The sequence below is a fragment of the Thamnophis sirtalis genome, unplaced genomic scaffold (assembly GCF_051295495.1).
Source record: "Thamnophis sirtalis isolate CommonGarterSnake01/CBP01778 unplaced genomic scaffold, rThaSir2_p1.2 scaffold_3, whole genome shotgun sequence".
Taxonomy (NCBI): Eukaryota; Metazoa; Chordata; class Lepidosauria; order Squamata; family Natricidae; genus Thamnophis; species Thamnophis sirtalis.
This window is the reverse complement of record NW_028261383.1, coordinates 546435-617370: the sequence shown is the minus strand read 5'-3', so window position 1 is coordinate 617370 and position 70936 is coordinate 546435. Positions and strand designations below refer to the sequence as shown.

The 70936-nt window shown below is 45.4% G+C and overlaps 3 protein-coding genes across 4 annotated transcripts in view; 1 reads left to right on the top strand and 2 right to left on the bottom strand.

Moving 5' to 3' along the window:
* Window positions 1-14691, bottom strand: part of LOC106544875 (zinc finger protein 18) — a 16083-nt gene extending 1392 nt beyond the window's left edge. The window contains exons 1-4 of the mRNA XM_087711183.1: window positions 14507-14691; window positions 10717-11554; window positions 7896-8016; window positions 1-569 (exon numbers count right to left, since the gene is read on the bottom strand). The exon at window positions 1-569 is cut by the window's left edge and continues 1392 nt beyond it. Coding sequence (XP_087567309.1) covers window positions 1-569; window positions 7896-8016; window positions 10717-11406 — 1380 coding nt within the window. The 5' untranslated portion in view covers window positions 11407-11554; window positions 14507-14691. The remainder of the gene's footprint in view (window positions 570-7895; window positions 8017-10716; window positions 11555-14506) is intronic.
* A 9712-nt stretch (window positions 14692-24403) lies between these two features.
* Window positions 24404-39438, top strand: LOC106556258 (uncharacterized). Its single transcript, XM_087711158.1, has 6 exons — window positions 24404-24526; window positions 25343-25453; window positions 27887-27969; window positions 30006-30694; window positions 34125-34245; window positions 35832-39438. The coding sequence occupies exons 4-6, from the start codon at window positions 30011-30013 to the stop codon at window positions 38813-38815; spliced, it is 3789 nt and encodes a 1262-aa protein (XP_087567284.1). The 5' UTR covers window positions 24404-24526; window positions 25343-25453; window positions 27887-27969; window positions 30006-30010; the 3' UTR covers window positions 38816-39438.
* A 6238-nt stretch (window positions 39439-45676) lies between these two features.
* On the bottom strand, window positions 45677-57665 carry LOC106554299 (zinc finger protein with KRAB and SCAN domains 5). 2 transcript variants are annotated; one of them, XM_087711195.1, is made up of 4 exons: window positions 57538-57665; window positions 55307-56146; window positions 51676-51754; window positions 45677-47029 (listed from the first exon to the last, which is right to left on the bottom strand). In XM_087711195.1, the coding sequence occupies exons 2-4, from the start codon at window positions 56006-56008 to the stop codon at window positions 46290-46292; spliced, it is 1521 nt and encodes a 506-aa protein (XP_087567321.1). In that variant the 5' UTR covers window positions 56009-56146; window positions 57538-57665; the 3' UTR covers window positions 45677-46289. The 2 variants fall into 2 exon arrangements, with proteins under 2 accessions (XP_087567321.1, XP_087567322.1); XM_087711196.1 differs by having other exon boundaries at window positions 45677-47026.
* Window positions 57666-70936: the final 13271 nt, after the last annotated feature.

Below are 70936 nucleotides of genomic sequence, written 5' to 3'. Positions count from 1 at the left end.
CCCAGTGTGGATGATCTGGTGGGAGGTCAGGTGGGCGCTGCGACTGAAGGACTTCCCGCATTCCAAGCATTTGTACAACTTCTCCACTTTGGGGACTCCTGGCGTTTTCAGCAGGGTGGATGGACCATGAAAGGTTTTGCTGAAATCAGAGGGTTGGTGTTGTCCATCAGCAAGGACAGCTCGATCCGAAGGAGGGATTAAAGGGCCCAGAAACTTCTCTCCGTTTTCCAGAAATGTATATGAACTCTCTCCTTCCGAAAGCGTTTCCCTATCTCCGGGGTTCTTCCCAAACATACTTTTCTGGGTTTCACTCACGGAAGACATTTCCCAGCGATCACGGAGAGCTCCATTCCTTTCCTCTCCTCCCTCATTGTTTTCCTGGAGTGAGATCGGATGGAGCTCTCCGACTGGACAAGGAAGGGATTTATCGATCCATTCTCCTTGTGGGTCTCTTTCTCGGTGTGTGGGTTGAGCTCGGCTCCAGACTTTCTCTTCAAAGGGTTCCCGCTCGGTTTCTTCAGAGAAATCCCCACACGGTTTCCCCTCCGTTTCACTTTTCCATTCAGATCCTGTTGGAATGAAGATTGGGAGATTGGTTAGAGCACAAACCAATTTTTTCAGAAGTAGCCTCTTCCGGAATATTTGGGGTTCTGGAGAGTGAAAGCAGCAGGACCAGGAGACAGCAGAAGAGAAGAGAAAGAACTAGACCCAAATCACAAAATGCAAAACCTCTCACTGCTACCGTGTTTCCCCAAAAAAGTTCATCTTATATACTGTATAAGACGCACCAAGATTTTGAAGAGGCAAATTAAAAAGAAATGTTTTTGCACTCTGCAGATCTCCCGAAAACGGGCCTGTTTTTCCCGAAAACGGGCCTGGTTTTTTTTGTGTGGAAAAATGGGCATGAATAGTCTTTAAGAGGCTTATAGAGTACTCCTGGGGGCTGGGGAGGCAAAAACAAGCAAAAATCGGTCCACATTTTGCTCATTTTTGCCCCCCCCCCTCAAGCCCTCAGGAGCACTCTGAAAGCCTCCTACAGGCTCTGCACGGCCATTTTTGCAAAGGGTGCGGAGTTTCAGGAGGCCCAAAGTGCTGTATTCAGTCTATAAGATGCACCCAGATTTTTACCCTCTTTTTTGAGGGGAAAAGGTGCGTCTTATACTCTGAAAAATACAGTATATATATATATATATATTTGGGGGTTTGGCGGGGAATGTTGTCCACTGACCCACCTTACTTGCCCCCGGCCTCCTTTTCACTGTCAAGAGGTCTTCAGGCCGGCAAGGGATCAATCCGGAGCTCTGTTATTGGTTGAAGAGGCCGTCAGGAAAGCCTTGCCGGCTGCAGAAGAAATGGGCCAGCGCAGCAGTTGTCAAATTGTGCGAGGCCTGGCTGCAACTGTCCAAAGTTAAGCAGTAGGGCAGCTCCACCTCCCACCATCCCAACTCTAGCTTAATTTTTACCCATGCACCATGGATTGGACAGGGGTCTTAATTAGGGCTTAATATTGGCCGCACATGTGAAAGTTAAGCTAGGACTTACTTTCGGGAAACACGGTAGTAATGGTGATGCCATCTTAATAATATACATTTATTCGTTAACATATAATTTACTATGATATTAATAATGAAATGATAACCTTAATTAGGATAAATAACTGGGCCCCAAATTATAAATTGAGTGTTGGCGAAAAGACTTACAAACCTTAATTTTTGTTTAGATCTTGTTATGAAGGTATACATAATTTGGACCAGAAGAGAGGAGGTGTGTTATAAACAGTAAACAATTGGTTTTTTCTTTTAACTATAATAATAAGAAGGAAACTTTAATGCATACTTTTGGTGATTATTAACTAGAAATGTCAATATCTTTTAGACTGTTTTAGATCTTAAATGGTTATTTTGTTAACACTTATTAATAAGTTTCTGTTTAGAGATGGTTATAAAGGTAAATCTCTTTCGGGCCTGTGGAGAGGAGAGGTGAAAAAAACAAATAATCTTTAGCTAACTACAATAATAACAAAGAAATGTTAATCGATAATATTCAATGATACAAGCAGATGTGATCCACTAGTAAAAGTAAAATGGACATAAGCGTTAATTTGTGAGTTTTGGGGGAGAGGAAAGGAGTGGGAATATTAGATATCTTTTTAACAATGCCAGTAGGTGGCTGTGTCCTTAAAACTCTATTAAATGAAAATGGTGGTATAGTGATAGTAAAATATATAAATTCTAAAATGTACAATTTAAACTGAATGAAATATATGTGATTGTGGAAGAAACGCACGAAATATACCTGTAACCAATGGATACGCTTTCTACAAGATGTAATGAAAGATGTTTTTTTGTGTGTGTGTTTTCCTTTAATTAAAAAAACAATAAAAACTTTCTTAAAAAATAAATAATAATAATAATATACATTTACTATATCATAACTTTTCTCCCTAATTTCTCTTCCAGCCTCTCTTGGATGTAGCGTCCTGAGATTGCTTGCTTTCTTGCCCAAGAAAGTCACTTCCCTGGCCAAAGCCCTGGGCTGGAGCTGGCCCGAATTTCAATTTTCTAAGAAAGAAAGTGGGAGGCTGCCATTTCGATTTCCAACAAGCTTTCCCCTTGATTTAGTTAAGCTTAAAATATCTTCCTCCTGGACAAGGAGGAGAAGAGAACTTGGCAAACTCCGAAGAAACTTTTGACGCTCAGGCATTTCGACACCCACATTTCTAGCTACTGCCTTGAGCTGTGGAATTAACAGGTAGGCCTCGCCTTACGGCCATCACAGAGCCCAAACGTTCCCTTGCGAAATGAGACATTTCTTAAGTGAGTTTTGCCCCATTTTTTTACAATCCTTTCTCGCCACCGATGTTAAGTGAATCCCTGCAGTGGCTAAGTTAGGAACACGGAGGTTAAGTGGACCCGCCTTCCCCATCGACTTTGCTTGCCGGAAGGTGGCCAAAAAAATGATCACGTGACCCCCTGGGACACTGCAACCATCATAAATATGAGTCAGTGGCTTAAGGGTCTGAATTTTGATCGTGTAAACCACTGGGATGCTGCAACGGTCATGAATCATTGTAACTTTGAACGGTGATTAAATGAATTGTCGTAAGTCGAAGACCACCTCCGTTTTGTCAAGCTAAGCTAGACCAATTACATCCCTTGTATGACTGTTCGTTTTCAAAATTGGCAACTTTAAGATGTTTGGACTTGCTCTACCAGAATCTCGCCGATAAACAAGCTGGCTGGGGAATTCTCAAAGTCCACACCTCTTAAGGTTGCCATATTTGCAATACACTGAATTATCTTAGTCCCTCGCATGAGATACTAATACCATTAATATCACCCTGTATAGGGTCTCCTGCTTGAGCAAAGGGTTTTACTGGAGGACCTCCAAGATCCATTCCAATTCTATGATTATGTAATTCTTTTATTCTATTATTCTGTTACCATCATGCAACTGTCCAGTCCAAATGCATACGAACGACACACCTCCAAGATGCATCAAGAATATTGTTGTTTTTTTGGGTCAGCCCATATTAAGAACCTGGTGACTGTCTGAAGGACAAGAACATGGGACTTATCCAGAAACACATTTCTAACGATCTACAAAGAGACGGGATTAGAGCAAGGCAGATGGATTTAGAGCAAGGGCTAAACACATTCACATTTGAATTAAAAAAAGAGAACGATCATTTTCTTTTGATAGTTCCAAGTTCTGATTTCATCACCTGGTGATAACATCAATCTGGGTCAACCCACGGATCTCCAGACAATAATAGAAACGTGCAGCTACCCCAAGGGTTTGCAAAGGTTATTCTGCTTTTGGTGATGTGCAAAAGAACACCACATCAAAAGAAATACCTATGGGGAGTGTTTGGCAGGGCGCCCAGGGCAACCGTCATAAATATGATTCAGTTGCCAAACATCTGAATTTTGACCACGTGATCATGGGGATGCTGCAAAGTAAAAACCGGTCACAAGTCACTTTTTTTCAGTGCTGTTGTAGCTTTGGACGGTCACTAAATGAATTACTGTAAGTCGAGAACTACCTGTTATCACCTCCATACAAATGCCTTTTCTAGGAAGAAATATTGAATAAGGATTTTAAAGGTCGCATCTGTTATGTACAGCCTGTTCGTTTGTTTTAATAATATATTCCTGTGTATTTTATTTGTTCTTTATATGTTTCGTTTAAATATATTTGAATATAAGGAGCTCAAGTTGGGAGCCGGGCTATTGGTCTGAGCTCCGAGCTTGGCAATTTGTTTGGTTGCAAATGTTTCATCACGGTTCAAGGAGACATCGTCCGGGCGCTTTGAATTGTGCTCGTCTGTCGGAGCACTGGTCTTTAAACTGGACCACGCTTCTAACCCAGGCGAAATCAAGGATCTGCTGATTCAGTTCTACAGAGGAATTATTGACTCAGTCATGTGCACCTCCATAACTATCTGGTTTGGCTCTGGTTAGTCTTCTTTAAAGCCTCCAGTGTTGGAGCACCCACAACTTCTCACAATTAATCATCAATTATTTATCAAAAAAGCACAACAAAGAATGTTCTTTCTGAATGAATGGACTTTCAGAAAGTTCAAACTGCCCTGAGCTGCTGATTCAATTCTACGGAGGAATTATTGACTCTGTCATATGCACCTCCATAACTGTCTGGTTTGGCTCTGCAACCCAACAAGACAGACACAGACTTCAGAGGAGAATCAGAACTGCAGAAAAACCAATTACTGACAACCTGCCTTCCATGGAGGACCCGTAAACTGCACGAGTTAAAAAGAGGGCTGTGAAAATATCTACAGACCCCTCACATCCTGGACATAAATTGTTTCAACTTCTATCCTCAAAACGACGCTATAGGGCACTGCACAACAACTTGACATAATGCCATCACTCTGCTAAACAAGTAATCAAATAATTTACTAAGACTGCATTACTATTATTTTTCTCTTCCTTCCTAGTATCTTTCTCTTCCAACTTATGACTATAACCATGTTGCTTGTATCTTTCAATTTACATTGTTTTTATTTGTTTCCTAGTATGATTTGATAGCTTATTAGTAACCTTGGCTATCACTAAGTGTTGTATCTTTTTATTCTTGATGAATGTATTTTATTCTCCTTATGCACACTGAGAGCATATGCACCAAAGACAAATTCCTTGTGTGTCCAATCACACAATAAAGAATTGAACTGTTTCAACCTCTTCCCCCAAAACAATGCTATAGGGCACTGCCTGTCAGAACAACTAGACAAAAGGACAGTTCCCCCCCCCCAATGCCATCACTCGGCTAAAAAACTAATTCCTACAACACTGTCAAAATTATTGAAAAAGGCGGTATTACCATCGTTATTCTCATCTTCCCTATTACCTATCACCTTACCTTCTTATGTCTATAACTTCGTCACCTGTATGTTAAGATTTAAATTGCTTACGGTATTTTTCAGAGTATAAAATGCACCTTTTTCCCTCAAAAAAGAGGCTGAAAATCCGGGTGCGTCTTATACACTGAATATAGCATTTTTTGCCTCCCGACATCCTGTCCCCTTCACCAAAATGGCCATGTGGAGCTTTAGGAAGCTTTCAGAGAGCTCCTGGGGGCTGGGGAGGGCAGAAATGAGGAAAAAAACAGGCTGTTTTTTGCTCAATTTTGCCCCCCCCCAGCCCCCAGGAGCACTCTATAAGCTTAAGGCTATCCATGCCCTTTTTTTGACAAAAAATGGGCCAGTTTCCGTGAAAAATGGGCCATTTTTTGTCGTCCCCCCCACCCCAAGCACTCTATAAGCTTCCTAAAGCCCTTTTTTTTTTGAAAAAAAACCAGGCCTGTTTTCAGGAAAAACGGGTTGTTTTTGGGAGGTTTGCAGAGTGCAAAACCTCTTTTTAAAAATTTGCCTCTTCAAAACCTTGGTGCGTCTTATGTTCAGAAAAATATGGTAATTAGTATCCTAGTATGGTTTATGTTGATTGCTTGTTTAGTATCCATTCACAATCCGTCCCCACCCGAATGATGAATGAATGTTGTGTTCTATTTTTACTTATGTATTGTTTTATGTCTTATTGTCTTGTATTCCCCTCCCCATAAATTGTAAGCCGCCCTGAGTCCCCTCAGGGAAAAGGGCGGCCTATAAATAATAAACCATAAACCATAAACCATAAACCACTAAGTGTTATGATTTGTGATGAATGTACTTTTACAATGACTATAATTATGATTGATCACGTATTGCTTGTTGGCACACTGAGAGCTTATTATGCAATGGAGACAAATTCCTTGTGTGTCTAATCCCACGTGGCCAATAAAGATTTCTAAAGGACTCTATGCTATCAAGGAGATCTGGTTCTCCACCAACGTCAATAAAGAGACATATTGACATCGATCCAGTCCACCATTCGCCAAGAATGAAAGAACTGCATCAACCGCTGTTAGGAATATAATCTAACGGTTGAGTTGGCAATATATAAATAGCAATAGCAGTTAGACTTATATACCGCTTCATAGGGCTTTCAGCCCTCTCTAAGCGGTTTACAGAGTCAGCATATTGCCCCCAACAACAATCTGGGTCCTCATTTTACCCACCTCGGAAGGATGGAAGGCTGAGTCAACCCTGAGCCAGTGAGATTTGAACCGCTGAACTGCTGAACTAGCAGTCAGCTGAAGTGGCCTGCAGTACTGCACTCTACCCACTGCGCCACCTCGGCTCTTAAATCATATAGCAATGCTGTACCTGTTTCTTTAAATCATACTGTAAAATGTGATTGGTTGCTGCTTTCCTCAATCGGCCATAAGAGGGAGCCAGAACGACTGTTAGCTCTTTGTTTGTTAGATGTTGGGCTGATCTGATCTGAGTGTTTTGGAAGCTGGCTGTTAGAAAGTGTCGTGAGCTATTGTAAGTTTTGCAACTGCTAGCAAACTTTGAGTACTGACCTGATTATATGACACTGGACTATGTTATTTGGATTACCCCTTAACTGAAAGACATTGATGATTGTCTGTCTTATCCGTGTATGATTTGGACTGTTTGATGGACTCTGATACCTCTATGGCCACGAAAGTAAAAGCCTACTTAAACTGCAGTGTCTCTGTATGCTGGTTTGTGTGTTCTCCAACAACACTCTCCCAACGCTGAACATACTCGCTCTCCCAACGGGGAGCTTACATAACATCCCAAAAATAGCATCTGAAACAAACAACAGGCACCCCACTACGCAACAACAACAAATAAATAAATAAATCACAACCCATCAGTTCACAAGAAATCGGACCCTCTCTCAGTAACACCCACCCGCTATTCAATCAGACCAAAACCAGACCTTGACTCAGCAGTATCCGAACAAACAACACTAATTTACATCACACAGACAGTACTTAGAACCAAAGACAACGTCTCGGTAACAACAGAAAAGCCAATCCAATAGTCCAAAATCAGGTGTAGCCAAACAAACAACATCCGCACTAATAGGCATCAAATAAAAAGATATTTTAAAGACCAGTGCTCTGACAGACGAGCACACTTCAAAGCCCACTGACGAGGTCTCCTCAAATGGTGACAAAACGTTTGCAACCAAACTGCCAAGCTCGGAGCGCAGACCCACAGCCCAGTGTTTTGTTTACAAAGAAAAATAAACCTTGGCCAATTTTAACAGCGACGTAACAAAACTAATCTGGAAAACATTGCCGAAACAGCAGTTAATTTAAACCAAATTTCTCCCACCCTGATCTTTTCTAGAAGTGTTGCGTCGCAATTCCCCCTTAGCAGGACTACCCATGCTGGCTGGGGATAATAGGAGCCCTAGTCCTGTCAACTTTGAGGGCTTGGGCTCCTCAAAGTGAAACTCTGCAAAATTCCCCAAAGATTGTCCACTTGACTGTAAGGAAAACAGAGGAGGTCTCCTTACCTAAGAGATCAGTACAGGCGTCATCGTTCTCCTGTTTGGTCTCCACATACATCATCCTCCACCCAGCCTCAGATCCAACTTGGCTAATTCTGGAGATTGTTGCTGCCTCCTCTGATAATACCTGAAAAGAAAAGTATGGCGTTGCCCTCTATCAGCCACTGGGCAAAAAGGGTTGAAAGCAGTCATCAAACACAATCTTCAACCATCAGGCATACAAGGACCCTCCAAATTTTTAGGTGTGGCATTCTCCTAAACAAATAATTCCCTCACCACGGTCAAACCATTCACTAAGGCTGCATTTCTGTTACTATTATCCTTCTCATCGTTCCTATCATCCACCTCCTTCCACTTATGACTGCAGGACTGTAGCTTTGTTGCTTGTTTCCTTATGATTTATATTGATATTGATTATTTCCTATTTACATTGATATTGATTATTTCCTGATTGCTTATTTGTACCCTAGGACTCTCACTAAGTGTTGTATCTTATGATTCTTGATGAAGGTATCTTGTCCTTTTATGTACATTGAGAGCATCTGCACCCAAGACAAATCCTTGGTCAATAAAGAATTCTAGAAAGAATTCTAAAGCTCTTTGAGGGCGGGCAACACAGACTAATGGGCTGCACTCAAAGCTGAGGGTACTGGAGAGATGCCAAAGGAGACCACAGTGGTCCTACTTAACATCCACTCATTGAGCGACCGTTTAGAAATAACAACAGCGGTGAATGAAGGGCATTTGCAAAGGGATGGGCTCACAGCGGTGGCCATCGCAATGTCCCCTTAGTCACCTGTTTCCGAATGAATCAGAGTTTCGACATTGCAGCGTCCTGCAGTCCCGTAATCCCACTGTCCACCTTCTTTGCTGACTTCGGACAAAGTCAACAAGGAGGCGAGCACTTCTCAAAAACGCCAACACTGCCCTAGGCTTCATAAACAGAGGGATAGAATCAAGATCACGTGAAGTGTGAATACCACTTTATAATGCCTTGGTAAGGCCACACTTGGAATACTGCATCTAGTTTTGGTCGCCACGATGTAGAAAAGATGTGGAGACTCTAGAAAGAGTGCAGAGAAGAGCAACAAAGATGATTAGGGGACTGGAGACTAAAACATATGAAGAATGGTTGCAGGAACTGGGTATGTCTAGTTTAATGAAAAGAAGGACTAGGGGAGACGTGATAGCAGTCTTCCAATATCTCAGGGGCTGCCACAAAGAAGAGGGAGTCAAACTATTCTTCAAAGCGCCTGAGGGTAGAACAAGAAACAATGGGTGGGAACTAATCAAGGAGAAAAACAACCTAGAACTAAGGAAGAATTTCCTGATAGTGAGAACAATTAACCAGTGGAACAATTTGCCTCTAGAAGTTGTAAATACTCCAAGCTGCACTGGCTGCCTGTTGATCTCCGGGTACGCTTCAAGGTGCTAGTTGTCACCTACAAAGCCCTTCATGGTATTGGATCTGGGTACTTGAGAGACCGCCTACTGCCAATTACCTCCACTAGACCAATTAGATCCCACAGACTAGGCCTCCTCCGAATTCCATCAGCCGCCCAGTGTCGACTGGCGACTACCCGCAGGAGGGCCTTCTCTGTGGCTGCTCCGACCCTTTGGAACGAACTCCCCATGGAGATTCGTACCCTCACCACCCTCCAGGCCTTCCGCACAGCCCTTAAAACCTGGCTGTTCCGACAGGCCTGGGGCTAAAGACTCGCTGCCCCACTTCGAATGGTATGATTGTTGTGTTTTTTAACCATGTATGGTTTTATGTTTTTTGTAACTTTGTTTGTTTTTCCCTCCCTTTGAGTTGTGAGCCGCCCTGAGTCCCTTTAGGGAAAAGGGCGGCATACAAATAAATGAAAATGAAAATGAAATGAAGACAATATTTTATAGTTTTAAAGAAGAGATTGGATAGCCACATGTCTGAAATGGTATAGGGTTCCTTCTCTGAGCAGGGGGTTGGACTAGAAGACCTCCAAGGTCCCTTCCAACTCTGTTTAGTGTAATTTTAATTCTAATTCTTATTCTATTCTCTCTTCATTCTCCTCTCCTCTTCCTATTCCATTCCATTGGTCGCAAATGGCAATCAGGTAACCCATGGGACACTACAACTGTGCGGTATCCACCTAATGCTGGCAACTGGGCGGCTGCTATGGTGGTTGGCGGGGGTCATGTGGTGTCGCACCGTGTGACCACGTCATTATCAAGAGAGGTCCTAATTGTGAAAGGTCCGTGGTGCTCGCTCCTCTTGGTTGTTTTCTTGCAGATGTTTCCTTATCCAAACCAGGAAACATCCCCAATGTTGAGTAACATCATTGGTCCTGATTGACATTTATCTAGTTGGGTAATGAAACATCTGCAAGAAAAACAGGGAGCACCAAGGACGCCTCGGGTCAACCCTGAGCTACAAATATTTTCCCTTATTGGTCCTCATTATCATTGGTACCCACGCACCACTTGCCCTCGGGTGGATTATCAACAGATCAAAGTGGGGAAATGAAAAAATGAGTTGGGCAAGGACTCTGTCCTGGGACAACCTGGTCATCAAGAGCCGAGGTGGCGCAGTGGTTAAATGCAGCACTGCAGGCTACTGCTAGATCAGCAGCTCAGCGGTTCAAATCTCACCGGCTCAGGGTTGACTCAGCCTTCCATCCTTCCGAGGTGGGTAAAATGAGGACCCAGATTGTTGGGGGCAATATGCTGACTCTCTGTAAACCGCTTAGAGAGGGCTGAAAGGCCTATGAAGCGGTATATAAGTCTACTGCTATTGCTATTGCTATTGCTATCAATTCCCTTCATAAGAAAGGATCCATTGAAATACCCCTGCATGATGTTCCCACGTGTTGAGCTCTTCCTTCTTCCCAAGGAAGTCTTCGACCAAGACCACGGCCTGGGAGCAGCTCTCTGGGCCGCACGCCCGGACCCAGCGCTGCATCTCCGGCGGTAGGATGGCCAGGAACTGCTCCAGGATCAGCAGCTCCACGATCTGCTCTTTGGTGCACACGTCCGCCTTCAGCCACCGCTGGCAATGTTCCTGGAGTCGGCTGTAAGCCCCCCGGGGCCCTTCCGCTTCCTGGTAACGAAAGCGCCGGAAACGTTGGCGCTGTTCCTCCCGCCGCTGGGCATCCCTTTGCAAAATGGCTGCCTTCACTTTCCCATAATCCCCCTTGCTGCATCCTTCCAGGTTCAGAAGGGCCTGCTCGGCTTCTCCCCTCAAGGCTGGCTGGAGCCGGGCCACCCATTCCTCCTCGGGCCACCCACAGGCTCGGGCCACCTGCTCGAAGGAGTCCAGGAAGGCCAAGCTATTTTCCCACGGATCCTCGGGTGGTTTAGAGCTCCCCGAACGCGGGGTCTCCACCGTCTTCAGGAACTCCCGCCACTGAGCTTCCCACTGCTGAAGGGATCCCTCATCTGGTTCCTGCTTGATCTCTCTGCTTGTCCTTCGGGGCGGGGACTCCCCTCTGCGAGGGTCTTTCTTTTGCGGGTGATCCCTGAGGTCCTGCTGTTCCATTGTCCTTCAGAGAGACTCCAGGCAAAAGCACCACCAAGCCCGACAGTCCGGAACCTGCCCTGGGATCCAAACTGTTGCAACTGTCCTGGCATCAAGGGCGATTCCTCAGGTTACAATCTCTGAATCCTTGTTGGTCAAGAAACAAAAGCTAAGGACACAAAAGGAATTTGCAAATCAGCCACAGGGAATTAGATTAGATTAGATTAGATTTATTAAATTTATATGGAATGCTGGGCGGCTTGAGGTTGTTGGGGTTTTTGATCTCACATTATTGAATAAGCTCAAAATCATGAAATAATACTATAATACTGTATAAATTATATATACATACATATATGTATGTATGTCTGTGTGTGTGTGTGTGTGTGTGTATGTATAGATGTATGTGTGTGTGTGTGTGTGTGTGTGTGTATATATATATATATATGTGTGTTTTTATGTATATGACTTTAAGTATGTGTATATATATATATATATATATATAAAGTCACAACCCCTGGTATGCCCAAATATGGGAGGAAGGTCACACTTCCACTCTCTGTCCTTCGGCTCGTCACAAGAGACCATCCAGACAGAAACCCAATATTTTTTACTGTTGCCTTTTTGTTACATTTGTTATATTTATGCTGATAAATAAATAAAGGGAGACTAGTATAGATCTATTTCAAGCTATTTAACTCTCATCAGCTAGCCATATTTGGGCATACCAGGGGTTGTGACTTTAAATATATACCTTTCACCCTGGCCTGGCTGACAAGGATCAATGGTTAACACATCTGCCTAAGAGGCAATAGAGCACAGGTTCGATTCCCAGCAAGGGTATGGCTAGCTGATGAGAGCTAAATAGCTTGAAATAGATCTATACTAGTCTCCCTTTATTTATTTATCAGCATAAATATTATATATATATATATATATATATATATATATATATATATATATATATATATATATATATATATATATATATATATATATATATATATATATGTTGCATTTGTGCTGATAAATAAATAAAGGGAGACTAGTATAGATCTATTTCAAGCTATTTAGCTCTCATCAGCTATCCATACACTTACTGGGATTCGAACCTGGGCTGTATTACATATTAGGCAGTTGTATTAGCCACTAGACCACAGGCTCTCCTCCTTTATCAGCTAGGCCAGGGAAATAGGTATATATTGTGTCACAGGTTCGAATCCCAGTAAGGGTATGGCTAGCTGATGAGAGCTAAATAGCTTGAAATAGATCTATACTAGTCTCCCTTTATTTATTTATCAGCCCAAATACAACAAAATGTAACAAAAAGGCAACAGTAAAAATAATGGCTTTCTGTCTGGATGGTCTCTTGTGATGAGCCGATAGACAGAGAAAGGAAGCAGTATGCTTCATCCCATATTTGGGCATACCAGGGGTTGTGACACAATATATATAATTTATATATAATTTACTACTATATAAATTGAACTATAATTTTATCTTTGACTGTGATTCCACTTTTACCATTTTAGAAATAGTTATCTTTTATGATTTTAACGCTGTAAGCTTCCCAGAGTTGTTGGCAAATAAATCAAATAAACTAAAAAAGCCAAGCCATCCCTTAGCACTGACAATGTTACCTAGCCAGGTAATGAAATGTCAGCAAGAAAAGAATCCAAGCTCGGAGAGCTTCAAGGACCCCACATTTCCACCCTGAGCTACCAAATATCCTCCTTGAGAAGAAAGAAAAGGATCAATATTCTTTCAATAATACAACTACCACATCTTACAATACTAGACAACACAGTATCAACAGTAGAGACCTTCTAGTTTCTAGGCTCTATCATATCTCAAGACTTAAAATGGACACCTAACATCAAAAACATCATCAAAAAAGCAGAACAAAGAATGTTCTTTCTGTGCCAACTCAGGAAGCTCAAATTGCCCAAAGAGCTGCTGATTCAGTTCTACAGAGGAATTATTGAGTCTCTCATGTGCACCTCCATAACTATCTCTTTTGGCTCTGCAGCCAAACAAGACAGGCACAGACTTCAGAGGAGAATTAGAACTGCAGAAAAAACAATGGCTGCCAACCTGCCTTCCATGGAGGACCCGTAAACTGCAGGAGTCAAAAAGAGGGCAGTGAAAATATCTAGACCCCTCACATCCTGGACAGAAATTGTTTCAACTTCTGCCCTCAAAATGACACTATAGGGCACTGCACACCAGAACAACTCGACACAAGGACAGTTTTTTCCCCCAATGCCATCACTCAGCTAAACAAATAATTCCCTTATCTACTAAGACTGTATTACTATTATTCTTCTCTTCCTTCCTAGTACCGATCTCTTTCCTAGTTCCTATCTCTTCCCACTTATGACTATAACCTTGTTGCTTGTATCTTTACAATTTATATTGTTTTATGTGTTTCCTAGTATGATTTGATTGCTTGTTAGTAACCTATGACTATCACTAAGTATTGTACCTTATGATTCCTGATGAATGTATTCTATTTTATTTTTCTTTATGTACCCTGAGAGCATCTGCACCAAAGACAAATTCCTTGTGTGTCCAATCACACTTGGCCAATAAAGAATTCTATTCTATTCGCTCTGCCCTACCCCACAAGGTTGTTGTTCGACAATAAAATGGGGGTTTCTCTATAAGCCACTTTGAGCTCCTGAAGAAAAGGGCTTATACATGCACAGGAATGAATAGCGCTAATTATTATTTTTTGGCATTTTATATCTTAAATGCACTTATGTGAATTAATGAATAGTAATTTGGACTTTAAATTTGGTTAAAAACCCATAATATAAAAAAAAATACAAAAATTAAAAAAAAATGATAAATTTGAAGACAATTTTGCATGTTGTGGCAAATCATGACGTCTAGGAGTTTTTTCAATCTTTTATTTGTTTTCAGCACACCAAAATACATGGAAATTAGATGAAAACAATCAAACGGTTTTTTAGTAGCAGACCTGTGTAATGGGTATAATTAATGTATAACATTATGGTATGGCTTTTTTTTTTCACGTGCAATATAGACACTGTATTATAATCTACAAACAATGCGCATGGAGTAACAATGTGATAGCATGAACAATCACAATGTTTACCTTGTCTCCTTTTTTTCCAATTTCCCCCCCCGTCCTTGCACCACAAAGGCATCTGAGCGTGCTGTAAACCTTGATGTTTTGCTCTCGCACGTTGTTTCAGATTTCTTTCTTGCTTCCGGCTGTTTGCAATTGCGATTTAAATTAAAATAATGATAATGGAGAAACCCTGCTGGGAGGCAGATGCCCGTCCCTACCTCCCAAGCTTCCCCCCCCCGCCCCCAAAAAAATCCATTTCCGGGGGAGGAGCCAGTCTAGGAAGAAGACTGCAACGTTCACATCCTTTTGCAATCTTTTTTTTTTAAGCCAAAAAGGGGAGACGCGTCCCGTCTAGCCCTCTGCTGGCTGGATCTTTCTGATCCTCTCTTTCCTTTTGCTTTTTTTCGGGTGTGTGTGTGTGTGTGTGTGTGTGTGTGTGTGTGTGTAGGTAGGTAGGTAGGTAGGTAGGTAGGTAGGTAGGTAGGTAGGTAGGTAGGTAGGTAGATAGATAGATGATAGATGATAGATAGATAGATAGATAGATAGATAGATAGATAGATAGATAGATAGATAGATAGATAGATAGATAGATAGATAGATTTTGGGGAAACCCTTTGTGCTCCTTGCTCCTAAGGAAAAATATGTCTTTGTGCTCTCCCCAGGGACCCTTGAACGCTTTGCAGCGCTCCTGATTAGATCATAGAATAAACAAGAGTTGGAAGGGACCTTGGAGGTCTTCTAGTCCAACCCCCTGCTCAGGCAGGGAACCCTATGTTGGAAGAAATGTCCTGGGTTCAACCCCAAGTGGGGAAAAAGACACTGGAGACATGGAGGCTGCTTGGAAAGATGGTTTATTGGTGGACAGGACCACATGGCTTGAGCCCTGAACAGAAAAAGTGATCACATGCTTCAATGTTGGTGGAGGAGAAGAGAAGGAAGGATTGAGATGCTGAAAGTCCCTGGTTTTATGCCCTCTCTGGCCTTTGATCTTGAGCTTGTATTCTGATTGGTTGTCAGACTCCCATGGGGCCACGCAGGGGCAACTCTCTAGGCTGCGTTTGGAGTCCAGGTTTGGTTGAGTTCTCAGATGCCATGTGGGGAGTTGGGTAAAGGGCCAATATTATCATGCCTTAATCCCATCCCCTGGAGCTGAAGGGGAGAACTCTTTATTATGTAAAGTGGACTAGCTTGGCCTTTTTTTTAATAATTTTTTTTTATTTTTGTTACATAGACAACATATACACACAACAATGGAAAAACAAAAAAGAAAGAGAAAAAAAACACAAAAAATAAAAAAACCCATCATCACATACAGCATGTCGTTTGGTTACAGGTGTTTTAACATTTATCATTCTTATACATTTATTATTTCATTTAATAAGTTATAATTTATTATATCATTATACCCAACTACATTTCCCCCCCCCCACACACACCCCGTATCTCTCTGTTATATATTTAATACACACAACAATTTAAAAAAAACCACATACACACACACAAAAAAAGAAAAGAAGAAAAAAACACACAAAAAGGAAAAAGAAAAAAAACCATCATTACATATAGCATGTCGTTTGGTTACGGGTGTTTTAACATCCACATCCTCAAATAATATTTACCATATCAAACTTTTCATCTAGTATAACTGAATACCTCACTTTCATTCTACAATATATATTCAGTTACCATTAGTATTATTTTTCCCCAGAAAATATACTTATGTTCATTATTATCCTTGTACTTCATACTTTCAAACAGAGATCTTATTCCTTCATTTTTCAACAAAACGTCACCATATATATACCAGTTTCAATTATTCCCTTATTAAAATTATTTATCAACAGCAGAATATCATTGTAATACGTTCTTAACATTATACATTATATCACCAGACCTCTATTGAATATACATAAAATCATTATTATCCTTATCCTTTTTAAAGCAAAAAATTCTAAAATATTCAATTCATTGATATATTAATTTTTCATTGTATCATTATTAGTTTATTTTACAGCATAGTTGTATCATCATTTAACTTCTTCAATTAAAGCATAAGTATATCATTTTTCATTTCCAAGTGTTTTTTTTCCCCCTAGCCACCGATAAAACAAATCCCATATCTTATAAAATTGCTCATCCTCTTGTTCTCTAATTTCAAGTGTCAATTTACTCATTTCAGCACAGTCCATTATTTTTCGGATAACTTCTTCCTGTTTTGGTATTGTTTCATTTTTCCAGTTTTTTGCAAATACAATTCTGGCTGCTGTTAACAAATTTACAATCAAATATTTTAAGTCTTTGTTGTAGATTTCTGGTATGATCCCCAATAGAAAGACCTCTGGTTTAAAGTCTATTTGTTTGTGTGTCATTTTCTCCAACCACATGTGGATTTTAGTCCAGTATCTTTTAGCTTCAGTGCAAGTCCACCACATGTGGTAGTATGAACCCGGTATCTGGTGATATTTCCAACACTTTTCTGATTTATTCTTGAACATTCTTGCAATTCTAGTTGGGGGTAGATGCCACCTGTAAAACATCTTATACAAGTTTTCTCTATATGCAGTAGACATTGTCATTTTATAATTTTGAGACCATAATTTCTGCCAATTCTCTAAATCAATCCCATACCTAAAAAATTTTCCCCAAGCTATCATAGTTTCTTTAACTCACTTAGTCTACACTCTAACTTCTCGGTTTTCTTCTCTCCTTCTTGGATTTTGTTTTCAATCTTTTGAATCCAGTCTTCATATTTTGTCATCCAATTGTGCATACTTTCAATTTTCCCTTCCATTTTATCAACTTTTTGTACTATGCTTTGGTTTTGTTGTTCCATTACCTCCATTTTTTTTCCATACTCTCACGCTTCACAAGGGTGTCTAACTTGTCATCCTTACTGTCAAGTCCTGCTTGCATTTTCTGCATCGCTTGCATGAGTGTTTCAAAATTTGCTCCTTTCTCTTTTTCATGCTGAAGCATTGGCTGTGTTGTCCTCTGGCCTCCCGCAGGCGAGGAAGCAGAAGTTGATGTAAAGCCAGGGGGGGCTGCTTTTCTACTCATAATCAATTAGTATTAGAAGGTGGAAGATTATAAGTACAATGGGGGAAAGGCTTAAGAAACAAAAGATAGAGAAAAAGGAGAGATAGTGGGAGAAGAATAAGGAAAGAAGGAAAGAAAGAGAGAGAGAGAAAGAAAGAAAGGAAAAAGGAAAAAAAGAAAGAAAGAAGAAACTCTTCAGACTATTTTGTTCAAAATTTAAAGTGAGCCATCTATTGATGTCCCAATATCTTCCAAAAAAATAATAATACAAAAAGAAGACATAAAATAGGAAACCCCCCCCCCAAAAAAAGAGGAAGGGTGCTTCAAGCCACAAGTGGGGAAAAAAGGTGTAAATAGTCAAAAGGTCAAAGAGAGTAATCCTAAAAAGAAAAAAAAAATCAATGTCAATATCTCCCCAGCAGAATAATATAAAAGTAATGTTGAAAAGAGAAAAATGCCACCAAGCTAAAACAAATAGTCTTTCAGGCTCTTTTTTCCCCCCCTAAGATAAAAGTCTTTCCAAGGTCATTCTCAGCTCTTTCGCCGCTCTGTTATTATTTAGTCTAACAGACCTCCAGATAAAGAAAGAGAAAAAAAAAAGGGAAAAAAACAAAACAGCACCTGTGTTTTCTTTTTAAAAGACAAATGAATTACAGGGGAAATTTTGGTAACAATAGTTCAAGTCCGCTAGATGGCAATATTAGCTTGTAGCTTGTGGCTTGCATTAATTCTATGTTAAACTTCAGTAGCTTCTTTGTTTGTTTACCACTTACTAATTACTAATTGTTAAAACGTAGCCAAAAAGCTAAAAGAAAACAAAAGACAGATCTTCAAAGCACTTTAGGTTTAAATTCAATGTCCCCACAAGGTTCAAAGTTAAAGATATCAGCAGCAAAGAGAAGAACACAAAAAGCCGATTTGAATTACAAAAAAGTCCAGCCTGGGTTTCCAGAGATAAAAAAAGGAACAGAAAAAATAATCCTTCAATTGGCAAAGCTTACCCGCCACTTTTCTCACTAGTCAGCCTTATTTTAAACTAAGTTTCCAGATTTAGAGTGTTCTCTTTCCAACAAAAAAAAAAAAGATTTAAAATTCACACCAAACGACATGTTCTTATCCAGTCTCTTTAGGGCTATCCGCAGTTTCAGCAGCCTTGATGGCTGGTCCGGAAATCACTGGCAAGGAGGGCTTTTCCTTAGGTTCCCAGAGACTTTGCGTACGTCTCTGGGACCACTGGATTTCCCTCTATCTTTCACTGTCTCTCCGGGACAGCTTTGGTCCAGAACGAACCGTCCAAATGACCCGGTTTAGATGGTCCCTCAGGAGCTGCCTGAAAGTCCATCTTCTCACTGCTAAGCCCCGCCTTCTTCCTAGCTTGGCCTTCTTAATGGCCCATTGACAAAGTGGGGATGGGCAGGAAGCTACAAGCAGCTATTCTGTCTTTTAAAACATGTTTCTTTCTTTTCATGTCCAGAGAAATATTCTGCTTTTTCAATATTTCCTAGGATATTTCATTTTTTTCTGGGAGAGGGCTGGGTAATAACTTCCTACACCTACACTAAACCAAACTCTATACCAGTGATGGCAAACCTATGGCACACGTGCCACAGGTGGCACGGGGAGCCATTTTTGAGGGCACATGAGGCTTAGCCCTGTCAGCTCCCGCGCACATTTGCACACTGACCAGCTGATTTTCGGCCTTGATTTTCACCCGTTGTTTTTTTTTCGCCCTCCCGAGGCTTCAGGGAAGTGAAAAACCACCCAACACGCAAACTGGAAATTCAGGAACAGACTTTTATTATTTATTATTATTGTATACTGTCAGAAATTAGTTGTTAGGAGCTAATTATAGCTTGTAATATGTAGCCTTGATACTGGTTAGCATTAGTACAAAGTTTGTTATCTCGCTTCTGTGTCTTGCTTCTATTCTTGGCTTCAAAGATAGGCACATCCTTGAAAATATAGAAGAAACTGTTACCCAGCAATATCAGGCCCCATGGATAAAGGAACCAGAACAGGGAGTTTTCCTGCCTTATAAATTCTGAATCTTGAAAGCCTTCTGCTCGAGTGCTCCATAGATAAAGGTGGACAAACCCTGAACAAGGAATGCTTTAATGATCACGTTGGTAACGAACCTTTTGTCAATGATTGGGTAAACTTTGTTTCTATCGGCATAAAATGTATATAATACTCTGAGCCACTCTCGCAGGGTTTGGCTATTCCATATACGCATTTTGTCCGTATGTTTTGGATGTAACATTCACCCAGTCTTTTTACTTTGGCCAAAAATAAAAAGCAGTTATTTTTTGCAAGCCTTGTCTGGAGTTTCACGCTCTTTAGCCTTTCTGTTGCAGGAAATCAGGAGACCCGGACTGTGAGATCAAGAAAAGGTTTATTTAGCCAAATAGTTCAGACAGAGAGAGCAATTTCTAACATCTGAACAGCGTTCTAATCCAAACACGCGTTCTTATAGTATGCTCAAAGCATCAAAAACACGGAAATATGTTAGCTCATTTCTATTGGCTAAGCAGATTATATCGTGCTGCCCTTTCATGTCTAGGCCGCAGTTGCCATGCAGGAAACACTAGTTTCATTCTGACATATGTGGTTAAGCCCTATGTCTGACTCCCAAGTGAGTCCCCCAAATGACTTGGTCTACTTACAGCAGATGTTGCGGTTTGGCATTTGAATTCCCTGAGTTCAAGTTTCCTGTTCTTCTTCAAGACTAGAAAATGTAGAACAAGATAGAAGGGATAGATGGGGTCCCCAGGAGGTCTTCTAGTCTGACCCCGTTTCATGTTCACTCCTAATCTCGCTTTATGTCCTGCCTTATTTCAGTGGCTCGGGGAAATTTCTGGGACCTTACAATTGTTAAGTGAGTTTTGCCCCATTTTACGACTTTTCTCCCCACAATTGCTAAGCAAATCCTTGCAGGGGTTACGTTAGGAACAGGGTTGTACATGAATCTGGCTTCCTCGTTGTTTTTGCTGGTCGGAAGGTTGTGAATGGTGATCCCGTGACCATTCTGGGACACTGCAACTGTCATAAATATGAGTCAGTATAAATATGCGACGGGCTGTCTGCTAAAGCAAGGTCATGGCCAGGGCCGGATTTAGATGAAAAGAGGCCCTAGGCTATTCCACTTATGATGCCCTTTCACCTCCCATTTTTAAGTTTGTAAATTGCATGAGAGACAATAAAATACATCATTACTGTGATATATATCAATATATATCAATATATATAGCTGGCCTCCCGACGGAGGGCGGCTCTGCTCTGCGGCAAAGGCAGCAAGGCCAGCCGCCTCCCCTGCTGCGCTCAGCTGCCCGGCTCGGCCCCCTCGCCCTCACCTGCCTGGCCGCTGGTGGGCTCCGCGTCGACGGGGCGGCTACTGGGAGCGGCCGCACCTCTCGCCCGACCGCCGGTGCCGGGAACGTGGGCGGGCTCCCCAACTGCCGCGGCGCTGGAACGATCTTAACCAATATATTTTTATGTTTGTTTATTAGTCATATGCGTAGAATTTCTCCTTATTTTCGGTTCAATGTTTTAGTGTTCACTGTTTTTAGAATAGTGTAATTTTAATTTTGCTAACAATTTGAACGTAGGCCCCTCTTGATCTTGAGGCCCTAGGCTGAAGCCTAGTTAGCCTATAGGAAAATCCGGCCCTGGTCATGGCACACACTTGAAAGTAAATCAGAGAAGACTGTAATTGTTGGGGGTCTGTCTGGCAAGAACGAAGAATGCCTCTCAACAGGAAAATATGCATGTGTAAAGCTTGTAGCAATTATGGGTAGTTAGAAAGTTGGTAAAAGTAATAAGAATTAGACAACTTGCAGACCTCTGCTAAAAGTTAGGAATAGAGATGGCCTGCGGCAAATGAAATGTGTATTAGATAACTCCATTCATTAGCCCAGGCTTAGGAATAGGGACAGCTAGAGACCAATAGAACAAATTGTTGAATTATTACTAAAATGTTTATTAGATGATATTTCTTATTATTTCACCTTGTCCTGCCTTCTCCTTTAGTGAAAATGTATAAAGCAGTGATGGTCGAACCTTTTTGGCTTGCGTGCCAAAAGCGGGGGGGGGGGAGCGCAGGAGGGTCGTGCGTGGGCATGCCAAACCCATAATGCAATGTGCAACATCCCCAGCATGCATGTGTGCATGACAGGCGCTCCCCCCTCATTTTGCGCAGGTGGCGCAGTGGTTAAATGCAGCACTGCAGGCTACTGCTAGATCAGCAGGTCAGCGGTTCAAATCTCACCGGCTCAGGGTTGACTCAGCCTTCCATCCTTCCGAGGTGGGTAAAATGAGGACCCAGATTGTTGGGGGCAATATGCTGACTCTCTGTAAACCGCTTAGAGAGGCCTGAAAGGCCTATGAAGCGGTATATAAGTCTACTGCTAAGTCTACTGCTATTTTGCATGCTTTTTTTTTCGGCCTCCCCTGGCTCCAGAGGCTTTATAGGAGCCTGGGGAGGGTGAAAAGAGCCTCCCCTGCCTCCTCCAACCCCCGGAGGCCCTCCAGAGGCTTCAGGAGCTTCAGGGAAGTCCGGTTTGCTCGTAGGGTCTTTTTTCGTCCTCCGGAGCCTTCAGGGAACCCTCCTGAAAGTCCCTGAAGGCTCCAGAGGACTAAAACCGGCCCTACAAGCAAACCGGAAGTATGTCCCCAAACTTCCGGTTTGCCCATAGGGCCGGTTTTTTGCACTCCAAAAGCTTTAGGGAAGTTCCTGAAGCCTCTGGAGGGCCTCCGTTGGGGGCAGGGGAGGCTGTTTTCGCCCTCCCCAGGCTTCTATAAAGCCTCTGGCACCTGGGGAGGGTGAAAAATGGCCTCAAAAAAAAAAAAGGCTGAAATCAGCTGGCCAGCGTGTGCATGTGTGTTGCAAGCTGACGGGGCAACATGTCATGTGCCCTGACAAATGGCTCCTCGTGCCACCTGTGGCACGCATGCCATAGGTTCGCCATCCCGGGTATAAGATTTCTTAATCCTTTGTAATTGGTTTTTGGCCTTTTGACCAGGAGTACTCCAAAAAAAGCTATCAGAGAAGCTGCACCTCGTGTCCGGCGTCCATCATTGGCTTCGCCACCAGGCTCGGGGTTCACCGACAAATGCGCGAAAGTCTTTTCCGCGCCGACAGAACCGCGGGGGTCAAATCCGCGCCGTCTTAACCGCTAATCGTTATCCGACATGTGCGCACCGACACAATCACGCTGTGCCTTTAAAATCAAAACGCAGTCAACACTCGTTAAAACAGATGAACTTAAGGAGACATAGTTCTTGGCTCTCTTGCCTTTGTGACCCCGTTATAAACCTCGATGGCTTGTCACAAGCACACACAAACCTCACAGTCATGGACACAATCGCGCGCTGTGGAAAGTAGAAAAGAAAGAAAAAACCTGTATAATAAACTTTACTACTGCATTTTACTGCTGACTTTTTAACTTTACCCAGTACTATGGCCTTCATAGATTATGCCCAAAATATAGTCATTTGTTTTTGAAATGAAATATCTGGTTAATTTGTTCGAGGATCTATTTATTAATTTTCTTGACTATCCATGGTATTCTCAAGAGCCTTCTTCAATACTAGCATTCAAAAGCTTCAATATACGGCAATTTCTGTAAATTAAAATCAAAACATAAATTTGAGACTTTATAATTTTAGCAATTACAGTAGACATTAGAGGAAATTAAAGATTCCATACACAAAAAGCAAAGCTAGCAAAGTTGCAACAAAATAAACCTTTCCTTCATCGCGGTTTCGTCGCATTGTTGTCGGTGCTATTTTGACGATCGCTGTTTTGTCGGGTCACGCAGGGCTTGGACCTGAATTGGAGACGACATATCTGAGCCTTTGAATTTTGGTCATGTGACCATGGGGATGCTCCGACAGTTAGGGTTAGGGTCATGAATCCCTTTTTTCAATTCTGTCCTAACTTTGAACCAGGGGTGGGTTTCAACCGGTTCATGGCGGTCCCCGCGAACCGGTTGGTCGGCGAACCCGGAAGTAAGTAATTTCCGGGAACGGCCCGCCCGCGCTCCTTACCGGTCTTTGAAGGCTTCTGCGCTTCCACGCAGGCGCATGGCACATACAGCACCTGCACGATCCTCCGCGAGCAGCTGGATGGCACATACAGCGCCTGCGCGAGTCTCCGCGAGCAGCTGGAGCATCGCGTAGGCGCTAAGACGCATGCATGAGTTGTGCGCATGCACGAGGACGCTGCCAGCCCCGTTCCAACCGAACCGGTTGGAACGGGATTAGCAACCCACCACTGCTTTGAACCAAATGGACCGTGGTAAATTGAGAACTACCCCATTGAAAAACACAAACTGCCTTGCAGTCATCCTAAATGCACACAGCTGTTTCATGGGAACACCTCACAATTTATAGACCCAGTGAAAAAACAGCCAACCGACAACCAAAGGGGTGTTTTGTTTTGTTACACAAACTCTGTTTTGTTCAAAAAAAACAACCAACCGACAACCACAGGGGTGTTTTGTTCAAAACGAAAAGAAAATAATAATAGCACCTAGTTAATGTCAAGCGTTTAAAATCCCTGTTTTCCGCCGGGAGGGGGCGTGAGAAAACGCGGCCGCAAAGCGACAGAGTTGCAGCCTCCGGCCAGAGACCATAGAGCTGAGGGTGAGGAGCGGGGAAGGCGGGGTAGAGCAAACCATTCCCCAGTGCTGGACTTCCGGCCTGGGTTCTTCAACGGAGCATTTTCCCATCGTGGAATGATAGGAATTCCTTTTTCCGCCGGGAGAGGGCAGGGAGTGAAAAAACGCCTCCGCAAATCGACAGCTAGACAGCTGCAACATCTTAGAGGGGCTCCTGCCAGAGACCATAGAGTTGAGGGGGAGGAGCGGGGAGGGGGAGGGGGCAGACCCCCCCCCAATGCCGGACTTCCGGCCTGGGTTATTCAACGGGGCATTTCCCCCCCGGTGGTTTCGGAGACTCGTCGGGCTCCCTCGTGCTCCGGAGCGGGGAAGCAGCGGTGCAAAAAAAGGGGTGAGTGGCCGAAGGCGGAGGAGGAGGACGCTCCTGTCCTTCCGAGAGAAAAGGCGTGTGGAGAAAACAGGCTGGATATTTTAAAAAGGGTGGGGGCTTTTTCCCCCCATCCCCCGCTTTTCTTTTTGCAGAGCAATCAAGCGGCTCGATCCCAAAAGATCCCCGGGATTTGCTCCCTCTTAGCTGGGAAAGGACCCGCAGGAGACCTCCCCTTCCACAGGGACTCGGTGCCTGCTGTTCCCCTGAATTAGCAATTAACGTGTAAAAAAAAAAAAATCTGTTATTAAGTATGAACTTTTGAATTGCCTTGAGAGACTTCGCCCTCAATATACAAAACCAGGAGATGTAAAACAAAGTAGCGGCGGGGGAATCAATTCAAATTTAATTAGATCCGCCTTCCTTAATTTAATATTGAAGAAGAGGGAGCCAAGCTAGTCTCCAAAGCCCCTGAAGGCAGGTCAAGATGCAATGGGTGGAAACTAATCAAGGAGAGAATCAACCTAGAAATAAGGAGAAATTTCCTGAAAGTTAGAACAATTAATCAGTGGAACAAGTTGCCTCCAGAAGTTGTGAATGCTCCAACACTGGAGGTTTTTAAGATGTTGGATATCCATTTGTCTGAGGTGGTGTAGGGTTTCCTGACTAAGCAGGGGGTTGGACTAGAAGACCTCCAAAGTCCCTTCCAACTCTGTGATTCTTTTCTATTCTATTGGAAAGGTGGAAGGAAAGAAAAGAGCCCCTCTCTGAGGATGATGGGCGGTTCAGAAGTGGGAAATACATATAAATGAATATAAATGTTTATACACACTCTGGTAGAGAGAAGTTCCCTGAGGATGGGCTCCAGCATGAATCCTTAAAGCTCGGAAGACTAAGCTGCTTATTGCGGAGACTGACCCAGATTGGATCCTGCAAACATAACCGGGACAGGTATATTTACCTTCATTAATAAGAATCTATATATAAGAAAAGGCTTGTAAAGCCTTAGTAAGACCACACCCAGAGTAATGCATCCAGTTTTGGTCGCCACATTGTAAACAAGATGTTGAGACTCTAGAAAGAGTGCAGAGCAGAGCAACAAAGATGATTAGGGCATTGGAAGCTAAAACATATGGAGAACGGTTGCAGGAATTGGGTAAGTCTTGTTTAATGGAAAGAAGGACAAGGGGAGACATGATAGCAGGATTCCAATATCTCATGGGTTGTCACAAAGAAGAGGGAGTCAAGCTATTCTCCAAAGCACCAGAAGACAAGACAGGAAACAATGGCTGGAAACTAATCAAAGAGAGAAGTAACCTGGAATTAAGGAGAAACTTCCTAACAGTGAGAACAATTAACCGGTGGAGTGGCTTGCTTTCAGAAATTGTAGGTACTTCATCACTGGAGGTTTTTAAGTAAAGAAATATACAAATCAAGGTAACAGTATTCGTGATAAATGAATGCTTGTTTGTTGGCAAGAGTCAGCATTTTAAGAGGAAGAAGTAAGATGGCAATGTTTTTTGTTAGCATATTGTCGATTTCCAGAGAATTTGAATATGTGAGAAACTTAACCATCTTCCTAATTATTTATAGAAACAAGGCTATGTTGAGTTCTTTTATGTCTCTGACTTTTTTTTGTTGCTTAGTCCTTCATTTTTGTGGGATTTTTTCCATTCAGAATAACAAAATAATATGAGCTGTAAGGAACTTTGAAGATCTTCTAGTCCAAACCCCTGCTCAGGCAGGAAACCTCTACCATTTCAGATAAACAATTGTCCAACCTCCTTAAAAATCTCCTGTGTTTTAGTCCCTTTTTTATTTAACCAGCTCTCCTTTCCTGTCACTGAGCACTTCCCTTTCAGAAAGCTTTTATCCAAAGACTTTGAGGATGGCCCTTTAGATTTCCCTTGTTCACCTAAATATCTGAGATCAAAACTAAGCACATTTTTTGGTGATCTATCAAAGCCTGGCTTAACTTGGCAGACTCACAATTACTAATATCCTTGTCTTTGTCAAGTTAGATCTGGTGCATTCTCTTTTGCCTACAAATTACTTTTCCTGTATTAAATATAGAATGTATGACTGGGTGACTTTGAGGAAATGGGAGGAGGAGATGTTGCCTAGGAAACAATCAGAGAAGAGAGGCAGGAGCCCTCAGTGGCTCAACGGTCAGAGGAAGGAAGGAAGGAAGAAAGGACCCACCCTAACGGCAGCAGGAAGTTTATACTTGCAAACTTGCAAGATTCTGTTAATGTAGCTTCCCAAAAAGTGGAATTAATTCATCCAGTTACGAGGGCTGATAATATCAGAGTGTGCAGGTTTACATGTATGGCCCCCTCTAAGGCAAAATGTGCATCTGGTTAATGTACAGGTAATCCTCAACTTACAATCATTCGTTTAGTGACCACGGAAAATGACAACGGCATTGAGAAAAGTGACTTATGACCGATTTTTCACACTTAACGGCTGTTGCAGAATTACACATACCATACTTTCCAGAGTATGACGCACCAAGATTTTGAAGAAGCAAATTAAAAAAAAAGTAGGTAGGTAGATAGAGGGATAAAGAGGGAGAGAAAAAGAGAGAAATGCAGTAGGTAGGTAGTAGGGAGAGAGAAAATAGGTAGGTAGGTAGATAAAGGGATAGAGAGATAGATAGATGATAGATAGATAGATAGAGAAATAGATAGAGAAGTATAGTAGGGAGGGAGAGTGTGTGTGTAGGTAGGTAAGAAGAGGGATAGAGAGAGAAATAGATATATAGAGAGAAATATATTAGGTAGTGGGAGAGAGAGTAGGTAGGTAGATAGAGGGATAGAGAGAAAGAGAAATACAGTAGGTAGATAGGGGGAGAGAGAGAGAGAATAGGTAGGTAGGGAGATGTTTCCAGGTGTATTTATCCATGTACTGGAGAAGGAAATCGCTGACAGTCTGCAGTACCTAAGACTTTGTTTCTGCTGGCCCAAAAGGGGCAAAACTCACTGAACAAATGTTTCACTTAGCAACAGAAATTTTGAGCTCAGTTGTGGTCATAAGTCGAAGACCATCTGTATATCCTATACAGACTAATAATTGGGACTCAGAAGCCAGTCACTAGGCTGAGATCTTCCTTATTGCTTATTTGGAAGATTAGAGGGAACATTCGTTCTCATTTTCAGTCAGTTTCGCTCAGAATGTCGCAATGCAGTCTCTTCAATGATTGTACCTAGTCCCCCTTTTTAATAGCCTACTGCACAGTAAAAAGTTATTATCTCACTCTAAACATAAATAGACAATTTGAAGAGGGATGATCTCTTTGATATCTTCTCCACTCCCTTGTTTCTTTGTTTCTTTTCGTCAGTAAAATCATCCAACATTTTTTAACATCCCATTTGTGTTGTGTAGGGCAGTTACCAACTGAATCTTCTCAAAGCTGCAAGTTTAAGCCTATAAACAGAGCCAAGGTGTAAGCAGGAGTGAGAATAAAGGTAAGTTTGGCAAGGTGAAATCTATCTCTCTCTATATAAATGGCTGTGTCTGTCTGTGTGTGTGTGTGTGTGTATAACAGCATAACTCTTAAATACCTTGAGCAATTTCAACGAACACTTAGTACATAGATGACTTACTATCTGGTAAAAAAATATTACTGGGGTAAAACACCCCTAACACCCTTCAGAGTGTGTGTTCTGTTAAGACACAGCCTGTTCTGCCTTAAAATGGCTTCTACTGTACAGCGCAGTGAAGTTGCCATGGTAAGGGCTTCACAGTACTCCAGAAGAAGGTTCCCTCCACAAGGAGGCTCCCACAAAGGGAAAAATCCAACATTAGAAATTATGTTTGGCCAGACATTTCCCCCCTATAAATAAATACCCGGGGCAATGCCAGTCTCAGCATTCCAAATATCATGCAGAATTAAATCAGAGTCCAGAGTCCTTAAAGTTCCAATTTAATAAGACAGACATGTTGGCAACGAACTGTGGAATCCCAAATCTGAAAAACCACCTGGGATTCCACCCAGTTGAAAGTTCATGATCTGATCCCCACACCCATAAATCCATCACATGGTCCAATCTTCTTCGGCCATGCTGGCATTTCCACCCAGCTGGTTCCGGTCAGGTGGAGAGGTGCAGAGACAAAAGATGACCTTGGGCTTCTAGAAAAGAATGACAACACCACATTCCACAGTTCTACTCCTTTCTATTCCTCCCTCCCAACTACTACACTAATGAAACAGCATAATGAAATAAGAGAGAGTGTGGCAGGCCAAAAATCCTAAAAGGAACATAACTACAGGCAGGTTATCAACTAGTGTAATATAAAACACAGGAGTTAAAGTTAGAAGAAACCATCAAAGGGATAGAAACTGGCCTTCTCACCTCACAGGGTTGTTGTGGGGAAAATACAGGTCGTCCTCGACTTAAAATAGTTCGCTTAGTGACCATTCAAAGTTACCACCGCACTGAAAGAAGGGACATGACCATTTTTCACAGTTACAACCTTTGAAGCAACCCCATGGTCATGTGATCAAAATTTACAGGCTTGGCAACTGGTTCATATTTATGACGGTTGCCGTGTCTCGGGGGTCACGTGATCCCCTTTGGGTGTGTTCTGTCAAACAAAGTCAGTGGGGAAGCCAGATTCACTTAACAACCATGTAACTAAATTATCAACTGCAATGATTCACTTAGTGGTGGCAAGAAATGCCGTAAAATGGGGCAAAACTCAACAAATTCTTACTGAGCAACATAAATTTTGGGCTTCATTGTGGTCGTAAGTAGAGGACTACGTGAATGAGGAAGAAGGGCGGTGTTGGATACGTTCATTGCCCCCCAACAAGCTGGGTCCTCATTTTTACCAACCTTGGAAGGATGGAAGGCTGAGTTGACCTTGCGCCCTGGTGAGATTCCAACTGCCAAACTTCTGGCAGTTGGCCGTCACCGGAAGTAGCCTGCAATGCTGCATTCTAATCACTGTGCCATCGCGGCTCTTGACAAATGTCTCGCTTAGCAACGAAATTGTTGGGTTCTATTGTGGTCATAGGTTGCAGGCCACCTGTACCCCAAGGGATGGAATTGACAAACTGTGTGTGAGGGTTCCAAATAGCATCCAAAATTAAATCAGAATCCAAGGCAAAGTATTGCTCAAAGTTCCAATTCATTAAGAGAGCTATGTTGGCACATCTGGGAAAACCCGAATCTGAAAGTTTCACGGTTTTCCCCACCCAGTTGAAAGTTCAAGATCTTGCCCCCACACCCACAAGTCCATCACATGGTCCAATCTCCCACTGCTATGCTGGCAGTTCCACCCATCCAGTTCCCATCAGGTGCAGAGGTGCAAAAACAAAAGGATGGCCTTGGCTTTCTAGAAAGGAATTTTGTTTTGGCTACATAGCATTTAACTCCATACCATCCCCCCTCCCATTTCCCCGCAATAGAAGCGGCATAGTAGAATAATAGAAAATGTGGCAGGCCAAAGATCCAAAAGGAATATGGTTGCAGGGCTGACACTGTGTTTGTGTTCATAGACACCATGATGCTGGGACAAGAGCAGGATCCTGGAGGAGAGAGCCAGCCCTTTGTAACATCGGTGTTCTTCTCCAGGAGCACAACTACTCAGCAGGAAGTGAAGGTAGAAAATCCAGAAGATTTGGGCGAACTCTGGGAGACTCAGTGGCAGGAGTTCCTGAATACAGTGGAAGTCCCCCAGATCCTTCCGGAGCCTTCCCCGTGGGAGGACGCTCACATCTTCCTAACCTCCTTCGAGCAAGTCGCCAGAGCTTTCCAGTGGCCCAAGGAAGAATGGGCAGCCCGTCTCCGGCCCATCTTGGGAGGAGATGCCGAGCAAGCCTATAGCAGCCTGGAGGCGGGAGAGAGAGAGGATTATGGGAAAATGAAGGCGGCCATCTTGCAGGCCGACGCGGTGAGCCGGGAGAAGCAACGGCAGCACTTCCGACGTTTCTGCTACCAAGAGGCTGAAGGGCCGAGGCAGGTATACGACCAGCTGCAGAGTCTTTGCCGTCAGTGGCTGAAAGTAGAGAGACATTCAAAGGAACAGATTCTGGAAATGCTGATTCTGGAGCAGTTTCTGGCAATCCTTCCTCCGGAGATGCAGAGCTGGGTCAAGAGACATAATGCAGAGAACAGCGCTCAAGTCATATCCCTGGCCGAGGATTTCTTGCTCAGGCAGTGGGTGCCGGGGATAACAGAACAAGAGGTATGTGTGCAAAGCTTTCTTTTATTTACCGTATTTTTCAGAGTATAAGATGCAATTTCTGCCCCAAAAGAGGGTGAAAACTTGGATGCGTCTTATACACCGAATGTAGCCCGCCCACCCGTCAGCCCCCACTCTTTGGCCTCTGCCTCCCATCAATTTGCCTCCATGCAGCAAACAGCGAATAGCCTGTTTCCATTTCAGCTTCAACGCAGCCTGATTAGCACGAGCAGCTGATTGTTGGTTGGATTGGCCTCCCGACGATCAGCTGTTTCAGGCTACATGGATTGCCAATGCCTATTGCCCCGTCTGCATGCCCCATTTTTGGCCTTCTTATCCCATTTTTGGCCTCTGCACACCCTGTTTTCTGCTTCCGCGGACCCCGTTGTCCATCCATTCCGATCCCCGCCATCCAAACGGGCCACGCAGAGGCATCAATAGGCTGTGGCAATCCCTGCAGCCTGAAACAGATGACTGTTGGGAGGCCTGATAATCAGCTACTTGTGCTAATCAGGCTGTACTGAAACTGAAACAGGCTATTAGTCGGCATTCCAAATATCATGCAGAATTAAATCAGAGTCCAAGGCAAGAGCTATCCGTAAAGTTCCAATTTAATAAGACAGGCATGTTGGCAACGAACTGTGGAATCCCAAATCTGAAAACTTCCTGGGATTCCACCCAGTTGAAAGTTTATGATCTTATCCCCACACCCATAAATCCATCACATGGTCCAATCTTCTTCGGCCACGCTGGCATCTCCACCCAGCTGCAGAGTGCAGAAACAAAAGATGACCTTGGGCTTCTAGAAAGGAATGACAACACATTCCACAATTCTACTCCTTTCTTTTCCCCCCTCCCAACTACTGCACTAATGAAACAGCACAGTGAAATAATAGCGAGAGATCCTAAAAGGGATATAACTGCAGGCCTGACACTATTCTCTGTTTGCTGCAAGGAGGCAAATTGCTCGGAGCCATAGGCAGAATTTTTTCCCTTGTTTTCCTCCCCAAAAGCTAGGTGCGTCTTATACTTCGGAGCGTCTTACACTCCGAAAATACAGTATTTTTCTTAGACGTTAGCTGTAATTGGACAGGAAACAGCAAAGTGGAGCACCAAACAAAATACAAACAAGTCCTGAACTCAGAATGAAACTACCCCATTTGGGAGCACCAGTTTAGAACATACTGACAAAAATCTAGCAAATAATCGGAATTCAAAACCATCTATTTCTCCCTCATAGCTACAATACTTCTCAAGTGTTCATCCTCAGTTGAGGCCAAAGTTTCTGTTGCTAAATGAGGATTAGGTGAGTTTGGCTCCATTTTACAACTTTTCTTGCCACGTTTGCAAAGTGAATCACGGCGGGTGTTCAATTAATAAGGCGGTTGTTAAATGAATCTGTTTTCTCCGTTGACATTGCTTGTCAGAAAGTCGCAAAGGGGGTGTTCGGACCGAAGCTTCCCCAGCCGAGTGCTGATAAACCCCTTTCTTTTAATTTACAGTGAATTCCTCTCCAGCAAAGTCCCGGCCCACAGTCCTTCAAGATAGTTCACAGTTACCAGGCCGATATTTTTCAGATACCCGCAGTATTTGGCAAGAATGAACTAATTGTCTCCTGCAAACTCCACTCCCCTTTCTCCCCTCTTTTATTCCCTATGGGAGGGGCCATTCACTGTCCACCTATGGCCTTACTCCCAAGTCGACCCCTGTTCTTTAGCTGTTCCCTTCGTCTGGCAACTCTGGGAACAGGCTCCAGCTGTTCCTCTGCCTCACTGATATCTGACTCCGAAGGCAGCTGATAACTGGCATATGGCTCTGTCCCCCTCTCTGCCTCCGACACAGAGCCCTCATCAGAGCCTTCCCCAGACTCCAGGACTGGCCCATCTTCCTCCCCAACCTCCTCACTGTCCAAATCTCCTGCCAGATCCACTGGCAGGACACAATACGTGGCTTCCGGGGACACTGCAACCATCCAAAACGTGAGTCAGTTGTCAAGCATCTGAATGGAAATTATGTGGCCATAGGGATGATGCAGCGGTCATAAGTGTGAAAAATGGACATGAGTCACTTTTTTCAGGGCTGTTGTAATTTCGGACAGTCACTAAACGAACTGTTGTAAGTTAGGGACTGCCTGTACACATGATTTACATTCAAATGCTTGGCAACTGGTTCATCTTTATGACTTTTGGACCATCCTGGAGTCACATCATCCCCTTTTGCGATCTTCGGACAAGAGAACCACATTTCCCTTAACAAACGTCTTACTTAACAACTGCAGGGGTGTTCACTTAACAACTGTGGGAAGAGAGATGGTAAAGCAGGGCAAAAGCCCACCGAACAAGTTGTCTCGCTTAGCAACATAGATTTTGGGCTGAACTGTGGTCGTAAGTCGAGGACTACTTGTATGTAAGTCCCACATATCAGCAATTCGCAGCTGCCTCAGCTGAGCGCATCTTGTCACCAGTGGGAGGAAGAAGATGTGAAGGTCAGTGATGGGTCATGGCAGAGTGCAAGGTGGTCGGAGGAGGGGAGATAAGGGAGTGAGGAGTATTAAGCCGAAGGTGAGCAGGGCAGGCGGGAAAAGCATGGAGTCCTCCCTTAACAACGGCACTATCAACCATAACTAGGACTAGTGAAGCTGCCGTCACTATGCGGTGCTATCACGTGACGTTTGCCGTGCTAGTGATGATTTACGACCGAAATCCTGGCCCATGTATTAGCTCATTAAGCAAAGTCCACTCAGAGTTGTCTCCCCTGGTGGCCTAGTGGTTAAACTGCAGTATTGCAGGCTGACTCTGCCCACAGCCTGGAGTTCGATCTTTACCAGCTCAAGGTTGACTCAGCCATCCATCCTTCCGAGGTCCGTAAAATGAGGACCCAGATGGCCGAGGGCAAAAATGAGGATCCAGAGGGTCGACTTTATTAGCTGCTTAGAGAGAGCTGTAAAACACTGTGAAGTGGTATATGCCGTATTTTTTGGCATATAAGACGCACCAAGATTTTGAAGAGGTAAATTTTTTTTAAAAAAAGTTTTTGCACTCTGCGGGCCTCCCAAACCTTCTGCATGCCTCATTTTTTTTACAAAAAACAGAGCACGCATTGGCTTTGGGAGGCTTATAGAGTGATTCTGGGGGTTGGGTGGACAAAAACGAGCAAAAAATGGCTCATTTTTTGCTCATTTTTGCCCTCCCCAGCCCCCAGGAGCACTCTACAAGCCTCCCAAAGCCAATGCACACCCATTTTTGTGAAGGAGGCGGGGTTTTGTGAGACCAGAAATGCTGTATTCAGTGTATAAGACACACCCAGATTTTCACCCTCTTTTTGGGGGGGGAGGTGCGTCTTATACTCCGAAAAATACAATAAGTCTAAATGCTATTGCTATTATCGCTGCTCTCTCTTGCAATCTCTCACATCCAGTTGGTTATTCCTGCAGGGGGGACAGGAGCTTGGTCCTAGGTCTGAAAATACGCAGCCCTTGGAGAGAGTGCCCTCCGATGCCGGGCAGAAAGTACAATTTGCCAGGGAACTGAAGATCGAAGAAGATGCTGATGCAGGTAAGATTTGGGGCGTTTATTTTAATTTAAAGCCTTTGTGGGGGGTGGGGAGTTATCCAATCCAGGTGGTCAGACTCTGGGGCGGCATTTCTCAGCCAAGGGATCTTTAAGATGCACCTTCCCCTTGGTCCTTTTGCTCCAAAGCAAAAAAAAAAAAAAGATGGTTTTTTGGGGGTTCACCCTGGGCCTCCTTCCTTGTCATAAAGCAATGCTTCTCAACCCCAGCCACTTTAAGATACGTGGGCTTCAGCTCCCAGAATTCCCCAGCCAGGATAGGCTTTCAAAATTGATGGCCTGTTATAAGTTTGGAGAAACTGGTCATTAAGTGAGGACTACCTATAACAGAAGAGCGTAAAGAGTAAGAGATAGAGAGTGCAGAGGAGAGCAACGGAGATGATTAGGGGACTGGAGACTAAAACATATGAAGAACGTTTGCAGGAACTGGGTATGTCTAGTTTAATGAAAAGAAGGATTAGGGGAGACATGATAGCAGTCTTCCAATATCTCAGGGGTTGCCACAAAGAAGAGGGAGTCAAGCTATTCTCCAGGGCACCTGAGGGTAGAACAAGAAGCAATGGGTGGAAACTAATCAAGGAGAGAAGCAATTTAGAACTGAGAAGAAATTTCCTAACGGTGAGAACCATTAAATGGTGGAATGGTTTGCCTCCAGAAGTTGTGGGTGCTCCAACACTGGAGGTTTTTAAGAAAAGATTTGACAATCATTTGTCAATTAATTAACCCAGTTACAGTTCAACTCCGTCTACCCAGAATTCTAGGGAAAATTTATCCAGTATTTCATTATAGCTTGTTGAAGCCAATAATTGAGTGCAGCATAAGACCGTCCACCCGATCACCCCCTCCTCTTGTAGTGATAGAAAGGGAAACACATTATGAGGTGAAAAAAATCTTAGACACTCGGCTGTATAGGGGTCACTTACAATATTTAGTGCATTGGAAGGGCTACCCTTTGTCCGAAGCTACTTGGGTGAAGTTAAAGTTCATGATCTTGCCCCCACACCCACAAGGCCATCACATGGTCCAATCTTCCACTGCCATGCTGGCAGTTCCACCCATCCAGTTCTGGTCAGGTGCAGAGGCACCAAGGCAAAGGATGACCTTGGCAGCCTAGAAAGGAATTTTATTTTGGCTACATAACATTCCACTCCGTACCATTCCCCCCCCTCCCAATTCCCCACTATCGAAACAACATAGTAGAATAGTGTGTGGCAGGCCAAAGATCCAAAAGGAACATGGCTGCGGGCCTGACACTAAAATGGTGTACGGTTTCTTGCCAGAGCGGGGGGCTGGACTAGAAGACCTCCGAGATCCCTTCCAAATCGTTTATTCAGTTATAATGCCTTTTCTTGATATCAACAAGTAAAGGTTGTCTTATAATTCTGGGCAGAACATCCAGGAAATGGATGAATCTGAAAAACCGGAAAGTCCAGTTGCCTCTTTAAAAAAGCAGCTTTGGGACATCCAGGAAATAGCAATCAGATGTTCAGGATGCCGATTCGTTCTGTTAAGTGTTTTTCTCATGGGCCTCGGGTGCTCCCTCACTGGAGATGCGTTTGTCATTTCTGCAGATTTTCGGAAGCTGTGTGAGAGTGAAAATCACCCGCAGGGAAGGACAAAGCAGACTGAGCAAAACGGGGCGCCTCCAGAGAGAGCGAATAGCGTTGCTCTACCGTGTTACGACCCAGAAGAGACCCTTGGGGGACAGGAGGGAGTCTATCGCATGGAGGGGAGTCCGTTCATCATCAATTACGAGCAGGACGGCAGAAAAGCAGAAATCATTGTCTTCTGTTCAGACACGCAGAAGGAGAAAAGAAGAAAGCAGTGTTTGGTGTGCGGGAAAAGCTTCACGCGAACCTCAGCCCTTAACCGGCACGAAAGGATCCACACGGGGGAAAAATCATACAGATGTTTCCAGTGCGACAAAAGTTTCTACGATAAGACAGCCCTGAAAAGACATGAAAGAACCCACAATACCGATCGCGGGTATCCTAATGTCTCTCACGCCCAGCCGGGCGAGAATTTACCTCACCTTCCTCCCTCAGACAAAATCGCACAGAACTTTTGCAGCGAGTGTGGGAAACAATTTGAGAGCGAACTGGACCTAAATGTACATAAAAGAATTCACCAGGAGCCGAATCCCAGCGGCAGGACAGGGAGTGGAGAGACATCTGGGAAAACTCTGGAGCCAGGGAAACTTGCCCCACAGAAATCCTACAAGTGTCTGGTGTGCGAGAAAAGCTTTGTTTGGGGCTCATCGTATCACAGGCACAAAAAGATCCATTTGAAGAACAAATCTACCCCACTTCCGTATGAAAGGAAAATCTTCAAGCAAGGGTCCCATATCATGAAATTTCAGTCTTTCCCCGTCGGAAAGAAACACTATAAATGCCCCGAGTGTGAGAAGAGTTTCCCGGCACTCAAATCCTTGGAAAAACATAAAAAACTCCACCAGAGAGAGAAACTAAAAAGCTCTTCGCAACCGGCAGCTGACGCAAAAGACAAAACCTGTTCGGATTGCGGGAAGTTTTTTGATCGGCTGTCCCACCTAAAAAGGCACAGAAGGGTCCATACGGGCGAGAAACCTTACAAGTGCCCGAAATGCGAGGAGAGTTTCATGTGGCAGGCGGCTTTCGAAAGACACCTGAAGGTCCATAAGAAAGAGAAGCCAACACCTCCTGTGCCAGCGGTGTCTGTTTCGCAGGAGAAACCTAATCAGTGTTCGGCATGCGGGAAGACGTTCAGACAGCATTCGGACCTCATGCAACATGCGCGGGTCCACACTGGTGAGAAGCCCCACAGATGTACGGAATGTGGGGAGTCTTTCATGTGGCCTATGTCTCTCAAAACGCATCAGAAAAAGGTTCACAGGGGGAAGCGATTGGTCCCCCTCCTCCAAAAATTACCCCTGGGGCAAGGGAGATTCTACAAATGTTTTGAGTGCGGTAAAAGTTTCGACCGTTCCTCCAGTCTAATAAACCATCGGCGGACCCACACCAGAGAAAAAACATATCCGTGCACCAGCTGTGAGAAGACTTTCATGTGGCCTCGCTCTCTTCTGAGACACCAAAAGATCCATGACACCAGGAAAGCAGGAAGCTCTTTGCCCCTAAATTCCACTCCAGAGGAGAAATCCTACGTTTGTTCCGATTGTGGGAAACACTTTGTCTATTCGTATCTCTTGAGTCGGCATCGACGCATCCACACCGGAGAGAAACCGTACAAATGTGCGAAATGCAGCGAGAGCTTCAGGTGGGCTTCCTCATTTAGCCTGCACCAAAAGAAGGTCCACCCGGACACGAAGATTGCTCATCTCATCCCAAGACAGGCAGACAGGAAGAAAAAACCTTACGGGTGTTCGGAGTGTGGAAAAGAATTCAGGAAACCATCCCACCTCTCAAGCCATCAGAACACTCACACCGGGGAGAGGAAGCACAAGTGCACCATCTGTGGGAAAGGTTTCTTCTGGCAGACCTCGCTGTCGCTGCATCACAAGCTTTTACATAAGACCAAGGAAAAGAAACCAGTCCCCGCTTTGCGACCTGTGTCTCAGGGACAAGACAATTCCAAACCCCCGCAGGTCCCCGCCGAAGGGAAAGCTTTCAAATGTTCCAAGTGCAAAGAGAGTTTCATGGGGCTTTCAGCACTTCTGCGACATAGAAAGATCCACGAGAGAGAAAAACTCGGGCTTTTTTTCCAAACGAGACCTGTCACCCCGGAGAAATCGTATCCCTGTACTGAGTGTGGGAAAAAATTTAATTGGCCATCCCGCCTCTTAAGACATCAGCGCATCCATTCACAGGAGAGGCCGTATCGGTGCCCTGATTGCGGAGAGAGTTTTAGATGGGATTCGGCTCTTAAAGCACATCAGGCGAAGATCCATAACCAGAAGCCGGCGGTCTCTTTCCTGCCTGAAGACGACGCGGACAAAGAGAAAAATCACCTTTATGCCGAGTGTGGAGAAACCTTTTCCTCTGTATCATCTCTCGTAAAGCATCAGAGTATCCACGCGGGAGAAGAACTGGATAAACCCAGCCATGGCGAAGAGAATTCCCCATGGAATTCAGCCCTCCAAGAACACCCGAAGGCTTGTAAGGAAGAAAAACCAGACTCCCCGCTTCAAAAGCTACCCAGTAGAGGTGGAAGCACCTACCCTTGTCTCCAGTGCGGGAAACAGTTCTCCAAATCGAAGCTGCTGCAGAGACACAAACGAATCCACCTCAGGGACAGGCGTTACACCTGCACCAAGTGCGGGAAGCATTTCACGCAGGGTGCAAGCTTGAGAAGACACTGGTTCGCTCACCAAGGAGAAAAGTCGTTCCACTGCTCGCACTGCGAGAAAAGCTTCGTATACAAAGACAGTCTCAAGAGGCACGAGAAGTCCCACGCGGGGCTGGCAGAGTTCACCGTGCAAGTGCTGGATAAAGAATTCCTAGCCACCCCGGAATCGGCCCAATGCCTCGCGTCGGAGCCCGGCGTGTGTGGCGGTCCCCTAGAACTCCAAGAGGAGAAACCCGTCCCATCCTTGAATGCTCCGGAAGTGTTGGCGACATGATCTCAAAAGGGGGCCAATTGATCACAGAAGCCGACGTCGAAAAATTGTGCTGCAGATTTTGGCAGCAAACCTGAGGAAATATCGCCAACCCTGTCAAGTTTTAACGGAAGGAAACCTTCCAGAATCTTCTCTGAGCTGTAACATAATGAAAGCCATGGTCCCACCAAAGGGGGCAGAATATCAGCAAACCCAAATGGAGTTTTGCCTGTCTGGGGCCATGTTGGTTTTGTGCTCCCCGGCCTCTTGATTATAGTTCAAAAATTCCAACATGGATGCCCATCCGACATCCGACTTTTGTTATTGAACACAACATCGTATCAGTTGTTCTCTTGTATATTGGTAGATGCAGATAGTTGATTTGAGTTGGGTGGGGCAAGAGGGAACAGACTCAGGGTTTTAAGTATATGGACAACAAATATATGTGAAAAACAAGGAAATACGTGTGTGCCATGTCACTGAAAATACTCCGTTATCGATTCTTGTGTCAATGTCCTCAGAGGTGTCAGTAATACAATGGTTGGGAATTCTTTTGCATCGTTCGACTTTTATTGTCATGATCGCAATCTGTTATTTGTTCAATTTTATGGAAAGAGTCTACTAATAAACGCAACATGCAGAATGAAGCCGTGGGGCTTGTGCTGTTCCTCCTTAGCCGTGACTTGAATGCCCCACATCATAGTTCCAGGGTACATTTGCGAACACCCCGAGGTTCAATCTTGATGCCCCCGGGGAGATGAGAAGAAACTTGGAAGCTGTTACGAGGGTTGGACCCATATTGGGCTAAGCCATGATTTGTTTGAGTCATGGTCTGTTGAATAACCACAAGTAGCTGGGCTCCCACAACATGATGTTAAGAAGCAGAGCTCATGCTAAGCTGTAATTGGGGAGGGAGGTGAGAGAGTTGGTTGTTTTATTTGGATGTTCTATGCCCGTGATGGTAAACATATGACGTGTGCCAGAGGTGGCACGCAGAGCCATCTCTCCGGGCACATGAGCCTTGGTCCCCTTGGTTCCGGTGCGCCGGCTAGCTGATCCTCGCGCAGGAAGAGCAGCCGCCAAGTGCGCCCAGGAAAGATGATCTTCCAGTTTCCAGCGTGCACATGCACACCACTAGCTGACCTGCACGCCGGAAGAGCAAGGGGAGCAGACCAGCTGACCTGCACGCCGGAAGAGCAAAGGGAGCAGAGTTGCCGGACGGGGCTTCCCTCCCACCCCATCCGAGTGGGATTCTTGCGCAGCCCTCCAGCCCATGGTACTGATGTACATCTGCGATCCGGAGCGCCTGGCCAGCTGAGGGACACGAGGCAGCGTTTGCTGGCTGGGTGGCCAGCCGCCTCTCCCGCTGCTCTTGGCGGGAGCGAGGGGGCGGCAACAGTTCTCAGGTTGCCGCTTCTGGCCGGGATGCTGGAGCAGCCAGGAGAAGGAGGAGAAGCTGCCGTTGGGGAAGCAAGCTGCCCCAGGAGGGCCAGAGGAGAGTGCAGTTCCTCACACATGGAGTCGCTGCCGATGGCCCGGCTTGCCAGCGGAGGAGCAGCTGCAGGGGCCGACCAGTTGCTCCTGCCCCTCTCCCTGTGGCTGCTGCTGCTCTCCTGAGGCTACAGGGCTACACAGGAGCGGAGTCCACATAGGAACATCTGTCTGGCACGGGGGCAAGAGGCGTGCTGGCCAAGAAGCGGTTGTGCTCCCTTGGCAGGCGTGACGGGAGGGATGAATGCACTGACTTGTTCTTGGTGGCGGGCTGGGGGTGGTGGTGCTTCATCCCGGCCAGAGTTTGGATTTCTCTTCGGGTTTCCGGCACATGCGCGCCAGAAACCGGAAGACCAGGTGCCCGCTGGAAACCAGTAGCTCATGCTGGGCAGCTGCTCTTCTGGTTTCCAGCACGTGTGGTCTCATGCTCCTGTGTTGGCACTCGGTGCCGAAAAGGTTTGCCAACACCGTTCTATGCTGTTGAATTCTGCCAGTTGTTGTGGATGGGCTGGATGAAGTACAGGTTAGTCCTCGAAGTACAACCGTTCAGTTTAGCACTGAATACTGTCTTATGACCATTCGTCACACTTACAACCGTAGCAGCCTCCCCATGGTCACGTCATCAAAATGCAGACGCTTGGCAACTGATTCATATTTACGACAGTTGCAGTGTCCCAGGGTTATGCGATCACCTTTGGCGACCTTCTGACTACATAGTCAACGGGGGATCCCGATTCACCGAACATCCATGTTGCTCACTTAACAGTTGCCGTGATTCGCTTGACAAATCGCGGCAAGACAGGTGGTAAACTGAGGCAAAACTCGCTTAACAAAACGTCTTGCCTAGCAACAAGAATTTGGGGCTCAATTTTGCTCGTACGTTGAGGACTACCTGCGTATAGAAGCAGAATAAAATGAGACTGGTCTTGTGGGATGATTTTTAAAAAAAAAAGAATATATACACAACTCTCACATTGCCGTAGGGAGGAAAGCATGTTTTATTATAAAGCCTGTTACAGGGGTTCCATAGCCGAAGAGGAGGAGGAGCTGAAGACGAGACAGCGAAAGAAGCAGGAAGAATACATTTCATATAGAGGAACCACGTTGGCTCGAGAGACAAGCAGAAGTGCCCCACAATGCAAAGATTCAACATTTTCCTGAGGTTTTGGGAAGGGTCCGTTCTCCGAGCTTGCTGTTTAATTTGTTTCGTTACCCCGTTCTGACCTAGGCTTCCCCAAAAAGCGTGAAGCAGATTCCTGGTCCCAACAAAACCCCTTTTATTAAAGAAATGTGAATTCCTCTCATTCACATTCAGCAATGGCCTGGCATGCAAGTCTTTCAAAGGTGAAGTTATGACCACAGACCTTATGTAGCTTGGAAAGCTGCCAAAGGAAAGGCTTGGCACAGAGTTTCTGAGATTCACAGGCAGATCTTCACACTCCTGAAATGAACAAATGAATGAATTGTTTCCGGCAAAAGCCCACTCCCCTTTCACTCCTCATTTACTTCCTATGGGAGGGGCCATTCACTATCCACCTGCGGCTTTACTGCCAAGTTGATTCTGATTTCTTAGCTGTTCTTTTCTTCTGGCAGTCCTGCGCATGCACACACTGGGAACAGGCTCCAGATGTTCCTCTGCCTCACTGCTGTCTCGCTTTGAAGGCAGCTGAGAACTTCCAGACAGCCTTGGACCCACCTCTGCCTCTGACGCAGAGCCCTCGTCTGAGTCTTCCTCAGCCTCCAGGACTGGCCCATGTTCCTCCCCAAATTCCTCACTGTCCGACTGCTGCCCGCTCCACTAGCCTCTGGGAGGCCACAATATTACCAAACTAGGTAACATCATCCACAGGGTTTTGGGGTAAAGTGCCTTGACCAGTCACAAGACCAACTGATTATCCATGACCTACTGTATTTTTTGGTGTATAAGACGCACCTTTTCCCCTCAAAAAAGAGGGTGAAAATCTGGGTGCGTCTCATACACTGAATACAGCATTTTTGGCCTCCCAAAACCCCACCTCCTTTGCAAAAATGGCCTTTAGGAGGCTTCCAGAGTGCTCCTGGGGGCTGGGGAGGGCAAAAATGAGTGAAAAACAGGCTGTTCTTCCCAGGAGTGCACTATAAGCCGCCTAAAGGCTATGCATGCCCTTTTTTTACAAAAAGCGGGCTCGTTTTGGGAGGTCTGCAGAGTGCAAAACCTTTTTTTAAAAAAATTCGCCACTTCAAAATCTTGCTGTGTCTTATACTCCGGTGCATCTTATATTCCAAAAAATACGGTGTACAAATGAATAAGGTACTTCAACCAACACCCCCTCCCCCCCAGCTGAAGATGTTATCTAGTTTGGTAACAAAACATCTGGCAGCTAAAAACAGCAAGCTGGGAGAACAGACTCCCCTGCCAAAATCTCATGAAAACGTTGAATCGACCGTTTCTAACTTTCATGAGGACTAGCACCTCTGTGGTTCAGGCGAATCTCAAGAAGGTTGAGAACGACGTCCTGAGAACCCATTCAGAGGCAACAACTTGTGTTTCCTAATCTCTTAGACCCACATCAAAGGGGGCGGGGAGAGTTGCCCAGAGGCGGATAGGTGCAGAACATGGGCATACAGCCATCTTTCTAGTTCAATGTGTTTCAAACTTGGCCACTTTAAGACATGTGTACTTCAATTCCCAGAATTCCCCAGCCAGCATGGCGGCTAGAGGATTCTGGGAGTTGAAGTCCATGTGTTTGAAAAGCACTGCTCTAATTGAATGTTCTATTCCCCTACAAGAGCCAATCAGATTCTTCCAATTAGAGGGCTACAAGTAGGGCAGCAAAATGGCTGCCCAACCCACTATCCGGGTCATCCCCGCACATGATTGACAGCCACAAATGGTTGCTCCTCAATGCTACAATGAGGGATGTTGCACAAACAGTAACAGCAACAGTGCGGGCAGTCTTCAATTTACAACCACAACCGAGACCAGAATTTCCATTGCTAAAGCGAGGCGGTCGAGTTGCATTCGATTTTCCGACCTTATGGCCTGTCGTTAAATGAATCAGCTTCCCTCTATTTGACTTCGTTTGACGGGAATCAGCTGGGAAGTTCACAAACCTGGTGACCATATGACCCCCGAGGTCTTGCAACTGCCGTAACTACTTATCACTGGCCAAGTGCCCAAATCCTGATCACGTGGTTGCAGAGACACAGAGAGTCATAAGCATGAGGTATTTTTTCAATTCGGTTGCAATTTTGAACAGTAGCTAAACAGATGGTTGTAAGTAGAGGACTACCTGTGCTAAATTTGGGGGTGGGGGTTAGGTTGGGGGGGGGTTGCATTGGCTTCCTCTGATTCAAGCACGAGAACCAGGGTTGTGTAAAGGTAGTCACTTAACCACGCTTCACTTAACCACTGCAAGAAAGGTCGCAAAATGGGGCAATACTCAATGAACAAATGTCTCACTTAACCACCGAAATTTTGGGATCAATTGTGGTTGTACGTTGAGGACTGCCTGTATAATGGAGCTCTCTTTCGAGGTTCTTACAATCTTGTTCCGGAGTTGAAAGCTGATGCAAATATATATATATATGTATGTATGTATGTATGTATTGTGTCACAACCCCTGGTATGCCCAAATATGGGAGGAACCATACTGCTTCCTTTCTCTGTCTATCGGCTCATCACAAGAGACCATCACGACAGAAAGCCATTATTTTTACTTTTCCCTTTGTTACATTTGTGTTGCATTTGTGTTCCATTTAGCCAATATAAAATTGGATCGGTCGTATGGGTGACCTGATTTACAATGGTTACAACTTAACAGTCTTAAATTGAGGAGTTCCACCACTATTTCTGATTGTGCCGAGTGGTAGAAGGGTGACTTTCCTTCCTCCTTGGGTTTTATGTGGTTTCGGTTTTGTTGTTCTGCCTGAGCAAGCCATTTTGAAAAACTTTTGGATATTATTTTGTGATTCGAGCTGGTTACAAGCACAGGTAGTCCTCGACTTACAACAATTCGCTTAATGACCATTTAAAGTTACAACAGCACTGGGGGGGGAGGGAAGGAACATTTTTCACACTTAATGACCATTGCAGCATCCCCGTGGTCACGTGCTTCAGAGGCTTGGCAACTGTTCCATATTTACGACGGTAGCCGTGTCCCACGGTCCCACAATCCACCTTTTGCGACCTTCTGACAAAGTCAATCGGGAATCCAGAATCACTTAACAACCGCATTCCTAACTTAACAACTGCAAGGATTCGCTTAACAGCTGGACCAAGAGAAATAGAAAAGGGGGGAGGGACTCACTTAACAGCTGTCTCGCTTCGCAACATAAATTTTGGGCTCGCTTGCGATTGTAATTTGAGTATTATCTGTGGTGCCCCAATATGTATTTGCGCATTCGGAATTTTCTACTCCCAGAATAAACCAGACAGACCTGTTCATATTTGCTTACTGGATTTATTCTGCATTTGCTAAACACAAAATTTCTCTCCCTCCTCCTCGTCCTCCTCCATGAAGACCAGGAACTAATGCTCCTTTTCCTCTTTCGGCACCGCCCCAAAACTAAAAAAAAAAAAGCCACATTCGCGTGGAATGGCGGAATAGCTATCGGAGCGCAAGCAGAATTCGTTCGCTGAGGTTCTCGGCACGCCGAATATCTTAAATCCGTCACCACCACCACCACCCTAGCTTCTCAAAAGAGACAGTTAATCATAAAAAAATAACAATTATAATAAATACTTGGCCTTTGCATAGCCCTTTTGAGCAATCAAAGCCCTTCACGTATATTTATCTTGAAATAAGAGAGTGATCCTCAGAGCGAGCATATGGCAATGTTTCTCAACCTTGGGCGGCTTTGCTGGCTGGGGAATTCTGGGAGTTGAAGTCCACACATCTTGAAACCTCCAAGGTTGAGAAACACTGCCATATATATATATATATATGGTAAATTGGTACTACTGCGCCCATAATGCAAAGGGGGTGGGCTGCAGCCAAGAGATCACATGAGAACCAAAATCACCGAACAGTGATGTTCTACTTCCTAGCTGGTACATGATAAGCAGATCAAAAGACGAAAGCCAGGCAGTGCTTTCTGGATCTAAATCCCAAAAGGTTTCTCTTCGGTGCAAACAGCCCCCGTCTGACACGCGCTAAAGGCAGCTGGTACTGGGCGTTAATGGTCATCTTCAGCTGAAGAAGCAATGGTTGCTCTAAATCCAAGGTCTCCAATCATGGCCACTTTTAAGACTGGTGGACTTCAACTCCCAGAATCCCTCAAGCAGCCATGGTAGAATTCTGGGAGTTGAAGTCCCCAAGTCTTAAAAGTTGCCAAGTTAGGGAAATCCCTGCTCTTTAAGGCAGGGGTGTCAAACTCCCGTCATTGTCACATGACATATTGGGACTTCCCTCCTTTGCTGAACCAGCCGTGGGCGTGGCCAGCATGTGACGCATCCAGCCTGTACGCCGGGAGTTTGACAAAAGACTTTCTCCCTCAGCTTCAAGATGAAGAAACCATCTGGCCCAGAATAACTGGTCTTCCTAACAAGGCCTTGCTCACTTCCAGCTCTCTCCCGATTTTGATTTCGGGCAATTCAAATTGCTCACACCGTAGGGAGTCACGTCCTGAGAGAAGCTGCCATCCCAAACGGAGTCATCGTAGGCCGAGTTGCCCTATTTTCCAAACTGATCGATAGGACATGGGGGCGAGGGATTTGCCAGAAGGACCGTCTGCCGAAATGAAATCCAGCTGACTTTTTTTTGGGGGGGGGGGCAACTTCAGTGAGCCAACCTTGCATGGCAGTGAGACTACTGTGGATCTCATCCAGCACTGGATCATCTGAAGATGCTGACAGGGCCCTGAACCCAAACCCAGGAGTGATCATTTCTGTTCCCCACCGCCGCCCTCCCAGATGAGCTGAAAATTGCCGTGGATGCAATTCAGATGAGACGTTTGATGAACTCTCCTCCCCCAGGAAAAGTCCAAGGAGGAGGGGCCGCTAACCAACTCTCGCTTGTGCCCCCGCTCACTCCCCCGAGTGTGTCTTTTTGTGTGCAATCAGGTAGAGACCTCGGGTGAAACTTTTCCCGCAGTCCAAGCACTTGTAGGGCTTTTCGCCCCGGTGCGTCCGCTCGTGGGCCGTGAGGTTGGAGCTGCGGCGGAAGGCCTTCCCGCAGTCCGCGCAGCTGTAGGGCTTCTCCCCGGTGTGAGTCCGCTCGTGGACAATGAAATCCGAGCTCCACCGGAAGCTCTTGCCGCAGTCCAAGCACTTGTAGGGCTTCTCGCCCGTGTGAGTCCGCATGTGGGTGGTGAGGTTGGAGTTCCGGTTGAAGCTCTTCCCGCAGTCGGCGCACTGGAAGGGCTTCTCGCCCGTGTGGATCTTCTTGTGGCGGATGAAGTGGGAACGGTGGTCAAAGCTCTTCCAGCAATCCTGGCACTTGTAGAGACGCTCCTCCGTGTGGATCCGCCGGCGGAGGACGACGCAGCGCTTCTGCCGGGGGCTCTCTTGGATCCTCTCCTGGAAAAGGATCCCGCCGAGATCTTTGTAGCCCACTCGGCACGGGATCGCTTCGGAGCCTCTCTTGGTTGGAAGGGACCCTGAAGACCTTTCAGGCCTCATTAACTCGTTCTCTGAAATTTTGCCCAATCCGGGCCGTGGCAAGAGGCCGTCCTGGTTCTTTGGGAGCGACGTTCTACCGGCGGATTCTCGGTAATCTTGGGCCCAGAGAGGTGGCCGCTCCTGTTCATTCAACAGCCTGCCCCCTGCTGGAGGAAGAGTAGAAGGACATGGTGAATGTGTGCATAAAGCTTACAGATAGACTTGACCTGTTCCAAGGTTCCGATGCGCCCCCCCCCCGCGCCCCCCCATGACCACATTGGGGAGCTCAGCAATCAGCCCACATTTACCACTTGTTTGCGGAGTCCCATAGTCACATGCATGCCGTTAGTGGCCCAGGGGTTGGGGACACCTGTTCTAGTCCAGCCCCCCGCCCCTTTCTCAAGCAGGAAATCCTATGCCATTTCAGACAAATGCTTCTCTCCTTTCTGTGAATCATCCTTTAATTAAGTTTCTGCCACTCCTCCAGGCTTTTTCAATAAATCGCTTTAGTTTTCACCTCGTCTGTGTCTTCATTAACTCTGAGTCCAAGATCTGCATGTTGACTCTGGCAAAACAGCAAGTCCTCAACCTATGCCAGAATCACCTAAACCAAACAGTCCTTGGTGCTCTCTGAGCTTGTTTTTTCCTGGCAGAGGTTCCATTACCCTAAAAAGTATTACCGTATTTTTCGGAGTATAAGATGCACTTTCCCCTCCTAAAAGAGGCTGAAAATTTGGGTGCGTCTTATACTCCGAATGTAGCCCTGCCCACCTGCCGTTTCCCCCCCAACCCTCTTCGGCCTCCAGACAATGGCTTGCGTGTTTGGGCTCCGCGCCTCACGTTTTCAGCCTGCAAATGCTCAGTTGGAGACCCGTTCAAGGCTATTGGGATAGCCAGAGCACAGTCACGTGGCTGTGATTTATAAAATTTGTGGCTACCAGCAAAAATCTCATAGCAAATGATGCATTTGTTTAATGACCGAAGGATTCACTTAACAACTGCCTCAAAAAAAAAGTTGTCAAATCGGGTGCAGTCACATGGTGATTTGGTTAATGGTTGTAATGACAGAAATAGCAGGCTCAATTAAGTTTTTCTCCTCCCACCACAATCTTTATATATATAAAAACGGCTGTGTGTGTCCGTGTATGTTCCAGCATAACTCTGGAACACCTCAAGCAATTTCAACCAAATTTGGTACACAGATGACTTACTCTCTGGAAACAAATACTGGGGGGGGGGGGAGACACCTCTAACACCCCTCAGGGTGTATGTTCTGTTAAGATACAGCCTGTTGTGCCATACTGGCTTCTACTGTACAGCACAGTGGCGTTGCCATGGTAACGTCTGCACAGTACTCCACAAGGAGGCTCCCTCTGGTAAGAGGGAAAATCCAACATTAGAAATTATGTTTGGTCTGGGCATTTTCCCCTCTATAAATAAATAAATACCCAGCAATCATATTGCATAAAATTGTATAAGGGCAGCCATCTTAAGATGGTTGATTTCTGCCCAAGACAATCCCTTGATCCAGGTAGTCCTCGACAATTTGAGCCCAAAATTTTCATTACTAAGCAAGACATTTGTTTAAGTGCATTTTTGCCCCATTTTACAGCCAATCATTTTTTTTATTAAGGTTTTTTTTATTTTTGCCTTTCAAATCCATTCACAAATAAACATTCTTATAATTGCTATTTAACATTTGTCTGTTCATCATTAGTCTCTATAATTATTTTTACAGATATATATATATATATATAATACACCTTGGGTCACTTTCTTGCCTCCATCTTATTTTGCAACAACCTTGCTCCTTCCTTCTTCTCAACCTCTCTTCTCTGCCTTCTTCCTTTCTCCTTTCTTCTTCCTCTCTCTTTCTCCCCCTCCTCCTCCTCCTTAACCTCTCTCCACCCTTCCTTCTTCTGCTTTTACCCTTTCTTCCTTTCCCTCCTCATCCCCCTCCTTTCCGTTGTTGCCCTTATTTACTTTCTTTGACGGGTTTTCGGGATGGCTTTTCCGCCATCCCAACTTTATATTTTCATACAAATAATTTTCTCTATTACATTTTACTTCTAATATTAATTCCACTTGTATCATTTTTCCACTTATATACTTTCTTATTCCCCCCCCCCCGCAATTTAATAATGTGCCACCTGAGTTCTTTAATTCACGTTTTGTTCCTTTCTCTTTCTATTCAAGCCAATCGTAAAATCGCCCCCATGTCCTGTCGTAAAGTACGCTGATTCCTCGACCTATTCTTGCCAGAGTTGGTGAGTGAATCACTGCGGTTGTTGAGTTAGTGACATGACAGGGTTGTGAAGAGAATCTGCCTTCCCCATTGACTTTGTTGGTCAAAAGGTCACAAAAGATTATCATATGACCCCGGGACACTGCAACCGTTGGTTATACAAGCCAGTTGCCTCTGGATTTTGATCACATGACCAAGGGGATGCTGCAACAGTTATAACATCTGGTTACCGATCAGTCTCCGGATACGCTTCAAGGTGCTAGTCGTCACTTATAAAGCCCTTCATGGTATTGGATCTGGGTATTTGAGAGACCGCCTGCTGCCAATTACCTCCCACAGACCCATTAGATCTCACAGGGTTGGCCTCCTCCGGGTGCCATCTACCAGCCAATGCCACCTGGCTATTACCCGGGGGAGGGCCTTCTCTGTGGCAGCTCCGGCCCTCTGGAATGAACTCCCCGCAGGGATTCGGACCTTCACCTCTCTCCAGGCCTTCCGAAAAGCCGTCAAAACCTGGCTTTGCCGGCAGGCCTGGGGGTGATGAGTTCCCTCCCCTCTCAACATGTGTGGTTGTGCGACTGTTGTCTACTTTTATTATTTGTATTTTGTCTTTTATGTTCCCCTTTTTTTCCCCCCTTGAATTGTTCGCCGCCCTGAGTCCTCCCGGAGAAGGGCGGCATGCAAATAATAAAATACAAATACAAATACAAATAAGTGCAAAATAGGGTCGTAAGTCATTTTTTTCAGTGCCGTTATAACTTTGAATGGGCACTAAATGGACCATTGTAACTTGATTATCTAAGCTAATAAATACACTGTAGTTTTTTTTTTCATCATCTCTAATCTGACGAATGTATTGATCGATGTGGACTGTCAACTTGGGGTTAACCCTTATCAACCACATATATCAATAAATGAACGATGCAAAATGTTCCTAGTTTATTTGTAAGCTCAGAAAATTTTAACTGCGGGGTGGCTAGGAGTCCAAAGTGACTCCATGGCACAGAATCAATCAATAGATTTGATCGGCTTCTTTCCCACTCCTCGTCTTCTGATTCATTTGCTGCACATACCCCGGCCAATAGAATAACAGGGACCTTGGAGGTCTTCTAGTCCAGGGATCACAAACCTTTCGGACCTCAGGGACCACTAAATTCATAATTTTAAATCCCACGGGCCATTAATACAATCTGCCTAATGACCAGCTGGGTGGGCGTGGGAAGGTGGCCATGTGACTGGGTGGGCGTGGCCAACTCGTTGTCACTCACGTCGAGGGGCGCCTCGCCAGCCTCCACTCGCCCCTCTCCTGCCAGGCACTCATTGCCTGCCCGCCCAGGCTCCTTAGGGCCCCAACAGGAAGCAGTTGTTGGAACTAAGCAGCCACCATGAGTTGCCCAAACAGCTGGCTCAGTTCAAATTGGAAGAAGCACCTCACTGAGGACTAGGAGCATAGGCTTTCCAAGCAGAGGGAAGACCTGCGGGAGTGCAAGGCCAGGTACCGACGCCTGGAGGCTCAGCGGGCTGAGATGGTCAGCCAGTTCCAGGCCATGATGCAGCCCCACTGGAACGAGGCCCTCCAGCTCTTTGCCACCAGCTGCACTTCCCTCCAGCCTTCGCCCAAAGCCCCCCACCAGGAGGCTGAAGCAGACCCCAAGTCGGAATTTCTACCCCCCTCCATCCCACACAAAAAGACCCCAAAGGGGGAGACTCTCTGCAGCCACCCAAGTTTCATTGCACATATCCATCCCAGGCGTGACCCGACAAATGCGCGCACGACAAAAGTACGCCGACGAAACCTGGGCGAGAAAACCACATCATCATCAACGCGCCCACAATAGGGCGCCGACAACAGCGCGCCGACAGAAGCACAATTTAAGTTAAGGTAAGGAAAGTGCGATTTAAGTTAAGGTAAGGGTTAGGTTAAGGGTTAGGTTCAGGGTTAGGTTCAGGGTTAGGTTCAGGGTTAGGTTTAGGGTTAGGTTCAGGGTTAGGTTTAGGTTCAGGGTTAGGTTTAGGTTTAGGGTTAGGTTCAGGGTTAGGTTTAGGGTTAGGTTCAGGGTTAAGTTTAGGGTTAGATTTAGAACTCGCGGTTATTACTTGTTCGTTGAAGGTGCGCTTTTGTCAGCACGCTGTCGTCGATTTAGAATTCACGGTTTTCTCACCGTGGTTTCGTCAGCGCGCTTTTGCCGAGCGCGCATTTGTCAGTGAACTCATCCCAGGGGCTGTAGTTTGAAGACCCCTGATTTGTTCCAATATAAAAAATGCAAATCATTTTTCTGTGGACCACCAAACTTTTCTCACGGACCACCAGCTAGTGACCGCTGTTCTAACCCAGCACCCGATCCCACCCCGCTAAAGGAGGAGACCCTGTACCACCCAGGCCAACGGGTGCCCGATCTCTTAAAAACCTCCAGAGGGAGCACCCATTTTGGTTTATTTATTTGATTTTTACCGCACCTTTATTCCTACTTCCCGTAAAACAACAACCCTGAAAGGTGGATCAGGCTGTTCTATCAATAAATTAGAAGACACTGTGGGGGGGGAGGGGAGACCCATCCTTTACAGTACCTAGCTTTCGAGAGGCCCCCAGGCAGACTTGATGGATCTTTGGAAGATTCACCGTCATTTCCTCCAAGCAAGCCTGACCCTGAAAGAACAAACAAAGGACCAGCCCGTCAGTTCAAAGGAACCCGTGATACTGAAACGAAAAAAATATATGGAACAATTTGACAATATAACATTACAATCCTGTTTTTTTTATTAACCCTGGGAGGGTAAACTGAATGACAGCAGGCCCAGCCATCTAGCCAAGCGAAGCTGAGCTTGGAAAAACGAAGCGAGTCAGGCCGGGTTAGGCTCCGAAGGGGAGACCACAAGGAAATCTCTAGATAGGAAATCAGAGGGGGGGAAATCATCCAGAAGAAAATGATGGCCAAAAAAATATATATTCTAATGCAGGTAGTCCTTGACTTAACAACCATTCATGTAGTCACCTGTTGCAGCAGCCAAATCGGAGGAGGAGGAGGTGGTGTGCGAGTCAGGGTCAGCATCCAGACAACCTGAGAGCTTTGAGGGGTAAGAGCTGGCAGAGACAGAGGTAGCACTTGGCCCATCCATCCATCCTCAGATGGAGAGTCAACAGCCCCCAAGTCTGGAGGTGGCTGATGAGGAAGAGAAGGGACAGCTGGGTCCAGTGCCTGAGGTTCAGATGTGCAGAAGGCAGAGGAGAGGAGAACAGTAGAAATGTATGGGACGGTCCTTGGGACGGAAGAGCCGCTGCTGCTAGCGAAGCCGTACCCTCGCTCTGGGGATAAAAGGCAGGGTGCGGAGATGGATAGATGTGGCAGAGAGCTATTCACCTCCCTGCCAGACAGACTTATTAGCCTGCGGTGAGAGAGAAACTTTTTGCCAGGGCTGCTGGCATTCCTAACAAAGGAACGATTGCTTCAACTACAGTGTTTGGAGAGCTGGGTCAGAACATGACCGTTTAAAGTTACAATGGCACCGAAATTAGCGTCTTATGATAGTTTTTCACTTACCACCTTTACAGCTTCCCCATGGTCACATGATTAAAATCCAAACGCTCGGCAACTGGCCTGTATTTATGACGGTTGCAGTATCCTGAGGTCACATGGCCTTCTTTTGCGACCTTCTGGCAAGCAAAGTCAACGGGGAAGCCAGATTTGCTCTACAACAGTGTTGCTAATTTAACAGCACTTAACACTTAACAACTCTGGCAAGGAAGGTCGCAAAATGGGGCAGCACTCGCTTAAGCCACTGTCTTGCTCAGCCAAATAGAAATTTCAGGCTCGATTGTGGTTGTTAAGTCGAAGACTACATGTATTGCTGCCAAAAATGTGCTCAAAAGCCACCAGGATTCAGATTGTGAGAGATTTTTTTTTAATTTAAAAACACTTTAAATTTTGGGAAGAAGAGGGGAAGGGTAAAGGGGAGGAAGGGGAAGGAGAGAAGGGAAAGGAGAGGAGGAAGTAAGGAAGGAGAGAAGAAAGGGGGGTAGGAAGGAGGGAGGGAAGGAGGGAGGGAAGCAAGGAGGGAAGGAAGGAGAGAAGAAAGGAGGGAAGGAAGGAGGGAAGGAAGGAGGAAAGGAAGGGGGAAAGGAAGGAGAGAAGGAGAAAAGGAAGGAAGGAAGGAAGGAAGGAAGGAAGGAGGGATAACAATTAAACAATTGTAGTCAAATGGAGGTATAATGATGGTAATATGTATAAATATCTGAGTTAAAATAATAATAAATAAATAAAAACCACTTACGAACTCCAAATATGCAAAGCTGTCCTGAATTAAATTGCTGACAGTGTGGTAGATGAAATTCATATTAAGCATTTATATTCATGAGAAGCCTGGTTCAAATATGTTGGCAGGTTTCCTAAAAATGCCCTAATTGATTCATGAGTGTGGAGTCAAGTTTCAATACAAAACTAGTCATTTATTAGGAGCATCATAGACAAGACCTTTTCGCAGTTCAAATCTAAGCTTTGTTTGAGTTATAGCTGAACTTTACTCCTGTTCCTTCCCTTCGCTCAGTCTGTGTCATAAATCACATTCCCCAATGAGGTGCATCCCTCCCAAGCCTGCTGCAGTAATCTGAAATCCGGCTTCAGCCGACAATATGCGTGGAATGCGCTCCCCCTCCCTTCTCTCACTATGGCGGTGTTAGGAGTTGACATATGTTCTTATTGGCTGTTATAACGAGAGCGTGTGGGTCAAAAAACTTCCCAACTTTTTCTGGGAATTACAGATTAGGAAATCAGCTCTTCCTTACTACTGTAAGGGCCCTTGAGATGTGTGGCACTACAGTTCTCATCAGCCACAGGCAACAGGGGCCATCCCCAGCTAAGCATGGCATTGATGGGAGTTGTAATCCGAGCTATCCAAAAAGCACCCATTCACAAAAGTTCCTTGGAAATCAAAATCATAGAGCTTTAAAAAAGATCAAACTTTTCTGCCCCCCTTTTCCAAAACGAAGGGCTCCATTTGTTGTATTAATGGCACTACAAAAACGGGAGTAGCCAGGATGAAACCTAAATCTGACATTATTTCACATACAATTCAAATTCAATTAAATACATGTACCACCTTGTATTTATTTATTTATTTGCAAATTCCCACCGATGATTTGCTAGATTCTCCACCTAGGCAACTCTAAAGATGTGTGGATTTCAACTCCCAGAAATCAGCACGGCTGGCTGGGGAACTCTGGGAGTTGAAGTCCACCCAGCCAAAGCGGTGAACAACACTGCCTCAGTTAAGACAGTCAGTTTGATGCAGTACCCTGAGCCACAAAGGAAGAGATCCTGAGTTCTAATCCTGCCTTAAGTATGAAGCCAGCTCAATGTCTAGAGGAGCAAGTCCCTCTCAGCCCTAGAAAAGAGGCAAGGAAAATTCATTTCCAAAAATCTAGCAAGAAAACTATAGGGAATTGTCTATGCCAGAGGTGTCAAACTGGATTTCTTTTGAGGGCTGGATCAGCATTGTACTTGTCCTCCGCGGAAGAACAGTGCTGCTGGAGGCCGGGAAAGTCGAAAATGGGCCACATGGGGACCTCCGCAAGACCTCCGCCCTTTTGATATTTCCAGGCCAGATTTAAGCACCCCGCAGCCTGATCTGGCCCATGGGCTTTGAGTTTGAAACCCCTGGTCTATGCAGTCACCAAGAGTAAAGACTGATTAAAAGGCACAAAAAATGTATTACTGTATTTTTCGGAGTGTAAGACGCACCTTCCCCCTCTAAAAAAGCATGGAAATTTTGGTGTGTCTTATACCCCGAATACAGCCATTTTTGGCTTCCCAAAGTTCCACCCCCGCATCCTATTTTTGCAAAAATTGAGGCTTTTTTGCCTTCCCTCACCCCACAGCAGCACTCTGCAGGCTTCAGCAGGGCTGGGGCAAGGCAAAAACGGGGGCTCTGTTGAAGCCTCTTCAAAATCTTGCTGCGTCTTATACACTGGTGCGTCTTATAGTCTGAAAAATACGGTAAATTGCTAAGCATTTTTATGGGCTTTTGGGGGTTATCCTCAGATTTTGCAGGGGGCACTGATATTGCCTCTTGCATTAACCCTGGCTCAGGGGCACAGTGCGAATGTTCCCCAAACAGTCCATCACAGCTACAGGAGATTGACACAAGCGCCATAGGTCAATCCACCAAGACAAGGTGGAAAACGGGAGATGGGACCAACGCTCACCAACTGGGCCTCCTTCTGCCTTAGGAGGAAGCCCTCAGCAAGGGCCACCGCCTGGGCACAGCTCTCCGGTCCCCGGTCCCTGACGCAGCCTTGGATCTCTGGGGGTAGAATGACCAGGAACTGCTCCAGCACCAGAGTCTCCAGGATCTGCTCCTTGGTATGCCTCTCTGGCTTCAGCCACCAGTGGCAAAGCTCCCGGAGACGGTTGCAGACTTCGCGAGGTCCTTCGGCATCCTGGTAGCAAAAATGCCGGAACCGCTGCCTCTGGGCCTCCGTGTTCCCGATCTCTTCCTCGCAGACTTCCTCCTTCACTTTCCAGCCAAAGACCGGCGGGGTTGTCCCGCCAGCGGGCTGGACCCGTTTGGAGTCACTAAAAGCCACCAGCTCGGGCAACGGAGGGGAGGCCCAACCAGGATGCGGGGCCTGTACCATCTTCAGGAAATTCTGCCACTGGGCTTCCCAGCGCTGGGCCAGGCCCTCGTCCGGTTCCTGCTTGATCTGCAGTGGGGACCCCCGTCTCGGTACTTCGGTGGGGCCACCAGCCTGGACGACACAGGATTCTTTCTGGGCTCGCTCGGCCAGCTTGGCGCAGGCTGTTTCCTTCTCCTCCATTTTGACTCTCTTCCCTTGAACAGCCTGGACTGGGAGGTGCAGGGACGAAGGAGCGGCCCTTTCTTTCCGGATCGCTTTGCTGGAGGCCATGGGAGGGGTTCTTATCCCATCTCAGGCCCAAACTGGGGTTCCTTCCTTGATGTCCACCAGGGAGCTCTTTTGGGATGGTGAAGGGCAAACTTCCCCAAAACGCACACCAATACTGCCAATGGGGCACAGCTTTCTCCCCTGTGTCAAAGAAAATAAGAGACTAAATTGCGTCAAGGATTGCCTTTGCCCAGAAATGGAAAAACAAATTAACCCCAAGCGAAGATAAAATAATAAGAAAGATTATGGACTGTGCCGAAATGGACAAACTAACTAAAGAAATCCAGGGAAAAGAAGAATCAGAATTCTACCAGATGTGGGATAAATGGTATAGGTGGATGGAGGAAAGAAACAAAAATCAATGAAAGAATATAACAAAACTCCAAAATAATAGTTATGAGTAAAATAAGAGGGTTAAGAATGGTGAAATCCAAATGAAACACAATAGAAGGGGAAATAATATAAGGTGAGCGGTATCGATTGATGATTGCTATTATAAAAAAACAGGAAGTTCCTGTTCGTACTGTATTGTATAAATGTGGTGTACGTCTAACTTTTGTGTGTGTGTGTATTATACATGTTTGTTAATAAAAATCTTTATTAAAAAAAGAGAATAAATAAATGATGGTCTAAAACAGTGGTTCCCACACCCCACAGGGGGACAATTTGATTTTTAATGGGGGGCAATTTGAACCTTGTTTAAACCAAGCTCATGGCATTTTAGGCTTCCTAAAATGTAGAGTAGAGTTCACTTTTTGAGTAAAGTAAGGATTATATGTCACAGGGGAGGCATCACGATTTTAGAGATGCTTAGGTGGGGCATGGCCAAAAAAAAAGCTTGTGAACCAATGGTCTCAAATCGTTGTTTCTCAATCTTGGCCACTTGAAGACCAGCATGGTTGGCTGGGGAATTCTGGGAGTTGAAGTCCACAAGTGGCCAAGGTTGAGAAACAATGGCCAACAAACTATAGTTCCATGATCTATATAAGATCTATCAGATAAAGCAGTGTTTCTCAACCTTGGCAACTTGAAGATGTCTGGACTTCAACTCCCAGAATTCCCCAGCCAGCATTCGCTGGCTGGGGAATTCTGGGAGTTGAAGTCCAGACATCTTCAAGTTGCCTAGGTTGAGAAACACTGAGATAAAGCATCTTCTGCAAATCGGATCCAACATATTTGGCCGAAAACACCACTCTCCCCTCTTAGCACAACCCTCCCCCAGAGCAGGGGGCTTCCAGCAGGGTGGGATTTCAACCTCCATCCTCCCCAGCCGGCTGAGCACCATGGGATCAGGATGCAACCCTTTCCAGAAGACCGGTTGCAACCAGATCCCAGCCCTTTGCAAGCCTTTTCTCCGGCGGGGGTCGCTGGGTTTGCCCCATTTGCTATGGAGGGGGGGGGGAGAGTCGTTTTGCAGCAAAGGTCTCCCCCCAAAAAAGGTCTTTGGATAGACGCGTTATCAACCCCGCGGAGCAAATCTTGCAATCTCCCGTTTCTGCGCTTTTGGGGGTGGGGGGTGGGGGTTCACTCACTTGGGCAGTGGGTCTTCTTGCGCCCCTCAATGCCTCCGGGCCCCCTTCGCCCCGCGCAATTGCAAGGGCGAAATCCCCGAGAGACGCTCTCTCTGCAAAGGAGCAGCAGGAATGGAGGGTGAAGGCGGAAAAGGGAGGGAGGGGGATGCTCCTTGCCAGGGACCCCCCCCCCCACCCGCCAAGAGCAGGGATGGCCGCTCTAGCAGCCGGCCACTCTATCGGATTAACCCTTCGGCTGGGTCCCTGCAGCGCTGCAATGCCCTGGGAAGAGGGAGGGGGGATTTGCCTCCGGCAGAGCCTAAGGAGGGGTCGCGGGGAAGGGACTGAACGGAAAGGCGGGGAGGCCCAAGAGACAATACAATACAGTACGGTACAATACAATACAATACAATACAATACAATACAATACAATACAATACAATACAATACAATACAATACAATACAATACAATAGCAGAGTTGGAAGGGACCTTGGAGGTCTTCTAGTCCAACCCCCTGCCTAGGCAGGAAACCCTATACCGTTCCTGATAAATGGCTATCCAACATCTTCTTAAAGACTTCCAGTGTTGGGGCATTCACAACTTCTGGAGGCAACTTCTGTTCCATTGATTAATTGTTCTAACTGTCAGGAAAGTTCTACTCCGTTCTAAGTTGCTTCTCTCCTTGATTAGTTTCCACCCATTGCTTCTTGTTCTACCCTCAGGTGCTTTGGAGAATAGTTTGACTCCCTCTTCTTTGTTGCAACCCCTGAGATATTGGAAGACTGCTATCATGTCTCCCTTAGTCCTTCTTTCTATTAAACTAGACATACCCAGTTCCTTCAACCGTTCTTCATATGTTTTAGTCTCCAGTCCCCTAATCATCTTTGTTTCTCTTCTCTGCACTCTTTCTAGAGTTTCCACATCTTTTCTACATCGTGGCGACCAAAACTGAATGCTGTATTCCAAGTGTGGCCTTCCCAAGGCCTTTTAAATTGGTATTCACACTTGATTCTATCCCTCTGTTTATGCAGCCTAGAACTGTATTGGCTTTTTGGCAGCTGCTGCACACTGCTGGCTCACATTTAAATGGTTGTCCATTAGGACTCCAAGATCGCTCTCACAGTTACTACTATTGAGACAGACCTGGATCACTTAAGAATCATCCACACACGTAGTGTTCCAATATTTGAGGGGCTGCCACAGAGAGGAAGGGGTCAAGCTATTTTCCAAAGCACCCGAAGGCCAAACAAGGAATAATGGATGGAAAATGACCAAGGAGAGATTCAACCTGGAAACAAGGAGGAACTTTCTGACAGTGAGAACAATCCATCAATGGAACAGAAGTTGCCTTCGGAAGTTGTGGGAGCTTCATCACTGGAGGCTTTCAAGAAGAGATTGAACTGTCGTTTGTCAAAAATGGTGTAGGGTCTCCTGCTTGGGCTGAGGGTTTGGACTAGATGATCTATAAGGTCCCTTCCAACTCTGTTAAATCTCTCTTTCACCTCAACCTACCTTACAGGGTTGTTGTTTAGGGACAATTTTTTTAGGCTTAAAAACAGTAATTGAGAGAGGGACCTTGGAGTCCTAGTGGACAATTACTTAAACATGAGCCAGCAGTGTTTGGCAGCTGCTTAAAAAAGCTAATACAATCTTTGGTTGTATAAACAGAGGCATAGAATCAAAATCAGTTTTAGCAACAAAGATGATGAGTGGACTGGAGTCTCAAACTTCATACTGATATGAAGAACGGTTGCCGGAACTGGGTATGTCTAGTTTGATTAAAAGAAGGACTAGGGGAGACATGATAGTAGTGTTCCAATATCTCAGGGGTTGCCACAAAGAAGAGGGAGTGAAACTATTCTCCAAAGCTCCTGAGGGCAGGACAAGCAGCAATGGGTGGAAAACAATAACAGTCAGAAGAAATAATCAGTAGAATGACTTGCCTCCAGAAGTTGTAAATGGTCCAATACTGGTAGTATCACCTCTTTTAAGTAGGATAATCTGAGCCTGGTGCTTTGTGCCTCAAAGGAGAATTCTGGTGAATTCTAGTTTTTACTCCAAACTGGAAGCTTATATTATTCCTTTTTTTACTTACAATTAATCAGTACAATGACTTGCCTCCAGAAGTTGTAAATGCTCCAACACTGGTAGTTTTTAAGAAAAGATTGGACAATCATTTGTCTGAAATGGTATAGGGTTTCCTGCCTAAGCAGGGGGTTGGACTAGAAGACCTCCAAGGTCCCTTCCAGCTCTGTGATTCTATTCTATTCTATTGTTACCACTTTATAAATCCTTAGTAAGGCCACACCGGGAATATTGCATCTAGTTTTGGTCGTCACATTACAAAAAAGATGTTGAAACTTTTGAGATGTTGAGGGAAAAAAGGCAAAGAAGAGCCACTAAGATTATTAAAAGGCCGGAGACTAAAACATATTAAGAATGATTGCAAGAATTGGGCATGGTCAGTCTAGAAAAAAGAAGGACAGGGGGGGGGGACGGACATGATAGCAGTATTCCAGTATTTGAGGGCTGCCACAAAGACGAGGGGGGTCAACTTATTTTCCAAAGCACCTAAAGACAGGATAAGAAACAATGGATGGAAACTAATCAAGGAGAGAAGCAACCTGGAATTAAAGAGAAACTTCCCGAACAATGAGGACAATTAACCAGTGAAATGCCTTCAGAGGTTGCAAGGCGCTTCATCACTGGAGGTTTTTAAAAAGAGACCTGACAGCAGTGGTGGGTTTCAAATTTTTTTCGAACCTACTCTGTGGGTGTGGCCTCCTCTGTGGGAGTGGCTTGCCAGACATGTGACCTGGTGGGAGTGGCTTGCCGGACATGTGTTTTCTTTCTTTCTCTCTCTCTCTCTCTCTTTCCTTCCCTTTGTCTCTCTGTCCCTTTTTCCTTTTTTTCTTTCATCTCTCTCTCTCACTTTTTCTTTCTTTTCTTTTTTTCTTTCTTCCTTTCTTTCTCTTTCTCGCTCTGTGTGAGTCTGTCTGTGAGTGTGTGTCTGTCAGTGGTGGGTTTCAAATTTTTTTCGAACATACTCTGTGGGTGTGGTCTCCTCTGTGGGAGTAGCTTGCCGGACATGTGACCTGGTGGGAGTGGCTTGCCGGACATGTGTTTTCTTTCTTTCTCTCTCTCTCTCTCTCTTTCCTTCCCTTTGTCTCTCTGTCCCTTTTTCCTTTTTTTCTTTCATCTCTCTCTCACTTTTTCTTTCTTTCCTTCTTTTTTTCTTTCTTCCTTTCTTTCTCTTTCTCGCTCTGTGTGAGTCTGTCTGTGAGTGTGTGTCTGTCAGTGGTGGGTTTCCAAATTTTTTGGAACCTCTTCTGTAGGTGTGGCCTGCTTTCTGGTGGAACCTCTTCTAACCAGTTCGGTAGATTTGACGAACCGGTTCTACCGAACTGGTGCGAACTGGTAGGAACCCACCTCTGCCTGACAGCTACCTGTCAGAAATGGTATAGGCCACCTCAGGGGTGGGTTCCGGCAGGCACTACTAATGGTATGCTCGTGGCACTATGCGCGCATGCAAAGTGCAAAAAAATGTGTTCTGTGCATGCGCAGAAGCAAAAAAAACAAGATGGCGCCATAGGGAACCTGTTCAGGGGCATGGCAAGCTTGGGTCATTGCCAGTTCCAGCAACATGGGCCACCAAACCACTACTGGTTCGGCCGAACTGGCTCGAATCAGTAGGAACCCTCCAATAGGCCTCCTGTTTGGGTTCCACCACAAATCCGCGGTACACTAAAGCACGCTCGACGAAAGCGCGTACGTGACGTCATCACAGCGCGACGAAAACGGCACGCTGTGAGCGGTAAATTTAAAAATAACGCGAAAACCTTATCCTAACCCCCCCAAACCTAACCCTAAACCTAACCCTAAGCCTAACCCTTAACCTAATGCTAAACCTAACGCTAACCCTTAACCTAACCCTAAACCTAACCCTAACGCTTAACGTAACCCTAAACCTAAACCTAACCCTTAACCTAACCCTAACCCTAACCCTAAACCTAACCCTTACCTTTATGTGAATCGGCTTGCTGTAATTTTATTTTTATTTTAATTTAATTTATTTTTAATTTTATTTGTCGCGCTGCTGATGACGTCACGTACGCGCTTTGATCGGGCGTGCTTTAGTGGACCGCGGTTTTGACGGGTCATGCCTGTTTGAGAAGAGGCTAGACTAGACGTCCTCCAGGTCCCTTCTAGCTCGATGATGATGGTGATGATGATGATGATGATATTATGGAAAGTTTGCGTGCAGCTCTGAAAAGATGAAGGCAAGGCCTCTCTCTCCCCCCCCCACTCCCTCCTTTCATACTCTCCCCCCCTCCCCCCGCTCTCTTTGAGCCAACAGTTTCCTGAACTGGTGCTTTTTCACATTTTATGGTGTAGGAAGTTATCACCCAGCCCTCTCCCAGAAAAAAAATGAAATATCCTAGGAAATATTGAAAAGGCAGAATATTTCTCTGGATCGGGGGGGGGGGGGGGGGCGGAGCTGCAGCCGGTGCAGCTGGAGCGTGTTTGCAGTAGTGCCTCTCGGTTTTATTTTATTTTATCAATTTTTAGTACTCGTACTTGATTCTTTTTTATTTAACATTTTTTGGTGGAGATAACAGCGTAGAACATAATACAAACAAAAACTTTTGTTGCTGCCGAAGAATTAAATAAGCATGGGAAAAAGAAAGAAACGCCATGGCACCAGCCCAGGATCTCTCCCTCCAGTGAAGACAGCAAAACAACCACGAATTGAGGAGCTCTTTGTTGGCAAGAGATCTGTAAGTAAAACTAACCCCCCCCCCCAGCCCCAACAATCTGGAGAGATTAGAACAGGACCGGCAAAAAAATATGGCAAATCAGCATTTACTAGACTTCTCCAATCTGGTGGAGGGGGAACAAAATGACCGCCAGCTCTTATCACAAACAACTAGTCCAACAACCTCCTTTATTGAGTCTAAGTTAGAGACTAAAAAGGCAAAGAACAACCAGATAATTCAGAGTATGGAGAGTTTACCCTGGGAAAATTCAACCGAGTTTATGGCAAAGCAATGCCTTCTCACAGCGCAAACGGTGGTCTCAATATTGAACAATTAATTCCCATCCAACATGATGTAGAGTCATTGAAAAAAAGATTTAGCTGTTTTTCTTCAAATGCAATATTGGGCCCCAAGAACTCCCACTAAAGTTCTGGAAGAAGATTTGATTAACTCCCATTCGCAGCATAAGGAAAAGGAAAAAGAACGAAGAGCCAGAGAAACAGTTAAAGAGACAGATAAAAGGAGACAGTCCTCTCAAAAAAACAGTCCCGTCCCCCCCGGCAGACAAGGCATCCAGAGGAAAAGGTATCAAAAAAGAAGAAATCAGGAAATAGCAATAGCAATAGCAGTTAGACTTATATACCGCTTCATAGGCCTTTCAGCCCTCTCTAAGCGGTTTACAAAGTCAGCATATTGCCCCCAACAACAATCCGGGTCCTCATTTTACCCACCTCGGAAGGATGGAAGGATGAGTCAACCCTGAGCCGGTGAGATTTGAACTGCCGAACTAGCAGTCAGCTAAAGTAGCCTGCAGTCCTGCACTCTAACCACTACGCCACCTCGGCTCGCCACCTCGGAAAGAATCCCTCCCTCAATTACAACAATCCCATCGCTCGCTACAAACACAAAGGATGGCTTTTAGAATCCATTTGAACAGACTTAATTATGGACGATGGAATTCCAGAAGTGCAATATTAAATTCCCTAAGCCAGCTTCTTCACTGTCACAGGGGCATGATTGATCTCCGTGCTGTGGAGTGGTTACCTGAGGCCCCAAATTGGAAGCGGGCCCTTTTGTCTTTCAAACAGCCCACCGTACCTCAGATGTTATTCAAGATGAAGGCATTTTTGGCCTCCTTCCAAATCTTTCCCATCAGAGTCTTTGGTGAGGAAAGGGTTATCCCGTTAATAACTAACATGCGAGCCTCCAAGGCGAATGACACCACCTCATTTTCAACCTTGGAAAGGAAAGAGAATGATAGTGGGAGTCAACCAATCTTGCACAGAGAAGAGATACTTAACAGCACAGAAGCTAGCCTCATTAACGCTTTTGGTGCTCTCCCAAGGAAAGAAAAAGACAATATATTATTCAAGCTAGAAAATTTAAAGAAATCCTTATTGGTCACAATGGACACAGCAGAGCCACTTATAGACCTGGTTTCCCCAATAATTGAGCCTCTCACTGGTGGAACCCTTGGCTTCTATTTTCTATGATCTTGAATTCATGCAATCTCTTGTCCCCAGAGGACAAGAGATTGCATGAATTCAAGATCATAGAAAATAGAAGCCAAGGGTTCCACCACAAATCCGCGGTAGACTAAAGCGCGTTCGACGAAAGCGCATACGTGACATCATCACAGCGCGACGAAAACAGCACGCTGTGAGCGGTAAATTTAAAATTAACGCAAAAACCTTACCCTAACCCCCCAAACCTAACCCTAAACCTAACCCTAAGCCTAACCCTTAACCTAACCCTAAACCTAACCCTTAACCTAACGCTAACCCTTAACCTAACCCTAAACCTAACCCTAACACTTAACGTAACCCTAAACCTAACCCTAACCCTAAACCTAACCCTAACCCTAAACCTAACCCTTACCTTTATGTGAATCGGCTTGCTTTAATTTTATTTTAATTTTAATTTAATTTATTTTTAATTTTATTTGTCGCGCTGCTGATGACGTCACGTACGCGCTTTGATTGGACGTGCTTTAGTGGACCGCGGTTTTGACGGGTCACAGAAGCCAAGACCCAAAGGGGGTATTAGAGACCCCAGAAGAGATGGAGATGTTTTCATCCCTGTGTGAAAATTCCATGACACCTTCATCACCGCCAGCTCCAAACCAAGATACTGAGAGTCGACTCACGAAAGAGCCACCATTGCAAAAAATGAAAGATGACCTAATAACACCTTGGCCTACAACCAGAGAAGAGGCTTCGTAATGGCAAGCTCTGCTAGCTGGTGCTAAAACCTCTTACCCTGAACAAGTTTCTCAAGAGTCTACACATGACCTAGACGGGTCCCCCCTATTTTTAAAGAAGACCAATTCAGTGTGCGATGACACCTCAATCCATGGTACCGTATATACTCGAGTATAGGCCGGCCCGAATATAAGCCGAGGCACCTAATTTTACCACAAAAAACTGGAAAAGTTATTGACTCGAGTATAAGCCTAGGGTGGGAAATGCAGCAGCTACCGGTAAATTTCAAAAATAAAAATAGATACCAATAACGTTTTTGAATATTTATTTCAAAGAAAAACAGTAAACTAGCTCTGGGACATCGTTATGTGGCTGCTTGCCATAACAAGGAGGAGGTGGGACATCGTTGCAGAGCGGCAGGAGGGGGAGGAAGGGGAATCGTAAGACAGCCCTGCATTACATTAGAACGTGAGGAGGGGGGATGGTGCGGTGCGCGCTGCGTGGCAAACTAACACAGAGGGAGGGGAAACTCACAGGGGCGCCGGGCCATTCACGAGCGTCACCCAGCGGCATGGCCCCGCCCCTTTTTCTCCTCCATTTCGGGCAAATTTTTCACTGACTCGAGTATAAGCCGAGGCGGCTTTTTTCAGCCCAAAAAGTGGGCTGAAAAACTCGGCTTATACTTGAGTATATACGGTAACAACCAGACAACTTCCCTTTGTATAAATCAAGTTTCCTGATGAGCTCCAAAAGTTGACCCACTCTCCCTTATAACCTGGAATATAGCAGGTTGGTCCGTCCCATCAAAAGACCAACTCTTTTTTGACTATATATCACAATCTTCCTGCAGGAAACCTGGACCTCCACAGAGATTCAGTTAGATGGCTATTGGGTCAACTCAATTCCGGCTGTCCCAAGCAAGGTGGGGGGGGGGAGAGCTAGAGGGGGTATTGTGACGTTAGTTAATACATCCTTGCATTTTAAATGTGTACCACTGCCACCTTTCCACTCACGGGTTGTAACTACATTACTCTTATTTAAACAGGTGGAGATTTTGCTATTCAATATCTATATTCCTCCACTTAATAAGAATAATGAGATTAACAAGATTTGGGACAGCATAGAAGATTTTATTCTTGGCTGTTCAGCCAAATTCCCCAAAGCTGCAATAATTATAAGGGGGGGGGGACTTAAACGCTAGGATGGGTCCAAATGACCAAGCATTATATAAGCAGTTTAAGATTCACTATGATGAAAATGTAACAGAGGAATCTTTGCATGCCAGACAATTTAAAGACCCTAAAGCTAATCGGGCAGGCTTATGTGTAAGACAAATGACTGAACGTTTGGATCTGTGTATCCTTAACGGGTCCCCATGGGGTGATTTCTCAGCAGAATATACTTACCGGGGAGCAGGAAGAAAATCCACAGTTGACTACTGGATAATGGTTCCACCACAAAATCGCGGAGGACAAAATCGCGCTCGACGAAAGCGCGCATTTGACGTCATCACAGCGCGACGAAAACATCGCGCTGTGATCGAAAAATGTAAAAATAAAGCTAAAACCTTACCCTAACCCCCCCAAACCTAACCCTAAACCTAACTCTAAACCTAACCCTTAACCTAAGCCTAAATCTAACCCTAAACCTAACCGTTAACGTAACGCTAAACCTAACGCTAACCCTTAACCTAACGCTAAACCTAACGCTAACGCTCTAAACCTAACCCTAACCCTTAACCTAACCCTAACCCTGACCCTTACCTTTATGTGAATCGGCTTGCTTTAATTTTAATTTAATTTTAATTTTAAATTTTTTTCGTCGCGCTGTGATGACGTCACATGCGCGCTTTCGTCGAGCGCGATTTTGTCCTCCGCGCTTTTGACGGTCACGCCGGATAATATCTTATGACCTCCTGAAGTTCTTACAGAAGATAGAGGTAGACTCGCGATTGGAAAGTGATCATAATACAATACTCCTTACTCTCACATTGCACCAGAATTCTCTAAGGGCAGGCACAGCCTACCCACCCAGGTTAGAGACTCAAAATACCCAGGTAAGAATTAAATGGAATGAGAAAAACGCTAAGTAAGTTACCAAATGGATGTTAGCCCCTGAAACCATAGAGTTACGTACATCTCTACTAAGAAATAACTGTGGGGGATCTTACCTAGAGGGGTTTGAAACCTTAATTGTAAACTTGAATTCGGTTCTCAGTAACAGCTCACTAGCTCACCCCAAAATCCTAGTTTCAAAAAGCAAAAAATGGTTTTATAGAGATTGCGTTCAACTAAAAAAGATATATATAATGAAGGATACAAGAAAAGTAAAAGTGCCCCCTCCGAGGAGCACACTTACTACTTAAAGCAGTTGAAAACACAATATAAGAACCTTCTAAAAGAAAAGAAAAGTGCGGCCCTGAAGGAGTCTTGGCATAGACTAATTACGGCAGTCAGGACAAAAAATACATCCCTTTTTTGGTACATCACCAGGGGACTGGGAAAACCTCCTGTATCCCCTACAAATCAGGTTCCAATTCACGCCTGGGAAGAGTACTTTAGGGAGCTTTATACAGATCCTGACTATGTAACCAAGGAGAGCCAAACTAGTTTGGACCACACTCCTCACTGGCCCCCCTGTTACCCCAGAAGGGATATCCCGGTTGATCGGAGCCCTAAAGGCTAATAAGGGACCCGGAGCTGATAATGTCCTGCCAGAAATAATTAAAAAGTACGCCAGTTGGTGGGCTCCACTTTTAGCATCACTGTTTACATTTATAGAAAATACAGGCCATATGCCTAGAGATTGGGGAGTAGCAATTATCATACCAATTTATAAAAAAGGGAATAGAAATGACCCAGGCAGCTACAGACCCATTAGTCTTCTAAGCGTTATTAGTAAACTGTATGCCAAACACTTAAATTATAAACTTCAAGATTGGCTAATTTCAGGGGGGGGATAATCAAAGACGAACAAGCCGGTTTTAGAGAAGGAAGATCGACGGTGGATCATATGTTGGTACTCCACCATTTAGTACAAAAATACACACATAAAAAAAAAATCCTCTCTTTTTGTGGCCTTCTTGGATTTTAAACAGGCCTTCGATTCAATATCCAGGATCACCCTCTGGGAGAAGTTAAAATGCACCACTATCGATAAACTAGAGCACCTGTGGAGGTCCAATAGGTCCGTGTCGAACCGAGCACTGTTGACAGCTTGCACCAAGGAGTATATTCGGGCATTGAGAACTGCCAAAAGATCACACATTGCCTCCTTGGTAGCGTTCGCCGAGTCCCGCCCAGCCGCCCTGTTTAGGATAACCCGCTCCCTCCTAAATAGGAGGGAGACGGGGAACCCCCTGCAGGGTAAGGCTGAGGAGTATGTTCAGTTCTTGGCGGACAAAGTTGCTCGGTTTCGATCGGAACTGGACTCCACTCTTGCAGATCCAGCCGAGACACAAGGGAATGACTTGGCAGACCATCTCTGGGTTGAGTTTCAGGATGTTGCCTCCGGGGATGTGGACAAAGCTATGCGAGCTGTGAGCGCCTCCACCTGTATACTGGACCTGTGTCCCTCTTGGCTGGTTGCCAACAGCAGAGAGGTGACACGAGGCTGGATCCAGGCGGTTGTTACCGCCTCTCTTCGGGAGGGGCACCTCCCCACCGCGCTTAAGGCGGCGGTGGTGAGACCCCTCCTGAAGAAACCGTCCTTGGATCCAGCAGTTCTTAATAACTACCGTCCAGTCTCCAACCTCCCCTTTATGGGGAAGGTTGTTGAGAAGGTGGTGGCCTTGCAGCTTCAGCGTACCTTGGAGGAAGCTAACTATCTTGACCCCTTCCAGTCTGGCTTCAGGCCCGGTTACAGCACAGAAACCGCTTTGGTCGCATTGACCGATGATCTCTGGAGAGCCAGAGATGGAGGCCATGCGTCCATCCTGGTTCTCCTTGACCTCTCAGCGGCTTTCGATACCATCGACCATGGTATCCTTCTGCGACGACTGCGGGAGGTGGGGGTGGGCGGCACTGTTCTACAGTGGTTCTCCTCCTACCTCTCGGACAGGTCGCAGTCGGTGTTGGTGGGGAGGGAGAGATCGTCCCCGAGGCCCCTAACCTATGGGGTGCCGCAGGGCTTGGTCTTGTCCCCCCTGCTATTCAACATATACATGAAACCGCTGGGCGAGATCATTCGGAGGCACGGGATTAAGTACCACCAATATGCGGACGATACTCAGCTGTATCTGTCCGCCCCGTGCCAACTCAATGAAGCGGTGGACGTGATGAACCGGGGCCTTGAAGCTGTTAAAGACTGGATGAGAGCTAACAAACTGGTGCTCAACCCGGAAAAGACCGAGTGGCTGTTGTGTTTTCCTCCCAAAGATTCGGCTAATGTTCCATCAATCAGGCTGGGGGGGCAAAATTTATACCCCTCAGACAGGGTCCGCAACTTGGGAGTCCTCCTGGACCCACAGCTGAGTTTCGACCATCACTTGTCAGCTGTGACCAGGGGGGCATTTGCCCAGGTTCGCCTGGTGCGCCAGTTGCGGCCCTACCTGAACCGGGAGGCCCTCACAACAGTCACTCGAGCCCTTGTGATCTCTAGGCTGGAATACTGCAATGTGCTCTACATGGGGCTGCCCTTGAAGAGCATCCGGCGACTTCAGCTAGTCCAGAACGCGGCCGCGTGAGTGATCATGGGCGCACCACGGTTCGCCCACATAACACCGATCCTCCGTGAGCTGCGCTGGCTACCTGTTGATCGTCGGATGCACTTCAAGGTCCTACTTACCACCTATAAAGCGCTCCATGATAGTGGATCTGGCTATCTGAGAGACCGCCTTCTGCCAATTACCTCCCTGCGTCCCATCAGATCGCACAGGGTAGGCCTCCTCTGAATCCCATCCGCCAGTCAGTGCCGACTGGCGACTACGCGGAGGAGAGCCTTCTCAGTTGCAGCTCCGACGCTATGGAACAACCTCCCCGTGGAGATCCGTACCCTCACCACAGTCCAGGCCTTCCGCACAGCCCTCAAGATCTGGCTATCCCGTCAGGCCTGGGGATAGGATTTACTCTCACCCCGCCCAAATGTTGAGTGAATGTTGTGTTTTATGGTTAATTTTTTTACTCACGTTTTTCTTTTATGTCTTGTCTTGCACTCCCTTCCCCCATTGTTGTAAGCCGCCCTGAGTCCACTTAGGGAAAAGGGCGGCCTATAAATGTTCAATAAATCTACAAATCTACAAATCTACAAAACGCCTCCTCTTCCTCATACAAAAATTGTATGCCAATTCCACCCTGAAAGTGAGGTGCAATCCCCAAGGGAGTTTAACCGGCTCAGTAAGAGTACAAAAAGGGGTACGGCAGGGTTGCATCCTGTCCCCCTCCCTCTTCAACTTCTATATTAATCCCCTGATTTTACAGAACCCGGATTTCCATCCTCCTAACCTAGCACAACGCAAAGTGCCAATTCTCTTATATGCTGATGACGCCGCTATCATTTCACAAACCTCCATAGGACTGAAGAGATCAATTAGGGCAACACTCGGCTATTGCAGGCAAAACAAGCTGGTCCTTAACTTCGATAAATCAAAAATTTTAGTTTTTGCTAAAAGACCACGCCAATATTCCTGGCAAATAGAAGGATATAGTTTGGAACGGGTTAAAACATTTAGATACCTTGGTGTGGTTTTCCACTCGCTAGGGACATGGAAGGCACACCTGGATCACACATTGCAAGTAGCCATTAGGTCCTCAAATGCAATCAAACATTTCTTTTATACAGGTGGAGGTCAGTTAGTACCTGCTGCCTTAAAACTTTTTGAGGTCAAAACATTGGCGCAAATTCTTTACGGGGCACAAACAGGAATCCTTGCAAAGAGAGACTTGTTAGAAACCATTCAGACAAAATTCCTGGGAGCCATCTTAGCTGCTCCCCATGGAACTCCAAATGCCCAGTTAAGAATTGAGACAGGCATGCCTCAAATTCAGGTAAGAGCCTGGAAGATGATGGTCATTTATTGGCTTAAAATGCATTTCTTTCCAGAGGGACTGTCCCCACTAGTGTTGACTGACAATTTCCCTTCCCCCTGGAAACAAGCAATTGATCACAAGCTAGGCTCTTATGGGCTTTCATCATTATTATTAATGTCCCTAGGATTTGAGCAAGCAAAGCAGGGGTGGGTTTCTCGCCCCGTTCCAACCGGTTCGGTTGGAACGAGGCTGGCGGCGTCCTCGCGCGTGCGTGCGGTGCCGCGTGCACGCGCTTACCGCGCGCATGTGTACTAGCGTCTGTGCGATGCTCCAGCTGCTCCTGGAGGATCGCGCAGGCACTGTATGCGTCCTGCGCATGCGTGGAAGCGCAGAATTCGGCAAAACCGGGTAAGGAGCGGGCGCGCGCGGGGGGGGGCTTCGCCATTCCCGGAAGTTACTTACTTCTGGGTTCGGCGACCAACCGGATCGCAGGG

Coding starts and splice junctions, on each gene's coding strand:
- LOC106556258 (XM_087711158.1), top strand. CDS start 30,011: ATGATGCTGGGACAAGAGCAGGATCCTGGAGGAGAGAGCCAGCCCTTT. Junction 30,695..34,124: donor CGGGGATAACAGAACAAGAG/GTATGTGTGCAA, acceptor TTATTCCTGCAG/GGGGGACAGGAGCTTGGTCC. Junction 34,246..35,831: donor CGAAGAAGATGCTGATGCAG/GTAAGATTTGGG, acceptor TCATTTCTGCAG/ATTTTCGGAAGCTGTGTGAG.
- LOC106554299 (XM_087711195.1), bottom strand. CDS start 56,008: ATGGCCTCCAGCAAAGCGATCCGGAAAGAAAGGGCCGCTCCTTCGTCC. Junction 51,755..55,306: donor GGCAGAAGGAGGCCCAGTTG/GTGAGCGTTGGT, acceptor TTGTTCTTTCAG/GGTCAGGCTTGCTTGGAGGA. Junction 47,030..51,675: donor GGGGGCCTCTCGAAAGCTAG/GTACTGTAAAGG, acceptor CTCTTCCTCCAG/CAGGGGGCAGGCTGTTGAAT.